Here is a 61773-nt window from a genome sequence, read left to right as displayed (position 1 = left end):
CAGACTCTCAGCCCACAGACCCCAGGGTCCCCACAGGCCCCAGCCCTCAGCTACCCCAAGCTCCTTTCGGCCAGGTACCCAGGGGACCCCCACATTGCTGCTCCTCAGCCTGGAGACCCCACCAACTCTCTCCCCTTCCTTAGCGCAAAGCCCCCACCATGCCTGGCCCCACTTAGTAAACAGGCCCGGGTCCCCTGGCTGTGAGCCGCCTGGACACCCCAGCACCCCACCCAGACCTACACCCCCACCTCTGGCCCTCACTGGCCTGGGCCCTGCCCTCCACATGCTCCCCCTGCGACCCCCACGGTCAGGTCCTTGTCCCTCCCCCTTCCCCTACACCCGCTCTGCGCCCCACCCGCAGCCCCGGCCTTTCCTGCCCTTGTGCTGGGCCCTGCTGCTGGCCCGCACCCCCAGGCACCCCCGCTCCTCGCCCCCCCCTCCAAGTTCGCTGTCTGCGCTGAGTTCTCAGCCCCCAGCCTGGCCCCCTCGACTCCTCTGGGCCCAAATTAATGCCTTCCTGATATGTCCTTTCGTCTCTCCTTTTTATTCTTTTGTTAAAGGTCAACATATACTTTCGTTGTCACTTGCAAAAACTGAGATATCATTGACATTAGTTCCAGGTCTACAACAAGATTCAATATATGTACATGTTGCAGAATGAGCATTCCCCTTCTCATTCTTCAGGGACCTGGATTCCCAGCCTCGGCTGCCCAGGGCTTCCAATTCTCTGTCCAGGGGACCAGCGCTCAGCCTCCCAGACCCAGTCACCCCCACCTATGGGACACACCGACTCTGCAGCTGATCCTGGATGGACCTCACCCCACACACCCCCAAAGATCCCCCTGCACCCTGTATCCCTGCATCTCCCCAGGGGAGACCCAAGATGATGGCCGTTGTTTTGTGGTGTTTTGTTTTAATCCTCCCCCAAGGACCTGCTCGCTGACTCTAGAGACAGGGGAAAGGAGGGAGGAGGGAGCCAAACAGTGCTGTGCCAGCAAAACATCCCTCAGTTGCTTCTCTTCCACGCCCCACCTGGGGACCGAACTCTCAACCTGGGCATGTGCCCTGACCGGGAATCAAACCAGTGACCTTTCCGCCTACGGCGGGGCATTCCAGTCAATGGAGCCACACTGGCCAGGGCACTGTTTTGTTTTTCTGGGACAGACTAGGGGGCCAAAGCATGTGTCGGGGAAAGGAACGAGAACAACTACTTGAGAAACTGGGTTGCTGCATTCTAGCCCCGCCTCGGCATCCAGGGCAAGCATTGTTCGAGGGGGGTGGGGGGGAGGCGATGACGATGGTGTGCTGAGCACCGACCTGCGGCCCGCACGGAACTCGGTGCTTTGCGTCTGCCTCCCGTACCCTCACTCGTGCTCGCACAGACGGAACCCGGGGACGGGGGCGATTTGCCTGAAATCATATGGCAGGTGGCAGAGCCCAGAAACCATTGGTATCTTTTTCTGAGCGAAGGATCCCTTTCCATTTCTTCATCTTATTCTAGGACAGGACCCCTTTGGTCTAACCCTTTAAGGAAAGAAGCAAAGTCTCTAAACGCAGGGCATTTTCTCATCAAGTACTGAGATTAGCAAAAGAAGAGAGCTGCGGTGGAGCCGGCAGGGGCGGAAGGACAGGCAGGGCTGGAGGCTCGAGGCACCGGACTGGTGGAGAGAGAGAAGGCTGAGGGCCGAGGACACATGACTCTGGATGAGGAAAGAAACACTCGGTTTGTCTGAAGGTGTTTGTGGCAAGTAGCAGGAAGGCCGGCTTGAGTGACCAGTCTCATCGCCTGGGCGCACGGCCTTCCTACTCCACCCATGTTGGGATGCCTGCGGGCCCCACCTGTTGGGAGCAGCCCTGGCTCCTGAGGATCCAATCAACCCGAAGTGGAACCAACTGGCTTCGAGGTTCTTCTACTGCTGTTACGTAGCAAGCCAGCTTCCGGGCCGCCTCTTCTGCTGGGCAGCAGCCTCCTGGCCTGTGCTCGGGCACATGACAGCTTCCGCAGGCATTTTTTTTAAAGATTTTATTTATTTATTTTTAGAAAGGGAAGGGAGGGAGAGCGAGAGAGAGAGGGAGAGAGAAACATCAATGTGCGGTTGCTGGGGGTTATGGCCTGCAACCCAGGCATGTGCCCTGGCTGGGAATCGAACCTGCGACACTTTGGTTCACAGCCCAAGCTCAATCCACTAAGCTATGCTAGCCAGGGCTTCCACAGGCATTCTTATCGCTGGGCTGTGTCCCTGTGAGGTGAGAAGGCGGTGGCATTTCTGCCATCCTGTTTCCATCTTCGCACGTTGGGCTCGGTCACATCCAACCTGTTACAGCACTGAGGTGGAACATCCGGTCTCACAGCCTACCAAACTCCTGACGTCTGCGTGCGCATGTGAGTGGGGTGGGGTGGGGCGGGGTGGGGAGAAGAGGCACATTTGAGCCTCGCAAGACTTTTTGCAGGAATGGGGAGGGGCCCGAGTTGGGGTGTTTACACGCAGGTAATGGTCCTGTGCCGAGAGCTCACATGTGGAATCCATTCTTGCCCGTCAAAAATGAGGCAACTCAGGAAAAAAAAAAAAAAAAGGAAAGAAAAAAAGAAAAAAGAAACCACCCCCAACCGGGATGCCTATCAACCCTGTTATTGGCAGTCATTTAAACCCCAAATTGAAGCCCGTTCGTTTGTTGCACAAGACTCTGCTGATCACATGCAAAGGGCACGAGACTCTGAGGCATCAGGAATCAAAAGCCTCCACTGACTCATCCAGGGCCCCGAGCGAATCGCTGTCTTAGCTTCCAAATCAGCGACGCAGGAAAGATGATTTTGTCGTTATTGTTCCTCTTCCCCTCCTCCTCCCTGTCCTCGTCCTCCTTCTTCTTCCTCCCTTTGCCCCCAACTCAAGGCAAGTATGCTTGTGTGTCCAGAGGAGGGAATAAGTGCTTCCTTGGCCAGCGGGCTGGTGGAGCCGGTCCTCACCCGAGAGAGGGAGACGGAGGGGGGCGGGCTGCGCACCGCAGCGAAGCTCTGGTTCCCGTGCCTTCACTCGGGCACCGACAAGTGCAGTCCACAACTTTAGGACTGGGGAAACCGAAACGAGGCAGCTTTAATCCAAGGGGTTTTATTTTCAAATGTTGAAGATTCAGTTCCTCCCTCAATGCTGCCCAGCCAGCAAGACAGGTTGGTGAAAATTGGGATAGCATTCAACCTCCCAGCTTAAAAGCCTCCAACGGCTGCCTGTCACAGCTTCTGGAACGACACCCATCCTCTTTCCTCTGGCCGCTGAGGCCGTAACTGATCGGCTCCAGCCTCTCTCCCTGCCTCGTGTCCTCATCTCTCGGCTGGTGGTGCCGGTCCCCGCCAGCCTTCTGTTTCTCACGCGTGCCAGCAGGCACACACCTGAGGATGCTCTTCCCAGCATGGCAGAGGCCTCCAGCCCTTGGCCCAAAACATCTCTGTCCACAGGGGTCGCAGTGCAGCCAGGCAGCGCTGCACTACGTTTCCCAGCCTCCTTAGCGGCAGGCAGGACTCTACCGTCAAGTTCTCCCCAGGGCAACAAGAACAGAAGTAAAGTGGTCCACTTCCAGGCTGGGCTTGTCCACGCGGTTTCTTCTCCCACCAGGTAGGATGACGTGAAAGCGGATGTCAGGCTCACCCGGTGGAAGACGATCCTGGTTCCCGGAATCACTGTAAGGTGTAGAGGAGAGCTGCCCCTCAGTCAGGAACACTTTTCTTGGGTGGTCACACAGGCAAGATATAAACTTTTCTTGTAATAAATTACTAACATTTTGGCCTTTTTGTTCCCTCAGCCTAGCCTAACATACATCCCAAATCCTTGCCTGGAAGTAGCCTTGTCAGTCAAATCTTCAAGGTTGGCTTCTCAGAAGAACTTTCTAATGGATTACCCAACATTAAGGAGCCTCTAGTCTCTTCCAGCATGCCAGTCGTCTACTGAATTTTTAAAATATTTTTTATGTATTGATTTTACGGAGAAGAAGAGAGAAAGAGAGAGTCACTTTGTCGTTCCACTCATTTATGCATTCATTGGTCGATTCTTGTATGTACCCTGACTGGGGGATTGAACCTGCAACTTTCGGGGTATTAGGATGATGCCCTAACCAACTGAGCTACCTGGCCAAGGCCCAATCTACTGAATTTTCATCACAAAGTATTACTACCCAGTGTTTTGTTCGTTGCCATTCTTCAGACTGCTATAGTGTCCATGGAATATGCACCTTTGCCCAGCTCATGCCATCTGGTGCACGATACTCGATGTTTATTGGATGAATACCTCCTGATTAGTTTTTAATTTAATAGAGATGCAGGAAATTTTTTCAGATGTCCACAGAATTAAAAGGACACAGAGAACCAGAGTCAACATAAGGCTGCTGTCTGACGTAGGTCTTTCCCCTCTAGGAAGGTAACGAAGAACTACGGTGAGTCTGCACAGACACTGGCAGAGAGGGGCTGTTCGTCAGCACCCAGATGCGTGTCACACGTGGGTATGGTAGATGTACTACTTCACACGGACGCCTGCCCACTTACTAAGCCCAGAATGTCACCTGTCTTTTAAAATCCACACGAAACTGAAACTCGGCAGTCACCCTGGTCTGGAATCCCTAAAACTTGCAAACTGACCCCTCAGTGACCTGGCTGGGTCTCAGGCCCAGCTCTGCTGTCACCCCACTTACGGTGTGACCCCTTAGGGCCTTGTAAGTGAGAAACTGAGGCAGTGTAATTGTGTTCATGGACGTATTCCTTCAAAACCCACTATGCACCAGGCACTGGGGAAATAGCAATGAGAAGCACAGACATAAACCCCTACCCTCACGGACTTTACGTTCTGATGGGGAGGAAAGACAATAAACAAGGTGCAGACATGAATCCAGAGTGTATTAGGTAATGGTCACTGTCATTTTAGGAAAAGTAGCCAGAGAAGACCTACTGAGGTGATGTTTGAGTCAAGACCTGAAGGAAGGGAGAAAGAGTCATAAAGGTGTCTGGGGGAAAGAGCATTCCAGGCTAAGGAAGTAACACATAGAAAGGCCCCAGGTGGGAGAGAGCGTGGTGAGGTCAAGCGTGGATGTCTGAGAGCTGAGTGATGGGGAGGGGGGCAGGGGGTGAAGGCCGAGAGGTGAACAGTGGCCTTGGGGGGCATTCTGGGGACCCACGGGGGGGGGGGCTTCGGGGAGAGGAGTGACCTGACCTAACAGAACCGTGCCGGCGGTTGTGCTGAAAACAGAATAGAGGCGGACAGGGGCAGGGGCAGGGGCACTTACTGCAACAACCCAGGTGAGAGGGGGTGGGTGTCTGGGACTGGGGTTCTAGAAATGATACGATTTCGAGTAGATTTTGAAATGGAGTCCACAAGGTTTAGAGTAGACTGGATGCACGTTGCGGAAGTACTCGAGGTTTTAGTGAGCAACCGGAAGGATGAAGCGGCCATTCACTTCTGGGGACAGGAGCGCAGGGGCAGGAGGAGCAGGGTTGGGGGTGGTGGCAGTAGAGGATTCCCAGCTCAGGGCACTTCAATGTCAGATACCCAAGGTAAACTAGGAAAACGGGTTGGCTTTGGGGACTTCTTAAGAGGAATCAAGCCACCCTAGGTCTAGTTTTTTAAAGGACAAAACCCACGGGTAAGGACTGGTGCCCTGGGTTAATCCCGTTCGACACTGGTGGCTGTGGACAGGGAAGCAGTGCCGGGTGACACTCAGCACTCCTATGTCACTTCTATCGGTCCTTCTGCCCCTGCCGACACTTGCGTGCGTGTGGGGTAGGCGCAGACACCTCATGTCCACTTGCTTGCCAAGCCATGGAAAGCCACAGTCAGACCTGAAGAAGAGAACAGGGCATTGCAGGGCCTTCTGGACTGAGGTCAGTGGCATGTCTGGATGGGCTCTGGGGCCCTCTCCTTGGGGGAAAGGCATGTGTGGTCTGTGTGAGGCGAAGCAGGACAGCTAGCTGACCACCAGACTGGACTCGGCTTCCTGGGCACACAAATGGATTAGATCTCACAGTCTCCCTGGCAGTTGGGTGATACGGCCACCTGATTAAGTTCCGGCCAGTGCGGCGTGGGTAGAGAGGTGACAATCGCCACTCCCAGGCCTGGTATTGTATAAAGACTTCCACGGATAACGCTCATGCTCTCTTCCTGGTACGTCAGTTGCAGAGTCATCTTGGAAGCCACATGGTGAAGAGGGCCCTGGCAGCCTAGGGCCCCTTTACCGACCGCTTGGGGCAAAGCCCTCCCTCCCCACACAGCAGACCGCTAGCATCGCCCAGCTTCCGGAAATTCCCTTCAGCATCGTCAAATCTCTTAGGCGATGCAATGAATGCTAACTGGCATCTAATGAGCATTCGCTATGTGCCAGTGACGTTCTAAGGACTTTATGAATCCCTGTAACCCCCTATTTTACAGATGAGAAAACTGAGGCATAGAAAGGTTGGGCAACTCACCCCAAGTCACATAGCTAGTAAGTGGCAAAGCTGGAATCCAAACCCTAGGAACCTGGCTCCGGAGAACAGTCTGAACCACGGTACCCCATCACCGGTGTTATTTCCATTCCTGGGGATCAACTGCCCACGCAGAGCCATAAAACTCATGTTACACACGAGCAGGCAGCTCTCCTCCTGCAGTGGTCATTTCAGAGTCACTGCAACGGCTTGCAGGTAGGTGCCCATTTCTCCCGGGGTGCGGGCACCTGGCAAGTCGCAGAGCCTAGGCAGAAGTTATTTAAAGGGGCAGGGGGAGAGAGACAGGGGTAAGAGGTCATCAGCCATCTCAGCATAAAAGAAATGGGTCCAACAAGCGTCTTATGATAAAAACTTTATTGTCTTAAATATCAAATGTTTTACACATCACTTTCCTTCAGAAAGTTCCTATTAAAAAAAAAAAGAATAAAATAAAGTGTTTTAATTATTTAGAGCTGACTTACACTTCCATTATGTGACAAAAAAACTCAAACCCAAATGCATCTAGTTCATTCAGCTGCAGACTGGTCCTATGTCCAGCCCCTAAACCAACGGCACAATGCAACTAACTTTGGGATTCCTGAGTTTGGTTCCCTTAAGTTCTCAGAGTTTTCCAACTCTCAAAACCAAAGCATTATGGGAGAGGCCGAGCCATTGGCATGCCTATCTTGCCAACCAGCCCGGTTCTTCTAAGCTGCAGTAGTCTCCAAGCGTCAAAAGTCAGGAAAACATACATGAGCAACTGCAAGAACAAATAAGGGGGGAAAGAGCAGTTTCTATTTGTTAAGATTTGCCAAATATGGCTATAATTCGAGTAAACAAACCTTACTTGAGTGCAAAGGCCATTGGCCCAACTTGCCATGAAGATGGGATTTTCAATTAAAATGAGCAAAATAACTTTCATCGTCAGTACACAGTGAAAAAAAAAAAAGCAAATGCAATTAGCATGTCAAGTTGCTCTATCACCAGAACTATCTCAAGAGAATGACGGAGAGAACAGAGTGGAAATATAGTCATTACCCGGAGAGAGGTCTCGGGTGGCACAGACTCAGCCTCGCGGAGCCTTCGGAGAAGGAACAAGATGTCTGGACAGCATCGGGTAACCTCAGACCAAAGGAATTGAGAAAGAAACCGACCTGCCTGCCCCTGGCAGGACGTTAGGAGGCCTTTTTCTTTAAGCCACAGATGCATTCGTTCAAGGCTGTGCAAAACACGCTCCCGGTAATCAGCCTCATTTCCCATCAGACACACATTTCCCAGGAAAACATCCCAGCATGCCCCGTCCTCGTCAGCTAATGAAAACCTTATGGTACCTACTTAAAGAGATACAGTTCTGTAAAAACCCTTCTGAGTTTGTGTTCCACAGCTCCACTCCAGGTCTTCTGTAGTTTGCTCTGATGTTTTAGGTCAAAGAAATATGCTCTAACTCCTACACCCTCGAACCATTTCCCCTACAGATTTTATCCCACCAGCCCGTGCCCTAAAACCTCAGCTATATCCTGCACCTTCGAGCCCCCAGAGGGTGGAGGTTACCAATCACCAAACACAAAGCTCACTGTAAACCTCCCAAGTTACTAAAGCCAGAAATTCTCCCTGTATGCTTCAAGATTACATTACATGACATTTTGAATGACGGGTTAAAGAATTGTCCCTTTGCCCCAGCTGGTGTAGGCCAGCGGATTGAGCATAGGTCACCGGTTTGATTCCCAATCAAGAGCACACGCCTGCGTTGCAGGCCAGGTCTCCAGTGGAGGCTATGTGAGAGGCAACCACGCACGGATGTTTCTCTTGCTCTTTCTCCCCCCGTTCCCCTCTCTAAAAATAAAAAGAAATATTTTTAAACAAAGTCCTTTTGATGGAGCTGTCCCGTAGCAAGATTCACTAGAGTACTGAATTCTTATAGACGCTGCCCCTCATCCAGCCCACCTCACACTCCGTACCTCCACCCTGCATGGGAGGGGGGCCTGATGGAAGGAAAAGTTGACCGTCACTGGTGCACGTTGAGGATTATCTTCCATTTACCTGTACTCCCACCCTGCAAACCCCCCTCCCTCTAGTTCCACCAAGTGACTCGATGTGGGACAATTGTGAATGGGCAATAAAGGTGAGCCTCAGGACCGCCCGATGCGTGCCCACGATCTTCAGGGGGGCTGCTCTCCATGCACGCCCCCCCCACTTCCATTTTCAGTTCCCACCAAAATGTGATGCCTCTGCTATTTGGAGAGACTAAGGCACAAGAGAAAGCCAAGCCCATCGAAGGTCCACCCCTAAACTACTCAGTTGACTCAATGAATGCCCAGTGAGTTCACCCACCGAGGGACCACCAGGGCACGGAAGTTGAGCTGTGATTCTACACTCCCAGTTCTCAAGGACATGCTCTGAATTTACTTCGTTAAGAGGAATTGGCATTTTAAATTCTTCCAGAGAAAAAGCTTTTTATCTTGTGGAACTCCTGACATAATACTCATTTTCAAAGAAGGGAACCTGTTTCTTTCTAGTTCGGCCCGAGTACACTAAGTCCCCCAAGTCCAAGCAGAAACCTGGCTTTTCGGTATCTGCGCTAGACGGTGGCAGGACTCGTAAGCCAACTGGTTTCTCTTATGACGCGTTACCAGCGGTAACGACTCTGGGGCAGGTAATGCGCAATGATCCTATTTGCCCTCAGGGAGGGTGTCACACAGGCAAGAACAGGAAATCGGAAAGCACTGTGATTCTCCCGGCCAGTTATCGGCAAAGCTGGTTTTTTAATGTACACGGTGAGATTAGAGCCCCAAGTGAAGGCTGTACCTGCAGATACGAAAATTGCTTTTTAACCCACACAACGCTAACTGGAGCATACTCACCAGTCACACGTCTATAATATATACATGACAGCTGGTGGTTAAACCAACTCAATTTTTATGGCTTTTATGAGAGATAGAAGTTGATAAGAAAAGAACAGGCAGATTCCACTTGAAATGGTTATAACATCAGTGACACAAAGCCTCATGTTATCTGTCCATTTTTATGCAACCTTCTCGCTGGAGAAGTGCTTTGGGAAGAAACACGTGGGGTAGGCCGCAAGCAAATTGGTTTAACGCACCCTCACCATCTACCCAGTTCCCTCTGCCCAGCAACTGGTCGCCTCTGTGTTCACGGCTAAGGCCCACACTGCGGGGTGAAGGCTGCGGCCGGACGCCTGGGGGCCGCAGCAGGTGCAAGTGCAGATCATGCCTCCAGCGGGCGACACCTACAACCCGGATGTCAGTGTCTGGTTAGCAGCACTTTCTTGCACACAGGAACCAACTTAAGGGAAAATGCAGAGGTCATGCACAAAAATCTTCTTTCTTTGGTGAACACACTGAGACCGCCCTTGGAGGTAACCGCTAACCAGAGAGCTGTCCAGGAAAGTGGCCCAATCATTACTGGTTAGAATGGCTGTTACCAGCACTGCTGGCAGCCAGAGGAGTTCACGACGTCACCTTATTCTTGGAGAAGTTAGTCTCTGGTTTCTACACCTGGACTAAAAGCTGGTAGTGAAGGCTGCCTAGCGTCCTGTTCTTTCATTCCCTTTGTGTCCCAGACCTGCTGCATTTACAGACGACGCAAAACCCTGACAATGTCAACAACTTGACTTTCACACAAACGATGGACAGGAAATAAGATCTTAAAGATAAAAAGCAATCATATACTGGAAAATAAAGGATGAAAAAGGACAACGGTATCTGGCAAGTAGGTTAAACTCCAAGTACTCCTAACAAGAACTCATGCACACCTATAGGCCCGATCCGTTTCCCGCTGAAAAGAAATACGCACACATGACATCACTGCAAGGAAGGCTCTTCCGGGCCGGTAGTCCATATTCCCCCCTTGGGACCCATTCCCGTCTACACGCTGAAACGCCGGTGGCCGAGGCTCCCATGGTGTGTGCCACCGGCTCACAGAAAGCCAGGAGGCCCACCTTCACACAGAAGGACTTTTGGGAGTCATCTCATTATTGGTAAGCCCCCACCCCCCCACGGCCCTAAAGATTTATAAGCTTCGAATAAATCCCCAGTCACTGCCCATAAAGCGAATGCGGGGGCGCACTGCATGGCCACTCTTAGATTTTGTTCCGACCAGACAGCACCGCCTACTCTGTGACGGACAGCCCTCCGAGCCGGCTGACCGAGCCCTCTGAGCGGTTTCCTAGTGCATCTGCCGTCTTTGGCGTAGGGCCGGCAAAAGGGTCTGCCGCGTGTGCTCGTCTAGAACATTTTAAAGACAATCCGGCTGACCCGCTCGCTGTTCTGGGCGCTGTCTCGGGAACGGCCAAGTCCAACTCCTGCCAACTGTTTCCCGACCCCAGAGGGTCATGAAGAATCCAGGGGACTTTCCATCACATCACACAAGTCTCCCAACACAGGCACAAGTATCGGAGCCGAAAGAGAGAGGGGCTAGGGCGGAAGCGGAATGCCTTTAACTAGCCCCAAACTGAAATTTCAGAAACTCCGGAGACTCGAGCCTCCATTCTGACTGTGATTAGGGATGTCAATTCTGATGGAAGTTAAGCTTTCAGAGAGAGTCAGACTTTAGGACAAAATCATTTAACACTAAGCTCATAAATCGCTGTTTCAAAGGTTCTGTTTCAGATACACTGCAAGCTGGGACTGAGAATTATCATGCTCAAAATTCTTTTCAATAAAAACCAAAGTTTCCTGCTAGGGACATAAGGAGGCAGCCCCCCCAACCCCCACCCCGGGGCGGGAGACGCTGGGAACTCTGTCCCCTGGGATTATTGCACAGTGGGGCCCACAGGACCACGACTTCCGAGGGCGAGTCCTCATATTTAAAAAGGCCACAGTAAGGACATCAGTACACTATGCCCCACTCTAAGTCGACATGGTAAACACAAATATGACAAATCGTGCTTAAAAAAAAACTCCTGAGGAAAGAAAAGGGATGGAATACACGACCAAGGCCACTTGAGTCCGAAACTGCGATGACTATTTCCACGGCCACGGAGCATACCCACTGGACAGAGAGAACACTCTAAGCACCAAGATGAACCAGCCACAAGGTTCACACGTCACGATTTCACTGAGATTACGGCTCGGACTGAGCCTCAGGAGGCCTCCCTGGCAGAAGCTGAGCTTAGAAAGGAAACGAACTGCCGACAACCAACCCATCAGCTGAACCTCAGATCTCCGCTTGTCACTAAGGGCTGAGGTGTGATGAGTGAGATGCCAGCAACCCCCAGCGCTGGAAAATTCCAAGGTCTGGGTCATTATTTTTCACTCACAGTTCTTGAAACATCACCACATTTTTAGACGGAATTGCAGGATTTTTTTCAAAATCTGGGTAGCACCATGTTTCACTCTTATGTTAGTTACCCCACAACACCCCATCCACGCTGCGTGGCAATCCATGCAGCCGCCTGTGATGTACAAAGGAACCCAAGTTTTAAATCCTCCTGATTCATCCCTTTAAAATGTCAAACCCTGACCACACGAATCGTAACGTACCACGCTAGGAGCTACTGTTCAATTATCCTTCAATGTCTTATTATAACTGATGTTATCAGTACCATGAGTACCTGATGACTCATGGTACTCAGAGCACTGAGGAGAATTCTGAACACCTGGACCATGTGGTCAAGTTTATAAAGTGACAATTGAACCGATGAGCCATTACCTGCCTCCGGCGCAGACGCAGCCTCCCTGTGAGGCCGGTCTGCCCCCAGCTGCACGGACGGTGGGGTTTCTCTGGGCTCCTCCTTCTCCAAGCACTCACTCTCATTCTAAAGGGTGTGCTGTACACAAAATCATCGGTTTTATTCCAGAATACATCATCTTAATGAGAATAAAAAGCTTTCGTATGCACATACTGCCAGTACATTTAAAAAGGCCCAAATTTTAACAAATAGAATAGACAAAATCATCAGACAAGAGATCATAAATTACTTTGGCTGAAAAAAATCTTTAAAAAAAATCTGGCTCAACATTCTGCTCGCAGGTTTCTACATATACTGCATATGTGGGGAGAGTGTGTGTGTATATAGCTTTTTTTTTTTAGGGAATGGAGTATGGTCTAGCCCACTTTTCCATGGTTACGTAGGAACTACAATGTTCTTTGCTAGCAAAATAAGAAGTGCAAGGTCTGCATTTCCATCGACTCGATGCAAAGCCCCAAGAGCTTCCTGCAAAGTAAAGCCGGCACGGAGGATCCGGTCAATGTCGGCAGCAGGAAAAACGAATGGTGGGAGAATGGAGGGGCTTGATGATGGGTAGCTGGTAGGTGGCTCGAATTCACGAAGTGGCCCTGTGGCTTCGGGACAGACCTCTTCTCTGGTCTCCGGCCTGTCTGCCACCGGGTTCTGTGTGCCCGGACCCGCATCTTTCACCAGGATGAAGTCTGACGACAAGGACTTCGTTTGCTCCGGAGTCTGACTGAGTGCACCCTCCTCACCTGCTAAGAGTCTGGGTGAAATTTCTACACCTAAGGTGCAGTGTAACTGATTAGAGGTTGTATCTGAGGCTAGGGTGACGGAACTGCTCTCACTCACCGGTTCCCTAGCCTCGGGGACACCTTTCTTATCGGCTAACAGGCCATCACCTGGACCCCTGAAGTTAGTACTTTCTGCATCTTCCATCCCAGAGCCAGTCGAAGTGTCTGTGAATGTCTCTGTCTTCACGGATGCGGATACGGCCTGATGGAAGGAGACCTGGGAACACTGCTCACTCTGGGTGGCTGTGAGCTGCTCATTTTGGGTCCATCTTTCGGAAAAGATCCCAAAACCTGTTTGGCCCTCAGTGACTGTTTTGGACTGACAGTTAACTTCTTCAGAGGTGTTATCTGAAGCTGGTTTACTACTGGTGACCAGAAGTCCGTGGAGCTCCTTCAGGGCTGCTGTTATGGACGAGCAAGGCCCCTCCGCCGCCTCCACACAGGGCTGACAGCTGCCGCACCGACTTACCGAGGGGGAGCAGCTCCCGCATTCCTTCTTTATTCCAGACATTTCCACACTGCGTCCTGGGAACCGTAAATTCTGAGTGGAAATGGAATCACTCAACATTTCAGAGGAAGTGTTACTACATCTTGATGTTTCCACTTCCATTGAGGGGTTATCCAGGGTGGTCTCAGATGCACGGATGTTCTTGACATCGGCATCCTGACCACCTGCTGAGCCGAGCGCAGCAACCGGGGCCTGTTCAGCCGTGTCCACCTCCATGAGCGTGTCCGAGTCGGGGCAGTCGCAGCGTTCCGAAGGCAGGCTGTCTCTCCGCACGCACGGGAGGTCTGCGTTCTGCTGCAGCCCGTCCCCTTTCATTGCAGCTTCTGCATCAACACCTTCTGGTCGATTCTGTTGCCTTCCCCCGAGAAGTTCAAGGTCCCCTGTGATACAAAGACGTTCTTGGCCATGGGGCACGTTCCGTGGCACAACCTCATGCTGCTCGTTCCCCAGTTGCTCGTGCAGGCCAGCCGCTCGACTCGGATCCTGACATGCTGGGTGCCAGCCTTCTTCACCCCGAAACCTCTGTGTCTCTTGCACCCCAGTAGTTGTGACAGATACTTCCTGTCTCGTGTGGAGATGAGACTGGAGACTCCGAGTGCTTCTTTCAGCAGGAGACTTCTCCAGATGACCTGCGACAGGGGTTTCTCCGGGTGAGTTCTGCACATGCGTGGCTGGACTCTGGGCTGCCAGAGCACTCTCTGCTGAAGGAGCACGACCAGCAAGGTCCTGGGGGGGGAGATGCTCTTTCTTTCCAGAGGCTCTCTGGAATTCAGCAGAATTCGGGGCCTTCCCAGCGTCAGGTTCGATGCTGTCCGGGTCATTGGGCTTGACAGGGCAGACTGAAGCAGAGACAGAATGAGCAAGACCCGCAGGATGACCGACCTCAGGACTCTGCCCTGAGGGGCGGGCTGGATGGTCACACCCGTCTGAACTTGGTAACGATGGCATTCCCAGTGAGGTAGTTTCTTCACCGCTTTTCTCTATACGGAACAAAAGGGAAAGGAAGAGAGATTTGCAGGTTATAAAGGCCACTACATTATGAGAGGACACAAATCTAAACAGGATAGAACTAAATCAGGTCCTTACACTTGGGTTTGCTTATAGTCATAGACTTACACAAGAATCGTTCCCACTGTGGTAGACAATTTAACATCACAGCATCAAAGTAAGAGGCAGGCATGTTCTTAACAAGACAGGCATTGTTGTCATTCACTAGTTTATGTATCATTAATGAACGCCCACGGAACGTCGGGGTTAGCACTCAGGACTGGGGGACATTCGTGCATCTCTGCTCTCGGTGAGTTCGGAACCCTGGACCGGCCTCCCCAGTGTGTGCTCTCTCCGCTGCTTCCCCCGCCATCGCCTGGGGTGTCTGCTGAGTGCACAGATTCTGGGACACCGGCCTTGGCACTAAACCTAGCACCTGCATTTGCAGTAAGCTTCTCGGGTGATTCTCAGGTGCATTAGGAATTCTGAAGCTTTCTGCACTCGAATGACTCTCCTGCCAATGCACTTTCAGTGTTTCAAGCGTGAAGGCTGGGGTTGTAAAGGAGACATCTGGAACCAGGTGCATCTGGGACAGAGCAGGAACCGTAAAGAGAAGGAAGAATGTTATGCTTGGGGATCCGCAGAAGCCAGAGAAGTAAATATGCTATTTATTTCTCCCCAAACTTCCAAAAATAATGGTGAAACTATGTGAGCACTGACTTGGAGAGCAAGAGTAAAGCTAAAGAGCAAGCAGACCAAGTTCCAGGCATCGTTTTATCAAATAATGTAACTTTAAAAAGATTATCAGTTACTTTATCACACTAACATTGTACAATTAAGTAGGACCAGTTAAGTACTTTAAGGGCAGGGCAATGGGCGGGGGGGAGGGGGGCCCAGTTTGGGCCGTGGAGGGAGGTCACTTTTTGTTGGGCAATGATGATTTCCACCCATTGCCACTTTCTGATCAGTCACACAAGACAGCAGGGTGAAACATGAACTCACTGTAACCATCATGTCATTAAACACCAGTCCTAACTCTCCTTTTGCCACTGATCCAGTTAAAACCTGATCTCTATGGCTCTGGCTAGTGGGGCTTAATTGGTTGGAGCATTGTCCCATACGCCAGAAGGTTTGGGGGATCGATTCCCAGTAGGGATGTGTATGGGAGGTAACCAATTGATGTTTCTTTCTTTTCACGTAAAAAAATTTTTTTATTACTTATATATTTTTAGAGAGGGGGAAGGGAAGGAGAAAGAGAGGGGGAGAAACATCAGTGTGTGGCTGCCTCTCACACACCCCCTACTGCAGGCCTGACCCACAACCCAGGCATGGGCCCTGACTGGGAATCGAACCAGCGACCGACCGACCCTTTGGTTCGCAAGCCGGCACTTCATCCACTGAGCCACACTAGCTGGGGCTGATGTTTTTCTCTCGCATTGATGATTCTTTCTTTCTCCCTCTCTTTCTGTCTAAAAATCAATAAATATGTTTTTAAAAAACCCACAAAACCTGACCTCTATGCAATTACTGTAAGATCTTTAAAAGTCAAAGGCTGGTAACAGCAAGGATTTCACAATTCAGATCTATGAGGGCAGATGTAACTCAGGTGCTTCAGGCTGTATGTTAGCCTCCAACTGGGGGGGGGGCTTGACCTTGACTTTAGAAGCCATTAGCATCTAGCATCGTAGTTACAATTCAAATGGCTCTAGATCCTTCTAATCCAATGCTAGTTAACAGCATGAGAAGATAAAGCTGTGCTAGGAGGTTACTGACTTCTTATGAAATGATTTTACTTATAGTTTCTGGGTAAACAGGAAAGCAGCATTCTCTCACTGCAAACTATATCCATTACAATCTAAAAACACAGTGATTAGTTTTATTTGACAATCTCTAAGGCTGAATCTGAAAAAAGACTCAATACTGAGTTACTGTGAACAGAAAAGACACGCTGCAGTGAAGCTGTCATGTGAGCAGCAGGGGAAGGGGGGCTGTAGTATGATAACGGCCTTCTGGCAACTGTGTGACAGTTGTAACAACTGGGTGAGGCCAAGGTGGACATGGCCTGAATGGATTTTGTACTCACTATGAAAGCAGCACATAGTCCTCCTGCAGCTGAGATGGTCAGTGTCACTGGCCTAAGTCCTAAATGCAGGGGAGGACTGGGTCAGTACCATAGGGTAGGAGAAGACGATGAGGACAATGGATAGTAAGAATAATTAAACGATGCCTGCTTTCAACACATCCTTACAAGAAAAAGAAAGAAGAAATTAAGTTCTAGGCATCTAATTACAACCAGCCTGCAAACCCCTATAAAGTCCTAGGCTGACAGTTGGAGAGACCACTTTTCTTCCCCTGGGTGCGTCAGCCAGCACACGCAGGCTGACCGCAACCACACTCGCGCTGCCAGGGAACAGAAGCAGAGTGGGGAGATCGGTCAGGACGGGGAGAGACAGAAGCAGTCTCAGCTGTTGTTGCTGAGACAATAAAACTTTAGTCCTGCCTTTCCTACTGACTCTGTGACCCTGGACAAGTCACCTGGCCTGTTTCCATTTTTCCTTCAACAGCGTGAAAGTCTCTGCTCCTCCGTGACTCTAGGCAGTTCTGTGCAGTTTCTCGGAAGGGACTTGTGAAGTCCCTAACGGCCCAGTCATCTCCAACAGCGACCAGCTGTGACGCTGACATTCTCGAGCTCGTATTCACAAAGGCCAGATGGACCGTTTTTACTGGGCCGTTCCAATAACTGATAAATGTTTAAGCAGGGAACTATGCTTGGGTTTGCAGATGTATGCCAACATACACACATGTATACAGGCTGGTTGTAACCAGATCAAGCGAGGTGGAATGGCGGATGCTGGATGCGAGCTCCGAAAGTGCTGCAGACACAGACCACAGACGAGGACTGCATGGAGGCCGAAGGCGGAGTCTATAAATACCTGGTCTGGGGCCCACTCCAGCTGCAGCACACACACACTACATGCATCATGGCTTCTGACGCTCTGTTTGAATTAGGAAACAGACAAGCAAACTCGGGTTAACAATGCAAACCACACAGCATGCAGGGTTACAGTCTCCACTCCTTTGCCATCTTTAACATCGGGAACTGGCAGAGGCAAAGCTGGGGGATGTTTCCGTAGTTTGAACATCAAAAGGTTTGCTGGTTGCTTTAACTCTCTCATAATACACAAAGTTATGTGTTAACTTTAACAGGTTTTTTAATAGAACTGGGAACGAAATTAATTTCACAGACAGAGAACTCATGGGCAAACACGTGAGACAGGTGGGGGGATGGACCACGTGACGCGGACACTTCGTGTGGACTGGGGGGGGGTGAACACGCGTAAGCCTCACTTTCCACGTTTCTTTCTCAGCTGAGATTTATTTTTAGAAGAAATACAACTGAACCTGATTATCTTTCCTGGCTTGACCTCTTTATCTTTTAATCCGTTTTTAGAATCACCAGATACGGCTCCTATTCTGAATTACTTTTCAATGGATAGAGAAGACAAAGATACTTTGGTATAGAGTAGCTACCAAAGAAACATTTTTTATAGCAAAAATACTCTCAGTTACAATGTCCAGAGTTTTGATTTTGATGATACTGGGAAGCCAATGTCCCAAACCAACAGAGCCCGATGCTGCAGAATTACTACTTTGTTATTCAAACACTACAAGAGTCAGCACAGCCAAAACGACATCAGTAACACACGGTCACACGTGTGAAGAGCCATTTCCTCTTTTTAATCTTTTAAAATTGGTACATCTCCTTCACTATGCCTAAAAACACCTGAGGTTTCTATTTTAATCTTCTATACTTTTCAAATAGACGGCAGTTACCCTGAGAGAGTGACCACTATTAGTTTAGAAGGCACTACTGCTCCCACCAGCTAGTGCTTCTTAAAAAGAAAGCACCAAAACTGGGGGGTGAGGGGGGGTGGGGTGGGGGATGGGGGAGATGGAGGTTTCACAAAATGATAATATATCCTATTTTATTACTAAATACACAGTATTACAACTAAGCTGACAAGTTACTAAGAAAATATAAAAACCTTCTAAGTAGGTATGTCAAACTCATTCAAGCTTGCCTTTCAGGGAAGATTGAAACTATGAATTCATTCTCTGTCTGGATGATCAAAATTCTCCCCTTCCTACAAACTGCGTAAGTCACACTTCAGGTGTGACACTCAGCCACCAGACGGGGGAGGAGGGGATGGGGGACAAGGGCAGCCTGGCACCCTCCTTCCGCTGCGCACGCCGGCCCTGAGGGGGTTCAGGGCCGACCCACTGGACATTCCCTGGTAATAAACACGGGCATAATCTGGACGCTTATTTTTAAAGCTCTTATGATTTTTTCTGTCTTTAAGAGAAAGCTATTGCCTGAACTTGTAGTTCCAATCCACCTTATTGTGTCAGAAAATTCAACATGCGGTATTAGTCACTGATGAGTAATTATAGCTCAAGACTTTAAAATAACCCAAACTTAAAAGTTAATCTTCTTCCATTTCTAGGAAATGCACCCCAGGCTCATTGTTCTGTAACCGACAGGGAAACAGTGGAGGTCCCACGGAAGCGGGATTTCAGCAAAACCACGCCCCTGCATTTTACCCAGAAACTTGACTTGGACTTCAGATGGAAATAAGCTACAATTCAGATTTAGGACAAAAAGTATTAGGCAGCTCCATTTCAATAGCTCACGTACTCTTGTAAGTTGGCCCAATGACACAGTACTGCGACCTCATCAACAGCACAGACACTGTATCGATCACGGTGCCCCTGTCGTCGGTGGCAGCACTTTCAGCAGACACTAACAATGTTCGGGCTGCTTCGTCACAGGGACAACACTCCTCTTCGAAACAAGGGGACCCACAAAAAGGGAAGGGCATTTTCAGGGCAACACTGTTGAACCCAAAAGGAAGTATCTGCTTACAGTTATAATTTTCTTTAGGGGGAAAAAAGGACAAGATGTTCAGGAAGCCTACCAAAACGCGCCTGGGGAAACAACTCCCCAGCCTGCCCCGCACACGGCCACGGACCGCCGCGTCCCGACCTGCTGGGACCCCAAGCTTCCTCCGCTGTGCTCAGAGACGGAAGGGGGCGGGAAGAGGACAGAACACGTCTGACGGGACGACGAGACTGATTACGAGCCAGTAAAGTCCCTGCCCCCTCTAACGCTTGCAGCTACTCAAGCGCCCAGCCACTGCACGTACCTGCATCCTGTATGGATTTCTGAAGGGCTTCTGCTAGTTCTCGGTCTGCAATCTCTTCTGGCCTCATCTCCTCTCGCCCGGCCCCATAGGCCAACCGGGCACACTCCGGTAACTCCCCCTCGGGGAGGAAGGTGGTCTGCGAGCCCGTGGTGCCAATCACGAGGACGTTTTTCTTGAGGTCAATGGAGCACTGAGAAGGAAGAAACCAAAGACCGATGACAGCAGATAAAACAGCGTGCAGAACAATTATGATCCTCAATGTAGAGCTTCATTCACAAAGAGCGACTCTGACAGAGACAGTTCAAAACAACTTAACCTAAAATAATTTATACTTTAACCTAGGTGACATTAATATAGCATTTGTTTAACATTTTTAAAATAAAAATTTGTATTTATTTTTAGAGAGGAAGAAAAGGAGAGGAGAGAAACATCAACGTGTGGTTGCCTCTCGTGCACCCCTCACTGGGCACCTGGCCGACAACCCAGGCATGTGCCCTGACTGGGAATCGAACCGGCAACCCTTTGGTTCACAGGACTGTGCTCAATCTGCTGAGCTATACCAGACAGGGACCATTTGTTTAACATCGAAAGTTTGTATCAGAATAATTTCTATATGATAGTTCCCACTTAACTGTCTAACACAATGTACGTTCATTTCTTTAATTTTCTAAAGTATTTTTATTTATTATTTTTAGTGAGAGGGAAAGGGAGAGAGAAAAAGAGACAGAAACATCGATGTGCGAGAGATACATTGATCAGTTGCCTCCCACATGCCCGCCCTGGGGATCTGGCCCACAACCCAGGCATGCGCCCTGACCAGGCATCGAGCTAGCGACCTTTCGGTTTGCAAGCTGGAACTCAACACACTGAGCCCCACCAGCCAGGGTTGTATGTTCATTTCTAAATTTAAATGTAACACATGTTCATTGTGCAAAATTTGGAAAAACACCAGACATAATCAATGGTCCTGCCTTTTATAAGCATGTAAGTGACTTTCACATCTTGCTTTTCGTTATTTGTGTAAGTATAGCTTATATTTAAACTGTACTAATATAGTCTCAAAAAAGTGATATATAGGAAGGGCACTAACAATAAAGTAGGTTTTATTTATACATGCATTAACTCATTCCTTCTACTCAAAATTCTGTACTTTGATTCAATGCAATATATATTTTATAGGAGTTTAATAAATATTAATGACATAAAAATGTCCACTAGATATGAAATTTGTGAAAAAATTTCCTACCCAGTGGACACTAATTGCTTCTCGGCTGGGAATTGTTTATCAAGAAATTATTAGGCCTCAGAGTAGAAATGATCAATATCGCTGCAAATGAATATAGTCATAAATCATTCTCCCTGTATTCAACATTCCTACTCCCAACATCTAATGCATGCCTCCTCCCTTAGTCCTGAGGCTCTTCTCCCCAAGCATTGCTGGCCAGCTACGAAGGGCGTCCTAAACCTACACTCATATAAAACCATCATGGTGTGTTGCCTATACTTCCTTACAGACCCATCAAAAGATTAGTTGAATTCTAATTAGAAACTAGAACTTACACAAGGGAACCACTGCCTTTTTTTTAATCTCAAAACAGACGGTACCATTTAAGATTCAGAGAGATTACACAAAAGATTCTACTTCTACTCACATATAATTTCAAACTTGGTATGACATCATCATCAGTTAAGGACCTTTCCAGGTTTGAAGAGTCACCCTTCTTAGCTTCCCAGCACACACAGCCACGAGAAATGATGCGATAACACCCACGTAACATACAGAAGGCCGAGGCCGAGAGCCAGCGCAGCTCAGTTACCTGATGCCGTTTCAGCATGTCCAGCCCCAGAAGCATGTCCATCGGCTGCTCCTCGAGTATCGAGAAGGAACACGCCAGGAAATCGCCTTCAATCTGAACCTGAGCTGAAGCACAGGAAGAAGAAAGAAGTTAATGATTTCTGCCTCAAAAGCCCAGCGCAAACTTTGGAAATGTATCATTCATTCTGTGCCTGCTTCTCACCATCAGTCCAAACCCAGGCCAAGCATACAAAGAGGTGAAGTATAAAAAGAAAATCCTGTAAGACTAATAATCAGTTTCAAAAGCCAATGCCGGTACCAGCTGGTAAAGTGGATTTAAGAAGGACCAATTTTTCCAATAAACCACTCACTTCTATACATTTACAAAAGGTTTTCTAAAAGGGAAATAAAATCTGTATGCTTTACCTAACCTTTACTCATTGATTTTAGAGAGAGGGAAAGATTAATTTGTTGTTTCACTTATTTATGCATTCATTAGTTGATTCTTAAAAAAAAAAAAAAGGATTTTATTTATTTTTAGAGAGAGGGGCAGGGAAGGAGAAAGAGAGGGGAAGAAACATCAATGTGTGGCTGCCTCTCACACATCCCCAAGTGGGGACCTGGCCCACAACCCAGGCCTGTGCCCTGACTGGGGAGCGAACCTGCAACCCGTTGGTTTGCCAGCTGGCACTCAATCCACTGAGCCACACCTGCCAGGGCCTTAGCTGATTCTTGTATGTGCCCGACCAGGGATCGAACTTGCAATTTTGTCATATTGTGATAAAGCTCTAATCAACTCAGCTACCCCACCAGGTCAAATCTGTACACTCTAAACCTTTTAAATTAGCCTCCAAACAGCAAATTGCTTATTACTGCCTGTTATAATGAAGTTTCTATTTGCCAAACCAGAGACGCATCAAGGCCTGTTTGTTTGGAGTCTCCTGTCTTGACTCTTCCGTCAATCACTCCTCTTGCCTAATGCGTAAGTGTATCTCATGAACAGGAGTGCATGAAACACACACACTGTATGAAGCATAATAAAACAAACACCCACACATCTCTCCCCCCATTTAAGAAACAGAAAACTAAGAAGCTCCGTATGTCCTACTGATCACCACTTATTCTTTGCTTCCTCCCACCCTCCTAACTTTCCTGGGTTGTGTGTTAACCACTCCCAGCATTTCTTAGAGTTCTCACCAGCTCTGTATGATTTCTACGCAATACACTGTTTAGTTTTGTGTTTTTGAACCACAGCTTGCTCTTTTACTCCAAAATTATTCTGAGGCACTTGACCCCTCTAGGCGCACACGACGGTGTCTTGGGCTTCACACCGCCCTGCAGGGCGCCGCAGTGTCTAACCCACTGGGAGCCAGGCGCCCGCTGCACTGCCGCGGGGCCTTCTGGGAGGCTTCCAGTCTTGCCGTCACGGCACCGCTGACTGAACGCTCCCGCACCTGTCCCCTGGAGTGCCTGCCTCGGGTTCCTCTCAGGTGCAATCTAGCAAGTGGAAGTCTAGGGTTCTAGCGCGTATTCCACTCGGCTGTGCTGGGGGAGGCTGGACTGTCTTCTGAAATGTTCCCAGCAGTGCCTGGACATGCCCACTGCTCCACGGTCTCACCAACACTCCATGTGATTACTGGCAATCATTCTGCATCTCCCTGGTTAATAGTGAGGCGAAGCCACTTTTCATATATTTATTAACCATGTAGGTTCCCTCTCAAAGTACTTATGTACTTCTTATGAAACTTTTTGTATTGTCTTTCTTACGGAGTTGGGGGATATACACACACTCAGAATGTGTGTATATTCTGAATAGGAATTGTTTGTTACACATCACTAAAATTTTTCCGGTTTGTGTTTGTTCACTTTTTCATCATGTCCTTGGATGAAAGGTTCTTAACCTTAACATGGATGAATCTGCCAAATCGTTTGCGTCCTGTCTTTGAAAGAACCCCTTTCCTATGCAAGATGCGCTCCTGTACTTTCTTCTGGAAGCTCTGACTCTGCCTTCCACACCCAGGCCTTTAATCAACCTTCCCACCTCGGGACACCGAGACGAAACGTTCCCTCAATGCTAGAGAAGGCAAATTGACACCAGCTGGCAATACCACGAGTCTCGAGTGTTAATAACCCTTGACTCAGCACTTACAGGAATCCTGACCAAGAAAAAAAAGTCAGTGTGCATGAAAGGACACAAAAGTCTACCACCATGTCACAGTGACAAAATATTGGGGAAAAAAATGTATCCCAAAAGTTGACCATTAGACCTACACAACGGATTGTTACTCATTTATTTAAATGATGCTTATGAAATTTATAGTAACATTGGGAAAAATATTACAAATGTTAATTTCTTTTAAAGCAGAGTATAAAATTCTATATACCATATGACTGACTACCTTTTACACGTAAAAAATGCATGGAAATAAAGCCAAAAAGAAGTATGTTTAAATGTTACTAATTGTTGATCCTCGCTTAAAAGGACTTCTGGTATTTTTAGCTTGTTTTCACATGTCACTACTTTTGAAATTCTCTACAACGAGCCTCTATGGAATAGATTAAAAACAAACAAACAAACAAACACGGATGAAAGATGAAGGATTAAACACACATACTCATCTCCATTTATCCCTTATAAAAATCACAATAAAACTTCTGTGTAAAGGTAAAATCACTAAGAACAACAGTAACGGAAGATGAAGTGAACAGCTGTGGACCTAGAAGGCGGACGGCAGTCCGATTCCCATCACAGAAACTCCCAGAGTCTGACACGGGACTGAAACAAGGACTCTGAATGAAAATAGGGGCAGAGGGAGGCCCCGAGCAGGGAGACTGGCTGAGGTCCACTAGGCACAGTCTGATGTGGGGGCCCGCCCCCCGCACTCTGCTCCCCGGGGCATGCACCACCCCCCAGCCACCGCAGCAGCAGGCTGGAGAGTCAAACAGAGGCTCTCGTGCCAGAGGCGGGCCTGGAGGAAGATGGGCACACCACCAGGCACCTGACCGAGACCCAGGGGGTTGTGCTAGCAGTTGCAGGGATGCGAGTCTTTTTCTCCCTCCCAACTCCCAGGCTGTCCACCTGAGCAATCTTTTCTAAATAGCCTTTTGGTGCCCTGCTCTTCGATATGAGCCGATGTCAAGGGTCACCAGACACTTGAGGAAACCATCTAACATGAAAGACAAAAAAACACAAAACACAATGGAAAGGGCAGAACACAAAGCTGAGGATGTCTCACCAACCCCCCCTGGAATGCAATGAAAGAAGCAAAGTCCAGGACAGGAGGTCACCATATCCTGTATGTCACCAGTAAAATGTCCATTACCAGTACACCACCGTAAATTTCCAAAACACTGAGGTCCAAGAAAAGATGCTTCGACCTCCAGAAATGAAAACCTTTCACACGCAGGGTCAAGGGTCAGAGCAGCAGCCAGCTTTTCCACGGCCATGCTGTGAAAAACCACGACGGAAAATGATCTCCAACTTAGCCAGACTGGCGGAACGCAGAGGAAGAAAGACACGCTCTGGTGAAGTTACTGGAATAATAGTAATAATAAACTGAGGAGTGAAATAGAAAGAGGAAGACAAGGGGTTCACGCGGTCTGACATGAGACCCAGAAAAAGGAACCCCGCGACACCCCGTCACGGGAGACTCCAGGACGGCAGCCACGGGGCAGCCCGATCGGGCCCCGCTTCGGAAGCAGCGTCTGCAACGGGATGGGATGCGCCGAGGAGATTTACACAACCAGGTAAGTGTTTGTGACGACTAGTGCACAAAAAACCAATGACTTAAATAATAAAAAAGGACAAATGATTAATTCCAAAAGGAAAACACTAATTTTCAATTAGACGGCTACGCTCCCAATAGCACTTACACAGCCCTAGCGGTACAACAGCACCACCAACACGTCATCCAGACACGTGGAGGCCGGCACCCACAGACACCTGCGCAACAGTCGAAAGGAACCACCTGTAAGGGACAGAAAACCGAAGTACACAGGGGGCCGATGTTTCCTGGTCTCCAGCTGAAAGGTGCGCACACGTACATGACTCTAACACAGAGTTGAAATCTCTAGGGCTGAGGCTCGCTGGATCTGATGCAGCTGTCCGGGAGAAAAAACTTTAAACCCGAGACCCTGCAGAGACCCCCGTGCCTTCCGCTCACCTAGGTGGACCCGTCCAATGATCTTCTGGGTGCCCACGCCTTTGGCGATCCCGGCCCACCGACGATCCACCAGCCTCATGATGTTGCACCTCTCCGCACACGCTTGGCTCATAATAGTCATCTGGGCACCTGCAGGTAGAGGGAGATACCAGACAATGAAGACAAAACCCACGCTCGTGGTAAAATTAAAAACGCAGCACTAAGAACAGGACAGAAAGCAAGCTCGCCCCCAGGCTTTGTCTGTGTCACCGTTCCCACCCAGCGGTTTCCTGCCATGCTCAGTTCAACTTTCAGTTCCACAGCGCAGCCTGAACCACAGTGAGAAACCTGACGCCGAGGGAACGCAAAACCACCCAGAAAGGACTTCCAGAAAGTCCAACGGTGTCCAGACGGAAAAGCTCACGAGGCGCTACTTCACATTCAGATGCATTTCCAGTCTCTCCCTAAACATCTCACCAAATTATTTCTACCCCAAACTTGGGATCGCTAATTTACCAGTTAAAAAAATACACCATACAGGCTCTCCAAAAACTGGGAGTGACCCCCCACGGTCTATTCCACGCATGAGACCCTCCTCGCTTCCAGGAAGCGGGCGGGGGGCCTTGCCTCTCGCAGCGGCATGTACCCCCGCCAGAGGAGTGGGAGCCAGCCCGTGGGATGACACTCCCGCATCGGTTGTTTGCGAGCCGCCGCCCAGTGGTTGGGAGCTCGCTGCCTGCTTAGACACCAGCCTCGTATTCCAGATGCTATAAACCCTCCACTTTTGCCGGGAGAAATGTGTTCCCTTCGCCCGCCCCCACTCTCTCTGAACCCCACGGGTGCTTTCAGGCTCAGCTCAAGGCCCACCTCCTCCCCAGCAGACTGTCCTTCCCAGCCATGTCTCCTCAAGTTCAACGCCAACGTTTCCCGTTAGTGCTCATCAGGCACCTTACACTTCACGGGCACAGAAAGGTCTCGGTGTTTGAGGAAGGTTAGATTCCGGACAGCCCAGAAACAATGAATGAAAGGGGAACCTGGGAAGGCAGTTTTTGTTTTCCTTCCTCCCTCCCCACCTGCCTCCACAAAAGCTAGTTGCTGACGTACGGATGGGAACGGGGCCCTCTCACCGCCCCCCTGCCCCTTCCCAAGCCTCAGCTCCAAGCCCCCTGCCCCTGCCCACGGAGACAGCTCGGTTCCCACGCCCTCTCGTCTGAAGCCACACCTGAGCATCCCGGTCAGAGAGAGAATGTGGTTTCCAGGTTCATCCAACATGCACCTGACCTTTCCACAGAGGTTTAGACCCCTGGCATCAAGCAGACCAGGGGCTGAGCCCAAAATCCACTACCCGTGAACTCTGTATACCCGGAAGAGGGCCTCCCCCCGCCCTCGAACTCTCCTCATCTGTAAGACAGGGGTGAGAGTACAACACAGTTGATGGGGATGTCGTGGGGACTGCGTACAAGTGAATGGAGTGGTACACATCAAGCACTGTAGTTGCTTCAGCATGAAATGGCCTGGTGCTCAGCTCACAGCAACCCTATGAGGCCCGAGCTAGCAGTCTTGCCCCCAAGCCCTCGGCACAAGGCCCTGCACGCAGCCCTCAACAGACTCTCCCAAGCCGAGGAATCACCAGTTCACCTCTCCCAGGGATGCATGCATCTCAGTACATGCTCTAACAACGGCTGAGACCCAGCACACACTCAAGTATTTGTGGATGAACAGAAGGGGGACACTTTCTCGAGCGGGGGCTTTTACAGCTCTAGGAAGTCGTACCCAGAATAAAGACACGTGGCCACCGTCACACCCACACAGTGCTGCCTGTGTGCGGCGAACAGCAAAGCGCTGCCACGGGGAGGTAAGGTGACGGTTAGTACAGGCGCTGTCTGGATCCCCAAGTGCAAACCTCCCTGCCTGCCTACCTGGCCGTCAAGTTCTCTCAGGGCGAGAACCACGACCTACAGTCCGCACTCCTCACTGCGCCTGGCAGAGTGATGGCACAGCCCAGCAGACACGTCTGTCTGACCTGCACCCCGCACAGCTCCTTCTGAGAGCCCCCCAGTCTGAACCCCAAGAGTCCCCAGTGCCCGAGGGGTGCCCTAGAAACTCAGCAGAGGGAAGCAGAAGAGAAAGGAGACACTGCGAACACGCAACTGGTGAAGAAATGACTAAAGAGACGAACCTGTCCCCGACAAAAAAAGACAGGCAAGGGAGACGCCCCCCGCCCAGGTTTGTTGGCGGGCAGTCCAAAGGACAGACGGACACACCATCTTTAACGGGAGACCCCGGGCCCCCACTCCCTGTGTTGGGTCAGAACGCTGGATGGACAGACAAAGGCACGACAGATGGAGACGTCACCTGAGTCAACAAAGGCTTTCACAGGATGTCCGTTCACTTTGCAGTTAATATAAAGCATCACGACTTGGCCGAAACTTTCCGGAGCTTCTTCCATCGCTATCGTCATGTTTTCCTCGATGTTCTGTTGCCTGTAACAGACCAAAACCAGGTACACTCAGGGCATTATTTCCACAGAGAGAGATCTGTTTCAAAGTCACAATATTAAAAACAGACGTGTACATAGCTTTCTTTTGCTCCATCTGTAGCAGCTGACTCATTGAAATGGAAATTGGTGCTCTATGCTGCAGTATGATTTAGTAGGAGGCAGTGAGGTATCCAGTTAGCAGAAAATTAAAGGCATACAAATTACTCTCACTAAAATGACTATGTTTGTCTCCTTTACATGCTCAGAAACAGGCAAGTAAGGGTCACAACCTTTTTATCCTGTATGTACAACGTCAGAATTTCATGAATGCTCCACTTTAACTGAGGATTTACTGGGTATCTGGGTACATTTCCTGCGTCCAGTGTATTAAACACTGTTTGCAAATGTAATACACAGGTGCCCTAACTGCCTGCGTTGAATCTGCTGCTTAACCTCCAAGACGGGGTTTTCTAATTGTAAATGAGAATGAATCCTGTTAACGGACTGCTGAGACGTAGAAAGTATCTATTATCATACAACGCCCAACATAAAAGCAGGTGTTCAAAAAACACTAATGAAAAAGTCCATCCACTTATATAGCTATCACTTAGAAAACTACACTCACGAATAGTTTGTTCACCTGATCATCAAATAATTTCTCCAAAAATTGAACATTCTAAGTCTTACTTTAGAAAAGCATATAGCCCTGGCTGGAATAGCTCAGCGGACTGAGCGTGGGCCTGCAAATCAAAGGGTCACTGGTTCAATTCCCAGTCAGGGCACATGCCTGGGTTGAGGGCCAGGTCCCCAGTAGAGGGCGTGCGAGAGGCAACCACACATTGATGTTTCTCTCCCTCTTTCTCCTGTCCCCTTCCCCTCTCTCTAAAAATAAGTAAAATCTTTAAAAAAGAAGGAAAAGCATAAAAAAGGGAGTTCCAGCTTACTCTAGCATCTCATGTCTCCATCCTCAGCCTCCTTTTAAAAAAGTAACCAAATATGAGCAACATTAACGGAAAATAGGGCAAGGGCCAGGCCACTTACCTGAAGGCTGAGACGGTAACAGAACAGGGCCCAGGGCTTAGATAAATGACACTGCAGACCAGGGGCTGGCAGAGCAGAGCCCACTGTCGGCGTAAACAAACTTCACCGTTCGTTTACGTACTGGCACTGCCTGGCTGTTCCGCACCGCAGCGTGGCTTGCAAAGCCTAAAATATTTACCATCTGGCCCTTCATGGAAAAAGTTTGCTGACCCCCACTCTAAACTGTCCTTTTTGAGTTAGTGATCTAGCTCAACTGAATAGATGGGGGGTTTTTTCCAGCCACTTTGTATTAAGATATTAAACTCCTCAGAGAACTCCAAGGCACATTTGTTTATGCTAGGCAAATGTGCTAGCGATTACACCTCAGTGTACACACACCCTGTGTAATCGCTGGTGTAGCACACCGGATCAAACCTGAATTGGCACCTGATATAATTACGCAGCTTTTCTCCTCTGCTATATTATTAAATTTAGAAATAACCTGGAGTTAGTTGTGTACTCCTGACATTGCAATGACACCAACCAAGGGTAAGTTTCAGCAAAAGCCTGAGATAACACCAGTTACTCGGGCAGTTCTGGGCCGTCTGTGGGGTCTCCTTCACAGGGACCAGGTGCTCTCCGTTGGGAGACTGGATGCATCACCCCATCTGCCCCGCCCCGCCCTGGGAACAAACACGAGCCAGGCAAACATGCCCCATCTCACGCCACGCTGCCAACAGCGCCCTGCCACGGTTTGGCTCTGCTGCCTCATCACACTTCCTCCCACCCCTTTTGCTTCCTGGGTTGGGCCCAATTATTCTTGAGAATTATGTAAGGTTCTCTTATACTTGCAGTGCAGTCCAGTTCAGAGAACACAAGTAATCTTTCTATTTCCCTGGGTAGATTTAACTAGTGAGATGTTTCTCAAATACGTTCATTAGTTCTGATAAAATTTCTGATACAGCCCTGGCTGGTGTGGCTTAGTGGATTGAGCACCAGACTGCAAAGCAAAGGGTCGCCAGTTTGATTCCCAGCCAGGGCACATGTCTGGGTTGCAGGCCAGGTCCCCAGTGGGGGGGTGCGTGAGAGGCAACCATACATTGATGTTTCTCTACCTCTTCCTCTAAAAAATAAAAATCTTAAAAAAAAAAATTCTGATACAATTAACGGGAACACTTAACCAGAATACGAGTCAAAGGCTCAGGGGGTCAAGTGATTCTGGTGTACAATTTACATTTCTTTGATTTCAAATGCAGCCAGAGAATTAAAGGAAGAAGAAGAAACCGTTATCTGACTTCCAAGCTGACAGCAGTGTAGTGTAATGTAATGTAATGTAAAATAATGCAATGACCAACCGAGGCCTCGTGTAAGTACAATAACCAAAGACGGTGACAAAGCCCCTCAAAGTATTACTGGTACAGGTATGGTCCTGCTTGTGTTAGAACCATTAAAACGAGCCACAAAAACGGAATGGGGTGGTGGCGTTGGGGGGGGGGGGAAGGGCAGCTGTTCTTTCCCAAAGAACTGACTGAACAGCATCTGTTTGTGACTAGCTCTGTGACCAAGGTCAGCGCTGGTGTTGTCGTTCCTCCTTGGGCCCCACCCCCGCTGGTTCAGATTCACCGGCTCAGGGAGTGGCGCCCAAGCACCTGCATCATGAAAAGCTTCTAATGTGATTTTAATGCAACTGCAGGTGGGAACCACAGCTTTAGGGAGCTGGAGCCGGAAACGTGCCAGCAGCCAGTCTGTCCACTGAGGCCAGGACAAGAGCCACGGAAGGGAAAAGACTTAGGACTACAGGTTGCACCTGTATGGAGTGCTCTCTCTGAATCTAATCTTGCATACGCCCTGGGTTTCATCAGGGCTCAGTACGTCTAAAGACCGATTCCAACCAGCCTAGCAGTCTCACCAAATCGGGGGCTTCTGCTCAGTCCTGGGGCCATCCGCCTGGATTTGCTTGAACCCACTGTGGGCTATCGGGGGATCTTTATTAAAGTTTTAGCAGAGAAAAGTCACTAAGTTAGGTATCTGGTACCTTTGTCATACTGAATCAAAATGTGAGGGAAAAAAGAGAATAAGATAAAGAGTGAAGTTACTATCTCAAGCGCAAAATAAGGCATCCACCTCACAGCAGGCGCCCAACTGAGACCAGCCAGCCAGCAGTCTGGGGTCTGCATTCTCTAGCTCCTGCCCTTCAGTGACGGATCATTACCTTATATCTTCTTCTATTTTGGCCTGAGCTTCAAGATCAAAAGGGTCAGCGGAGAAGAGACGAATCCTTTCTTGCTCTCTCCGGGCTCGGTCTTGCTGCTGCTCCACCAGGACCCTAGAAAATTTCTCTACAAAAGTAAAAGGGGGAGGGGGGTGGAAATCTTAAGTACCACTCTATTTTCATGCCTTACTAGTAACTTCTCCACATCAGACAACTTCTCAAAATACAACCATAAGAGATGCAGAAGATATCTAAAAACTAAATGAGCAATTCCATTTACCATTCTCTGAGGCAAGAGTACTTCTTCCCTTTAGTTCAGTGTAAAGAAATAATAAAGTATTTGGAAAAATCATCTAGCCTTGTAAGAAGGTATCCATCTTACTGCTTTTATTCAGAGATAATGGCTTTTCAATTTAGATCCGGGAAATGACACTTGTGTAGCAGACGAAAGACCCTACTCCTCCCCTCCCCACTGCTATTATTTATTTCTTTACCTAGAAATAAAATACAGCACTACAAACCCCCTTTTCCTCTTCCAGTTTCATTTCTTTATAACATTCTCTGCCTTGAAGCAGACAAATTAAATGCCAACTACTGTTAGCCTATCGATACCACCCAATGGGTAACGGCAGGAAGATCAGTAAGGAGAAAAAGGTGGCTGGCTGGCTGCAAGGCATGTTACGAAGGCCACCTCTATTTTGCTGTTTCTGAAGTGGGGGGCGCGTAAGTGTGTAAGCTTCCACGTGCCATCATCATGGCCCTTGGCAGTCAGATAAGCTGTGTGAGGAATTAAAGCAACCAAGAAAATGGTCATATGGGTCAATGCACACGATATAGATGAACCTAAAAACGTGAAGCTGAGTGAAGGAAGCTGGGCATGAGATGACGTACTGCGTGACTCCACTCACACGAGGGCCGAAGACAGGCAGAACCGTGATCACCAGAAGAGCGGCAGCCTGCGAGGGGAGGAGACTGGCCGGAGGAAACCTAACGGAGTTCTGGACAGAGACGTTCTAGAACCTCACTGGGGCGGTGGAAACATGAGCTAGCCGAAACCTGACGAACCCTATTCAGAAAGTATGTGTATTTCTCTGTAGGTAAATATTATCTTGATTTACAAAATGGTTACTGAGGAATGCTTTAAGTATGTTATGTTTTTAAATTTAATCAATGGTTTCATAAACCCAAGTAAAATTAGAAAAATTTACAGAGAAAACGTTATTCATCAAGATGATGAAAAACAAGCGTTCTGTTAACTGAAAGAAAATAACCTTGGGTAATAACTCATCTTTTGTTAAACTAGGGGTGGATGAGGGCGTGGGGTTCTGCTCTGCCCTACCAGCTGAAGGTGCTGGGCCTGTTTCCCGTGACCGAATGCACCAGCAGGTTTACCGGTGCTCTCTTTAATTAAAGGCCTCACTAAACAGGTTAACATGTCAGTACCTGGGTTATGCGCTGCTAACATAATTAGGAAAAAACTGTGAACGGAAGGGGTGGTGTGGCTGCACCCGAGACCTCTCTCTGTGCGGCCCTGAGACTCCGCCCCAGCCGTGGACTGACTCGGCCCCTGCCATTGGCACTAACTCACCTCCTGGACCAACCGACACGCCCCACAAACCACGGCTCGCGGGGCTGAACGCTCCCGTCGCGCGCGCGTCTCCTCCACGTTTGCTGCCATACAACTACTGCACCTCGGGCCAGCCCCACGGCCCTCCAGAGTCCGCTTACCAAGGTCTCCACTGAGCAAGGCATCTGCCAGGGGCGGGTTGCGCTCCTTCAACAAGGACAGCTCGTGGGGGTTGGCCAGCAGCATGTCTCGGAGCAAGGCCGGGTTGTCCAGGCCCTGGGGAGATGAAGCTAGGTCTCCGGGGGACGAGTGGGGCTGCTGTGCTCCTGGTGGCTGCCGCTGCCGGGAGCTCGATGTGCCAGGCACAGCTATACTACGAAAGTCTATGCGGGGCAGGTCTGTTGGGGAAAATCGATCGTTTACTTCAAGTGATCCATAAAAGCAAGCATCTGAGGGAAACAGCAGAACATGTGCTCATACATGGTATGTGACCGTGGTAAGTGGCCATCGCTGCCGCTCTAACGCCCCCTCCCTTGGCTTGAGATTCTCGTGTTGGCTTTGAACATAAAGATTGCAGCCTGGAAGTGAACAGGTAGGAAAAAACACAGAAGTGAGGAGGGAGAGCAGGCTACGTAGTAACCCCAACTTCCTGGCTTATTATAAAGTATCACAGGACAGATGTTTTCGCTTATTTTTGTTTTTGAAAAATTAAAGCCAGTCTCCAATGTAACTACAAAAACATGGATTTTCCTTAAGAAAAATCCTGGTCTGCTTTGACATGTGCTTCAAAGAGCCCTGACACCTTGTGGAGAAAGACCAGTACACATATGGAGTGAATGGCATACATGTTAGGTGCTACACTCTACACATCTGTGCCACGCATACTAATTCTTCGAGCTCACGCTTCCACCCGTGCATCACTGCAGGCTCCGCTCGGAGCCCCAGGGCGCCCCGGGTGCAGTCACTTCCCAGGAGAGAAAACGGGAGAGAAGGAACCTGCACAGGCTCTCGGTGCTGGGCCCACCCCCCCAGGCCCTACACTGCAGGCCCAGCTGGCTTCATTAGGATGAGAGCATGGTGAAGGGGCCTCACACACAGGACCCAAAGGCTGTATGGCTCCGCTCGTATGAGATGTCCAGGACAGGAGAGCACACAGAAGACAGAGAGGGGACTGACAGGGCTCGGGGCTCGGAGGCGGATGAGCAACGACAGGGTTTCTGGGTAAAGGGATGAAATGTGCCGGAACCGACTGCAGTGACAGCTGTGCAACTGTGCATGCACGAAAAACCATCGAAGTGTGTCCTTTCCATGAGTGAGGCGTACAGCATGTGATCTCAGTAAAGCTATCCCTAAAAAGTTTTATTTTTAAAAAGGAAGAAGAAAAGAGAAGTAGAGCCAGAGTGTGGGGCTAGCACGGAATGAACCCTCATTTCTCCGACCCCAAAACCTGCTCGACGGTCACACCTGTCCAAGTCTGGGGCCGCCCTGAAGCCTTCTGGACCCTGAACGGAAGGAGGAAATGCTTCCACTCGGACATTGAGGTGTCTGCCCCTCGGCCCAAGTTCACCCAGGCACCTTCTTCAGACAGACCTTGGTGGCAGCTGGCAGTGCAGGCACACGTGTGAGCTTCCAACCAGCAAAGGGGGAAGCGATTGGCACGGTCTTTGGGAGGTAAACTATGCCAATCAGCGAATCGTGTTATGGGCAAGCCGCCTTTGTGGGCTGAGAAATTTCACCTCCAACCCTGTTTAACTTATCTTGAGAACCCGTCCATTCAGAATTATTTTGAACACTTGTCCATCTCACAGACGAGATCCCAACCTTTCCCCCACCTGCTGGCTCTCTTGTCCGTACAGGACAGCACGGGAGAAACGAAACAGACAGACATGAACAGCAGGTCCCCACAACTACCAGTCTCGCCAAACGAATCAGAGACAGATTTCGCGTGTGTTGACTGGCATTACTTGAACCACTGCCATTTCTGAGGTTGAACCACAGCCCCCGGGGAGTAACGTAACCCAAATCTGGGGGGGCCGCTGCTCGCTGACCCCTTCCAGCCCCAGTTGCAGGCTGAATGGAGCCACTGTGTTCTAAGCTCGAGACCGCCATCACCTGGACACCTGTCAGATGTTAGCGCCAAGTTTAAAACCAAGTGACCTAGAGACTGAACACGGTTTTAAAGAAGTCTCTCACGGTGTGATAGGGAATGGATAAAAACATGCATTTCGTCAAGCAGTTCCGTATCAGAACCTTACAAACTTCAGCAGATCATAAACCCCTTTGAGTGTCTCAGCTGCGAACCTGTCCCCATCAGACGCCCACACTCACGCCACTCGGCTTATCTCAGGGACACAGACATACCCTAAGTCCCACTGCAGACCCCAGACTATACATTCCTACTCTGGCTGGAGCATCTAAGGTAATTAAGTTTCTTTTTACATGATTCACGAAGCTGGTGAGAAAGAACCACAAATTGGTGGTCTAGCTGCTTAATGTTCATAAAGCTCAGTGTAATGGAAAAAGCACAACGTTTCAACTCCAAGGCCTTCCCTTACTGGCTATGTAACTTGGAAGACATTATTAAAAATCAGACTTTCACCTGTTAACGACAGGGAGTTGCAAAGAGGAACCTCTACCCCCACACCTGAGTTACGAGACCACACGCAAGCACCCCGCTGACTGCAAAAGGCCTGGCGCTAAGCCCCAGATGCCACGCAGCGAATGCCAGCCAGGCATCAGGCCTCAGGCACACGGAGCCTCCTCTCGAGTCCTTCCCAGCGACAAAGTCATCCCTGATGGAACAGAAGCTGACATTCGCCAGAGGGCTTGCCATGTGCTGGAGGTTTTACATGCATTGTTCTATCAACTCCAGGGGTCTGCACCCAAAGCTAACCCCAGACTCTGACCCACTCCGCTACGCCATCTGGTGTGTGTGCGTGTCGGGGGATGCCAGCCCATTTTGCGGTGTCTTACTTGGAAACTGCACCGAAGGCCGAGGGTCTGCGGTCCCCTTCTGTCGTAAAATCACCACGTCTCCATCTTTCAAGCCGTAAGAAGCCAGTGACCTGTGGTTGTCGGTGAGAGGTCTCTCAGCGTAGACAATCTACAACCAGAAAAGACAGATCAAGACAAGGCACTGAGCAGCACCGTGGAGAGAAGACAGACCAGTTTTCTTCTTCATCAGATAATGGCTGTTCCTTCCTGCTCGGAACCCTCCCGCGGCTTCCCATGGCACCTGGAATAAAAGCCAGAGCCCTCCTCGCCCCCTCTCTGACCTGACCTCCCACCACTGCCCTTTCTCAGGTGTCAGCTCCGCCCCACCTGCTCTCCTCTCTACCTGAGGAATGCTCCTTTGCCAGTCGTTCTCAGATCTCCGACCAAACGCTGCCTCGCCTTTTCTAATCACCTGCACTGAACACGTGCATTTGTTTTCTTTCTTGTCCTCCTGCCCCCACTACTTGAGGACAAGAACTCTGCTCTGCTTGCCATTTCTCAAATGCCTAGAACAGGGACTGTTAGGTAGGGAACACCCCACCATTTGTTGAGCTAAAGGGTGAATGAATCTATGAACGTAGTGGATGTAACTTCAGACTTCACTTTGAGCAGGGAGGGAAATGGGAACGATTTACTCTGGGTGTGCAGACTACAGCAGCGTTAAATAACATTTCCACTCCCCCGCCCCCCAGCTGTAGTGGACAGAACTGACCTCAAACCTCTATTAATTTTAGCTATACGACATGATGGCTTGATGTATGTGCATTTTGCACAATGATTATCCCAGCAGGTTTGGTTAACACCCATCACCTCGGTTACACATTTTTCTTCTAATGAGAACTTTTAAGAGTCACTATCTTAGTAACTTTGAAACATATGATACAGTATTAACTTTAGTTACTACACTGTACATTGTATCCCAGTGTGTTCATTTTTAAATGACCTGGCACACTAGCAAGTCTAAAAGATTCCCCAAGACCGCCCTTCCTGCATTATTTTTTTTTGAACCCCCCCAGCTGCATCACTCGTGTTCACGTGTGGAAGGTGAAAGTGGAGGGCGTGCCGAAAAGAACAATTAAACACAGACGGAAAAAAGGAACAGGGATGTACTACCGATAAAAATATATTTTTCGATGCGTAATCAAACACTGAAGAAAGCCCGGGTGCATAAAAACAGGTGAAACAACCCTCTCTGGAACGGACAGGACCGCGCGGAAAGCACATGCTGTAAGTTCGCCGTGCGGGGACGAAACCCTCCCTGCGTCACCACCTTCCAGAGGGGTGTGCAGAGCAAACTCGGGCTTTGAAAGGTTCCCTTCCCAACCATCCGCTCTTCACCAGGCCACCTGCAAACTGAGGGACCCGAGTTCCGCCCTGGCTCTGACAGGGCCCCCGTTCACGCCGCCGCTGCAGGCTTCACAGTTCCCACTCGTGAAGCAAGCGCCGGGGCTGGGTAACCATTACAGCTGTCTCCCCCGGGTCCTTCCGCCACACTACCACTTTACAACGCTTCCTCGCACGGCCTCATAACTCTTCGTAGTTAAGACTGCATGAAGCAGAGCCGGAAGAACGCAGGATTTAAACTAGGTTTAAACAGGAAAAAAATGATCTGTCACATCTGTGCTCAGAATTTGCAGTGAAATAAGGAGCAGAGCTAACAGGAAACTGAATTTAGTTCTCTCCAAAATAAGAAGTTCTGGGGATGAGCAAAAAAATGGATGCACAGAGTTTGAAGTTCCAATTATCCTTTAAAAGTTCTCTACACAGGACTAGAAAAGTATTGTTAGCTCTTTCCCTCACCTGCAAATTGAGAACATGTTACAATAAATTGCAATTGTCACTATCAACCCATTCACGTTAACTTATTTATGTGTATATATCTCAGAGCAAAAATACACTAGCATCAAAAACAGACACACACACAAAAAAATACGCCAGAATCCACACGGATTGTGTGCAGTACAACCCAAGTATCATTTCATAACTTGTTGGACTGCGTGGACAACCCCCTAAATTTGAAGGGACACGTCACAGGTGGAGGAGTGCAGCAGGAAAGAAGGGGCCGGCCGACAGCGATGCCACGCAGGCAGCTCTTGCAAGGTGGCGCCGACACGGTGAAGCCACCACGGCGAAGGTACCCGTGGTCTAAGGCCCACTTCTTAACTGTGCAGGCTCGGAAGTTCAACGATCAGTATGTTAGAGATACACAACCAGTCAACATAGTCTAACTGTACTTGTAAGAGAACATTTATTAATCTCCACCAAGAAATCGAAACCTGGAGAATCAGAGCGCTCCTACCCACCGGGTCACTGAATTCCCTGTAGGCTGGGACCACCACATGGAAAGCCTTTATTGCAACAGCCAGCGCAGCGAGCTACCGCTGAGAGCTTCTACGAAGAGCCGGCATCACAGAAGCCTGGTGACTTTCAGCCTTTTCCATCTCATGGCACACAGAAACTAGTTACTAAAATTCTGTGGCACACTAGAAAATAATTTTTGGCTGGTTGACCAAAAAAAAAAAAAAAAAAGTAAAATTTTGATTCGCTCACACCAGGAGATTATCATGTTGGCTGCTGTCATATTTTAATTTGACAATGAAGAGAGGTCAGTGCCCCTGACTCGATCAACAGTCAGGTGTTGCAAACATTTAAAAGCTGGCAGCACACTGGTTGAAAATCGCTGCAGTAAGTTCTTTCTCGCCCTCTTAATCGTCATATCCTTTCATTTAAGTCTTATAATCACCTTAAGAGGCAAGCATCATTTGTCCCATTTCATGGACAGGGAGAGTGACCTGAAGCTACCCAGCTACTGAGAGGAGAAGAAGGAGAGGAACCACGGGGTGGGAGGTGCTTCGCAGCCCAGACCCTTCCCCAGTGCCACACTCATCGTTTCCAAACATGGGTCTAGAGTGGCCTGGTAAACTAGCTGGGTGACCTCAACAAGAGCTAGTGAGCCACCCGTCACCAGACGGGCCTCCAGTCACCGGGGAATCCCAGCAGCGCCCCCTGCCCTGAGCACGAAGAAGGAACACGGCCAACTCCTCACTGCTCGGACTCCTGTTCCACAGGTTCCGCACCCCACTCCCCTGTTCAGCCAGCAGCCTGCCCTCAGGAGACAGTGTATATTTTTTTTTAAAGGAGGGCAGCCTGATCTAACAATAAAATTGTTAAGATCCAGGTAGGCACTAACATCAAACATGTGTATGAAATAGGGAATACTGCTCTCTGCTTCGACTTCCTAAAAATACTAGACTGGAGAATGTAGGTGAGGAGCAGACATTCTTGACGGCGACAAAGTGGCAGGTACATTCCACTTTAATCCAAGGACACAGATGAAATAAACAAAAACTTAGACGAAACTGTCACTGCCGGGAAGAACTAATACCTTTGTTAAAATAGGTTTAAGAGTCTAAGAAAGGCAATTATTTTGCATCTTAAATCCCAGAACAAACTGGAACAATTTTCTAACTTAACATGAGTATCCAGCAGACCATGGCTTCAAACTTTTACCAGCCAGAACACCATGAGTTTTGGGAATGGCGGTGGTGAGGCATTCCACCACTCTTAACACCCACCTCAAAGGCTACCCACCACGCTCAAAATGCAAGCTGTGGCGGTTGTAAGAACACACACACAGCAGGGCCACTCGTGCAAGGACGGGTCTCAATCTGCAGAAGTGGCACAGCTGCTGGCGCTCACGCCAGGGGGCGCCCTAGAGATGGATTCTAATCTTAATCAACGGTTAACAATAATCTAATTCATCCAACTCCAGGACCTTTAAGAATGATGTCAAATGTTTTTTGGTCTCTAAATGAGCGCCTTCAATCAACAGAAATCATAACATTATTTCTAGCATAAAGGACCATACACCGGCCACAAAACGCTTGGAATCACATCTGAATGGCTTCACGATAATATCTAGCATGAATTGAAAGCCCACTATATGCCCAGTGATCCACATACACTGTCTCACGCGATAGCCTGACTTTTTACGATGCTTCTGAAGGTAGCTTGGCAACAGTTACTGCAGACATGAAACTGCCTATACAGTTCGGGCCATCGTGTTTAAAAGACACATTTTGAGTATATAAAGGGAACAGGAGATTATAAAAAATACACTAAATGGTAAATTGCAGTTATCTGAGCTATGAGATCATAAGTAATTGTGTTCTTTATGTTACACGTTTTCTATAATGAGTACAGTACTTATTAGGAAAAAAAAACATGAAAACTACCTGCAAAAATAAACATATCAAAACCAACTATAATAGAAAATTTCAGTTTCCACTGGTGTAGTGTTTTACAGGCCATAAAGCGTGCTATATGCAGAGCTACATTTCCAGGATCATACAGTTACTGCTGTTACCTGGCACTTAAATGTCTTTCATTTGAGAGTCCTTATGTATTCTGCACCCTCTTTACCACATGCCATGTACAGCAGTAAATTATAACAATGTTTCAAAATCACAAGAACATTAAAGTAAAGCTAAGTTCTGATAACGGTTGGAGGTTTGCCCAGCCAAGGCTGCACCAAAGCATCAAACAAAGCCATCCCTGGCTTCCAAGCCTGCACTTGTATTAAAAGATGGAACAAGCCCAGCTTTAATCACATGTACAAGGTAGAGATGGTTTCTATTCTGAATTTGGTATCACTGGATTATAACTACTATGACCAGACCAGAGATGTTAAAAATTAACACCTCTCCCAAGTTTATGCTTATGCACAATTAATGCTGTTGTGAAAGCCTGAATTCTGAACCAGTGACCCTCAAGGCAAGATGAAAGATGACACTTTAAGGAGGTAGAAAGAGAAAATATTAGAATTTCCGTTTATGTTTGTCCTTCCCTAAATTCTATTCTGTGCCTGTTTTTAACATACATAAAGTATTACTTCAGGTATATGTAACTGATGTTTAGCCACATACATGTAACATACACACATATAATGCACACATTAGTTTGTATACCTAACATTTGATATACATCACAAAGATGCATGTATCAAAACATTTTACTCAGAGGGATACATGACTGAGAAAGTTTGGGGACCAGCGGTCTGGACACAGTGATAGGAAAAAATAGCCAGGAACATTAAAAATGATAATAAAATTAAAATATATACATATGTATTTTTTTCCCTTTAGAAACGGAAGTGAAGGATGAGAATGGACAGGGTAAATGACAAGCGGCAAGGAGGCCAGGAGAACTAACGAGAGGGAGGAAGGGAAGATGAGTAATGAGGGACAACCCTGGGAAGCAAAGGTTGGGGGGAACCCAAGTGAGTGAAGATGATCTATTTGCGTGCAAAAACTATAATGATGTTTATTATGATCTGGTGAAAGGAAGTGACTCAAGTGTCTAGGGTGGATCCTGTTCCTGCCCGATGGGCTAGCCACCGAAAGGCAACCGACCACCAGATATCTTAAAATAGAGACTGTGTTAGGTTACAACAGAGCCAACAGAACAAACTTGAAAAACAGGAGTTGTTTACAGCTCTGTAATACAGGCTTAACGCTGGTTGAAGCCCAGGTTTCCATATGCTAATTTGGCTTGGGATAGCAGTAAATGCCAAAATGCTGACCCAGTGAGTAAGAATTTGGGGTGAGCCTAGCTTTCCAACTGATAAGGTATCCCTAATATTCTGAGCTGACAGAGGACAGTGCCTGCTTTGACCATACAATTAACTGTTTTTCAATCTGACATCCTTTTCAATCTTGTCTGTTACATCTGTCTTCTCCCAAGCCCTAAAAGCAACAAAATCAGTTTACATTTTAATTTTTATTTCCCCTACCAGCTGGTGATTATAACCAGGGCAATATGACAGCCAGAGGGAAGAAAACAATGAGAGAAAAACCACCTTCAAAAATGTAATAGTCCTGGCTGGTGTGACTCAGTGGGTTAAGCACCAGCCTACCATCCCAAAAGTTGCTGGTTCAATTCCCAGTCAAGGCACAAGCCTGGACTGAAGGCCAGGACCCGGGTTGCCGTGTGTGGGGCAGCTGATGAGTGTTCCTCTCACACCCAGATGTCCCTCCCCTTCTCTTTCTCCCTCCTTTCCCCTCTCTCTAAACAATAAATAAAATCTTTGAACAAAATGTTAATTAAGAGTTAGGTGGGGAAGGGGTGGGTAGAAGTGAAAGAAGGTATTAAGAAGGATAAATGTTAATTAAAAAAAATCTGAACAAAATTTAAGAGTGAATTTTCCTATTTAAACTGTCCTTTCCTAGCTTGAGAGATTGACAGGAATGGTTCCTGAGTATTTTTTGTGGATTAGTTTTTAATGAGTTTTTAAAATTTATTTATTTTTAGAGAGGGAAGGGAGGGGGAGAGAGAGAGAGAAGCATCAATGTGCGGTTGCTGGGGGCCATGGCCTGCAACCCAGGCATGTGCCCTGACTGGGAGTGGATTAGTTTTTTATAGAAGTTGCAAAAAAATCTCTTTTACCAATTTCTTTATAGCTTTTGCCAGACTTGCATATTTGAGTGACACTGTGCCGCCCTGAAATACATTTTCTTGATATCAGCTTTATGCCAAAGTTCTAAAGTTCACGCAGTGTAAAGGAATCATAATCACTTCTGAAGAAAATACCAATCCAGCTGTAGTTGGGTAATAGTTTTTGGAACTATTTCATAACTGCAGTAGGAAATCACGATTTGCGTTCTGGGGCCCTTGAGAACCACTTTAATTTTCTTGATATTTAAACCACGTCCTCCACAAGCTGCTTATCAAGCCAGGATTTAAATGTTAGTGTGAAGGCCACGGCGTCATTGTTACCAAATCTGTTTGGTGGCAGCCCCAAAGCATTTTGAGAATAAATTACTTAGCGTATTTAACGCAAGAGCAGAACTCCTACCCAGCAGGGTAGGGAAGGGAGACAAGCAAACCACCCTGAGAAGATAGCAGGCCATTTTAAAGCAAATATCCTCGTAAAGCACTGAGCTTTGAACTGACCGAAACTCTCACTTGTGACCTGAAAGAAAGAGGGGTTTTGGCCTCCTACCAGTTTAGAAAACAGAGAGACAAATACTTTGAATTGCACTAATAACTGCTTTTCTTTTTTGAAAGAATTTAACCAGAAACCAAGGTGGTGCGGAAAAGGGAAAAAAGAGCATTTCCAAAGGCCTCAAAACAAGGTAGTGCCAAGTCTCAAACTTCTTCCTTCACTTAGAGCGCAAATCTGTATGTTTAAAGGTAAACTGCGTTTACTTGAGCAGGAACCCGTTCCAAAAGTGCCCATGAACACCTCTCCACCAGCGATCCAAACTGGTATTTCTGGTTGGGGAAGCAGGGTGTCTGAACTCTCGGAAACCCAGGGCTTCTTCTTAGGTCCACGACGGCACCCCAGACTGGGGACATTAAGGGAGAATGGGCCAAAGAACCAAGAGGTAGGGCGGGCCGCCCAACAGTCCACGCGCCCCTCAGGCTGCAGCGGGTGCATCTGAGGTCAGGTTCTCCGCTCCCTCCCCTAGCACCGCACCCCACCCCACGCTGGGCGTGTGTGGGGGCAGCCACCGATTCCAGCTCCCTCCCGGATGCGGGGGCGAGCTGAGAAACGGCCATCCTGCTCCCCCGCCCCCAATTCTTCACCAGGAGCAAGGAAGGGCATGAGGCCCCGAGGCGGGAGGGCTAGCTCCGGAGGGAGGCCCCGCTCGCCGCCCGGCGTACCTGGCTCTCGGCTGCGGGGATGCCGGACTCGAGCTCGCACAGCGCGCGGAAGTTGTGCAGCTCGAAGTCAGCGTCGACCTGGAGGGAAAAGGTCACCTCGGAGAGGTCCCTCCGCACACAGTACACGGTGAGCAGCATGGCCCGGGCCCGACCCAGCTCGGTTCGGCTCGGCCCGGCCTCGGCGCAGGGCTGCGGGCAGCGGCAGGGCCTGGCTGGTGCTGCAGACAGCCGGCGCAGGGTGCGGGCGCGATCGCTCGCTCCTTCCCTCCCTCACACACGCTCAGTGACTCACTCCCTCCCGCCCTCACCAGCGAGCACAGCCGCCGCCACCCTCCTCCGACTCCGTCTGCCTGCCTGCCGGCCGGCCTCCCACCGCTGCCGCCAAGCGCGCCAGCCGCCCAGCGCCCCGCCCCGCCGCAACGCGACTGCCGTAAAGCCCGCCTGGCCCTCTCCGCTGTCGCGACGCGGCGGAGGGGCGGGGCCGGGAGGGGAGGCGGGAAGCCAGAGGACCAGACGAGTATCGGAGTGGGTGTGGGAGAGGTGTGGGAGGTTGGGCGAGGAAAGAGGAAGGAGGGGAGGAATGGGAAAGAGTATCGATTGATCGATTGAATACCTGAAGTCTGTGGAGGACTCCACAGTATCTTTTATTCATCCAATAAGCATTTATTAAGTGCCTACCATATTGGAGACAAAGATGCGTAAAAAACACAGGTCTTTGCCCTTAAGGAACTTGAAAGCAAGTACAGGAGACTGACAACTAAGGAAATAGTTCTAAGACCTATTTTCTGAAGTAGGTTGAGGCTCAGAGAGGTTAATTCACTTCCTGATGATTTAAGGTTAAAACCGAAATCATTAGCTTGCCTGGTCCCTTGAATCCCACTCGCTCTGCCACCCGGCTCCCGGCTCCAGCCCCGCCTCTGAGCCGGCCCTACCCTCTGCCCTCGCAGCCACAATGCGGCTTTCAGTTCCAACACGGCCCCGCGCCCCTGCCTTGTAGAGAGTTTTCTCTCTACCTCGGTTGTCGCTCTCTTCGCCCTGGCATACCCCAGCACCTAGTGCCGTGCATTCCCTGGGCTTAAGTCCGCTGGACAAAATAATTTGCCACTTGAATGGCTTGTTTAAGGCCACATAACTGGTGAGTGTTAGAGGCCCAGAAAATGAAGACGAGTCAGAAAACCAAGACAGAAGGAGGAAGATAAAATGGATGCAAGTTGGCATCTCCCTATTTAACCCCTTCTCCCCAATCCGTGGAGTAGGGATCCCTCTTCTGATGGAAGGGGAGGAGGAAATACCATGGCATGGAAGCTGCGAAGTAGGTATGACGCCTTAGAATGAGCAGCCAGAGGGGAAATAAAGGCAGGAGGGAGGGAAGCCCTTGAAATTCTATGCATCGTCTCCACTCTCTGGGAAAGAAAACCTTTGAAACTATGCTTTCATCCCAACGCCTGAAAGGTGGGAAAGGGCTCCCAGGGCCCAAAGGAAGAGGCCCATTAACACTTTTGGGTACTCATGCCCCGCCTCCCAAAGCTGGCACCACCTTTACCTGTCAATCAATATGTAAACCCCCTCGCCCCTCCTACCGCCAATTACGTTAGGTCCTCAGAACAAAGGACTGGGGCGTGGGGGGATGGGTTTGGCGCTCTCAGCTCTCTGGCCACCCTGGCCAAATGCTGTGCTTACCCAGCTTTGCCCTGAACCTATGCCTTCCCCTCCCTACTGTGACAAAGCTGATTCTCTTCCATGAAAACGTATCACCAATACACCCTGCTTGCACACTGATAGATTTGCTCATCTGTAATTCTTTATGTCGTTGGCAAGAACAAGGTCTCTTCCCGTAACAGGTAGGTTAGGTGGCAGGAAAGTCAGACAATGACCAGCTGAGGACTTTTCTCTGTAATGGATGGAGGAAGGCCATCTGTGCAGAAAAAGAGGGAAGGTGGAGGAGCAGAGGGTCTCGGGATGGCTGGCTGCCTCCCTCCACTGCAGGCATCGTTTTCTTGTTCAAGTCGAGAACTTGCCCAGGAGTGCCCCAGTAGGTTTCTGCTTACCTCTCACTGGCCAGGACTGTGTCACGTTCATGCAAAAAAGGCTAGGAAAGTGAGTGTTTAGCTTTTCTCCCCTCCTTAAAGGACACCCATAGACAGGGGCAGGGAAAAAGCCGTTAGGAATGGGTGTCAAGTGAGACATACATAGTGTCTACTACAGCAGAAAAGGTTTGAAATAACCATTGCCAAGTTGAAGCAAGCTCATCACAGAAATGATGTAGGATTGCCAAGTGGTGTCAAGGATTCGGTTGAAATTGGAATCATAAATTGATTAATTTTTCTGTTACTTTTTCTTTCTAGTAGTGCTCAGGTGTCCAAGAATAACAGGTTTTGTTTTCCAAAAATGACCATGATTGCCCTGGCTGGTGTGGCTCAGTGGATTGAGTGCCGGCCTACGAACCAAAGGGTCACTCATTTGATTCCCAGACAGGGCACATGGCTGGGTTGCCAGCCATGTCCCTGGTTGGGGGAGTGCGAGTGGCAACTGATCGATGTATTTCTTGCACATTGATGTTTTTCCCCCTCCCTCTCCCACCTCTAAAAGTAAATAAACTCTTTTAACAAAAGTGGCTGTGACAGTATCACCCATCTCATATGGTCTTCCAACAACGATACTGTGACATTCAAATGAAGGTGTATGTCCCTCCATTTGAATCATGGCAGACTGTGGCAAAAGTGTCATTGTGTGACTTCTGAGGCTGGGTCATAAAAGCCAGCATAGCTTCCGCCTGGTTCCTTTGGCACACTTGCGCTCACGACCCCGCAGCCATGCCGTGAGGAAGCCCAAATGACCCCGGGGTGTGAGACAACATGGAGAGAACGTGTGGAGATGTGCCAGGCAGCAAACCAGCTGAGATCGAAGCCAATTACCAGGACAACCCACCAGACACACGAAGACACTTCCTGCTGGTCTCAGCCCCAGCTGTTGCGTCATCTCTACCCTTTGAGTCTTCCCAGCTGAGGCCCCAGGCATCATGGAACCGTCTCTAATGCGCTGCCTTTGAGTTCCTGACCCACACGATCTGTGAGCACAAGGAAATGCTTATTTTATATGAGTGACTTGGGGTGGCTTGTTACAAAGCAACAATAACCGGTACACTGAATAAAGGCACAGCCAATAAACTTCTTGAAAAAAGAACTTTTTATTGCAGTGTAATATACAAAAAGAAAAGTCTGTGATCTTAAGCGCATAGTGAGTTTTCACACACTAAACACACCTTTGTGACCAGAACTCAGCTCGAGAAACAGAACATTTTCAGGACCGCAGAAGCCCCCTTACACTCCCTTCCAATCACCAACTCTGCCCCCCCTCCGCAAGTGTGAGTGTTTTAAAGGTTCATGCTGCCCAGAAATAAACCCTCACGTTTGCAGTCAACTAGTTTTTGACAGTGGTGCCAGGACGATGTAATGGGGGAAGACCAGTCTCTTTAACAAATGGTGTTGGGACAACTGAATCTCCACATGGAAAAAAAATGAAGGTGGATCTCTACCTCACACCATATATAAAACTAACTCAAATCATAGACTTAAGTATAAGAGCTAAAAATATACAATTCTTAGAAGAAAATACAGAAGTAGCCCTCACTGGTGTGGCTCAGTGGATTGAACACCAGCCTATGAACCAAAGGGTTGTGGGTTTAATTCCCAAGCACATGCCTGTGTTGTAGGCCAGGTCCCCAGTAAGGGGCGTGCAAGAGGCAACCACACATTGATGTTTCTCTAAAATTAAATAAATAGCTCTGGCTGGTGTGGCTCAGTGGATTGAGTGCCAGCCTGCAAGCCAAAGGGTCACTGGTTCAATTTCCAGTCAGGGCACATGCCTGGGTTGTGGACCACGTGCCCCCTCCCCACCCACAGTGGAGGGAGCGTGAGAGGCAACCACACACTGATGCTTCTCTCTCTCCCTCCCTTCCTGTCTCTCTAAAAATAAATAAACAAATAAACAAATAAAAACAAATAAAGGCAATCTAAAAAAAAAGAAAATACAGAAGTAAATTTTTGTAACCTTGGATTAGACAAAAACCACCTTAGGTATGACACCTAATCACATGAAAGATAATAAAAAATAAATAAATTAGACTTTACCAAAGTTAGAAATTTTTGTGGTTCCAAGGATACTATCAAGAAAGTGAAGAGCCATGGCTGGTGTGGCTCAGCGGATTGAATATGGGCCTGTGAACCAAAAGGTTGCCATTTGATTCCCAGCTAGGGCACATGTCTGGGTTGTGGGCCAGGCCCCCAGTAGGGGGTGTGCAAGAGGCAACCACACATTGATATTTCTCTCCCTCTCTTTCTCCCTCCCTTCCCCCTCTCTAAAATAAATAAATACAATCTTTAAAAATTTTGTTTAAAGCCATAATGAGCTATGATTTTACATCCACGAGGATGACTAGAATAGCAAGAGGCGGTGAGGACGTGGGCAGATTGGAACCACAGTCCTACAGGGCATTTTAAATGGTGCAGCTACTTTGGAAAACAGTTTGACAGTTCCTCAAAAAGTTAGGCATAGAATCATCATATGATCCAGAAATTGCCCTCCTGAGTACACACTCAAGAAAAATAAAAATACATATGCACACAAAAACTCGTACACGAATGTTCATGGCATCGTTACCCACAAAGACTAAGAAGTGGAAACAACCCAAGCATCCAGCACCTGATGAATTAATAAATAAATGTGGTATTAATCCAATCAATGGAATACTATTTGGAAATAAAAACACTAACATGTGCTACAATATAGATGAATCTTGAAAACATTATGCTGAGTTAAAGAAACCAGTCACAAAAGACACACATTATAGGACCCCAACTGTATGAAACACCCAGAGAAGGCAAATCCACGGAGCTGAAAGGGTATTAGTGGCTGACTGAGGCTGGTGGGGTTGGAGGGGTGGGGGTGGACGGGGAGTGACTGCTCATGAGCAGAGTTTCTTTTTGGGGGGATGAGAATGTTCTAAAATGGATTGTGGTGATGGCCACACGGCCCTATTAGTAAGCTAAAAACCACGGGGCTGAGCATTTCAAATGGGCAATGTGAATGGTATGTGACTTCTATCTCAAGAACGCTATTAACATTCGTTCTAAGGTTCCTATTGGCTGTTAAGTGGAGAGTGGGTTTTGCTGGGGCGAAGAGGGTCACAGGAACATGCTCAGGGAGCTACAACAGGAGTCTAGATGCGAGAAAGGATGGACTAGGGACGGGCCCGTTGAGACTGAGAGAAGCAGGGCCACTGCGGAGACATTCTGAAGAGTCGACAGGACCTGTTCGTGGGCTGGGATTGGATGATGAAGAAGAAGGAGGAGTAACGCATGAGTTCAGAGAAAGGAAACTCAAGAAACAATACTTACTCAACACGCCCCACTGACCAAGATGCACCGTCTCTCTGTCGCACCAGGTTTCAGACCCAGGGTCCTGGTTCCAGGAACAGGGGTGTGGGGGACTTCTACAACGCCCTGCCCTCCCACAGGGTCCACCAAGCTGTGCGGCACAGCCCTCAGCCACCAGCTCTGCTTGCAGCTCTAGTCTCCCTGGACTGCTTCCCTCCCCTCTTGCCTCTCTTACAAGAACCACTTCCGGAGCAGAGTGCCCACAGCTTCTCACCCATCAGCTCCTCTCCTCTCGGGCCTCACACCTTTTGGACTCTGCCCAGTGGCCTCTTGGGATCCGGCTCATTGTGTGGACCTCTCCCTTCTCTCCCATCACTCTATGGCAGCGATTTTCAACCGGTGTTCCGCAAGAATTTTTAAAACATGCAGTGACTGACTCTTTAGTCAGTGGCACTGACCTCTTCTCCCTTAAATTGTTAAAAAAAAAGAAAAAAGACAATAACCAACACAGTAGCCACCCAGAGTGAATGTCCTGTCTTGAAACGTATATAGGTCACATAATAGGGTTTCACCTTATTGGTCACGTTGCATAATAAGGTTGCATCTGATTGACTAATTCTTGGTACCAGAAATCATTATATATGAGGATAGGCACCTGATTTTTTTTAAAAAGTCACTTTAGAGAAAAAAGTAAATAATCCCTATTATTATTATTATTATTATTATTATTAAATAAGAATTATTCCTATTTTTTGTGAGATGGGCAAAAAAATATTTTTGGGCGTGCTGCTAAATTTTAGTAATTAGTTTGTGTGTGCCATGACATGAAAAGGTTGAAAATCACTGCTCCAGGAGATAGACTTTGCACCTCCACTACTTGTAATCACAAATGGCTTAGGACATTTCCGGTACTTCGTTCTAAGTCAGATGGGGCGGGGCGGACCTTGAGAGGAGGCCTAGACAGGCAGGACACCCAGACAATGGGCCCCAGGCACCGATCATTGCTGTGCGTCAGTCAAGAACCTTGCAAACGATGGCCAGCATTTACTGAATGCTCACGCTGTGCCGAACTCTTCTAAGCATTTTATGTGGGAATCCTGTAGCCCTCCTAAAAATCCGGCAAGGTATTATCTCTATCTTACAGATGAAGAAACCGAGGCATAGGGAGGGGTCAGTCACCTGCCCGAGGGCACACACGTAATTCATGGCAGCTCCAGGATTCAGATCAGGCAATCTGACTCAACTCTGCAATCTTAACCACTGTTTTACACTGCTACATGTAAGGCCTCATTTCGTCCTTCTAAAAGGACTCGGCGAGAATAAAAAATAGTAATTAAAAAAAAAAGATTTCAGTGATGGGAGATACGAGTATTCATTCCCATTCCATAGATAAGGAAACTGACAGGTGGGGGTTTTAAACTTGCCCAAGTTCATACAGCTAGTGAGTGGCAGCTTCTCCAAACTGGAAGTTTACACGTGAAAATGTCCATTTCCACCCTTTCCTGCCTGCACATTATGCGTGGAAACACCTTGCTGGGCTTCAAAACTCTGACCTCCATCCATCACCATATGGTCATTACTGGCAAAGTCTGTGTGTACCTCCGGGTTCTTGCCGAATTCTTTTCTACCAGGAATAACAAATCAGTAAAGGCATCTGCCCTGACTAGGAAACTCCTACAATAAGAAAGAACTGAGTTCCCCAAGCACAGAGGTCCTTGTCTGACATCCATGACCTGTTACTTTTTGAAAAAGCATGTACGCATTGTTCTTTAATATTTTCCCTCCTCCTCAGCCATTGCTGGTTGCTCAGCGAAGCCTGTCTCAGCTTATTGTTTCTGGCTTGGCAGCTGAGAGCAGATAGTGCTCCATTTCACTCCTTTGGCACAAACACTCTTTTCATTCAGTTTCCTCTTTCTTAGGCCAGGATCACGTGCGTATAATGCAATGCCGCCTCCCTTACCTGCTTATCTTTCCCAAAATCTGATAGCCTTTCGGGCGCACAATATTCTAGGTCAGCTCTTCCTCTTCATTTCCAGTGTACCTTGTACTCACCAGGTTATCAAAACAGTTCGGGTAATTATACCGGGGTTTGATTTTTTTTTTTTCCCTCTTCAACATCATAATGAAATAACATTATTTGAGGACCTGCTGTACTTTGATTACCAGAGACAGGACAGCCCTGGGCAAAACTACAAAAATAGGCCAAAGTTTGCCCTTGGCAAGCTTGGCTTTAGGTTCCTTCCTTGGCCCTGGAACTTTCTATTTGTTCCTCATTTGTTCCTCATTTGTTCCATTTGTTCCTCATTTGCTTCTACTTTCTTCCCTTTCCTTTTCAAAACCCTGTCTCAAGAAAGGATTTGGAGTAATTCACATTAGGAACTAAGGACTGCTGAAACTCAATATTATCTCTCAGGGTATTTGCATTTTAATAAGGGATAAAGGATTAAGTCACTGGGTGTAGACTTCTAGGCTTAAGGGAACTTGGTGGGGAAGGTAAATTTTCCCAAGAACCTTCTGGACTGATGAGCCTCCTTCACCTACCCAGGTGATAGCTGAGCAAGGCTTTGTGGACCTTGTCCTTGACATACACCTAGTTCAATACCCGCCTTGGTAGTTCAATTGCTCTTTTCTATTCTTTCACTTAAAGAAAACGTCTGTTTTTCTCATGAAAAACTTGAATGTCTTTCTTCTTGCAACACCAAATCACAGTGTGGTGGAATCTCAGTCCTGGCTGAGTATAGCACCCACTTTAAAAGATACAAAGCAGATAGAAAGCATTCTGAGAGTGGGCACTGCCAAAGTCAAAATCATGACACCGTTGTGGATGTTCAATGTTAGCCACTTGGGGCAACCTTGGTCTACTTACCTTAATCAGCAAGAGAACCCCTACTGGACACAGACCATTATTCATTTCTTCAACAATTAGCACGTACTGCATGTCAGACGTTGTTGGCAGGGACCGATGGAACCAGTGGTAGGCACAGCAGGGAACACGACGAAGTGCCAGTGCACACGGAGTTTATTACATTCTGGCAGGGGTGGCAGACAAAGCACATATAAAATGTGCCAGGTTTTGATAAGTGTTATAGACGGGGGCGAGGCGGGGAGGGGGTCAGACTCAGTTCATTTGGAAGGTAGAACCAGTAGGACTTGCTCATGTATTGAATATGGCGTTCGAGAGAAAGGAATCACGGACAGCAACAGGGTAGAGTGCTACTTGAAATTTTTCTGCTTGCTGGAGGGAAATTGATTGGAATGAAAGGATGGTATCGCCAACAGCCTCCTGGCACGTTTTAAAAAAGAAGAGGCAGGCCGTGCCAAACATCTCAAATCCCACTCATACTCCCCGTTTTCTTGGCCAGGCCTCGCAGGCCCGTGGCGGGGTCCTCACACATCCTACTGTGCACGCTGCGACCTAGGTTTCATGAGCTGACAGGCGGCTCTGTCCCCTCCCCTCGCTCCTGAGAAGCAAGACAGCCAGCCCCCTGGCCGCCCCAGCCAAACTCCTCTTGCCCCAGATGTAGTCTCTCCCTTGAAGCCCGCGCTGAATACACCGCCTGCCTCAATATGCGTTACACCCACAATTCCCACCCCTTGTTTGTCACGACTCTTGTTGAACCAGTTGGTCTGAACCGTGTTCCAGGTGGCAGATTTCAGCATCTCACGAGTCTTAGTCTCAGGAAATACTCCTACACAACCAGACTAGCCTAACGAGTGCAATTTACCACCGTTGCATCGCTTCACTACAGCTGGCGCAGAAAGGTGTCAACTGCCCATTTTGTCTCTCTCTGGTCACGCCAGCCAGACCATGACTTCGTGCAATGCTGGGGCGGGCGGATTTCCCAGAAAGCGATCGCCTGCGGCTCACCACCACGGCTGAGAGCCTTGAAGAAATGCGCCTGCGCAGTATCACCCGCCTGCAGCGGAATCTCCCAGAGAGCATTGGCACCTGCTCACGTGACGCACGCTGGCCAATGCCTGGAGTTCGCGCTCTGGAAGCCTGGTTGCTAGGCGACCAGAGCTTTCAGCCAGGATTTAGGGGCTCCGCTTTATCCCGGGAGGTAGCAGTGGGAACTTCACACCTGGCTCGTAACTCTTGGACAAACTAGTGCCTGCGACGCTTTTTAGCGGCTGCGGTTTTCACACTTGGCGGAAGCCGCGATGGCGCCCCTTGCACCCCGCCGTTGCACTTTGATGCTGGAACCGGGTGTCCCGGCATCCGCGGGCTCCTGGTCCTCCGAGACCAATTTGGCGACTGCGGTGGCGCAGGGCCGCGCTGATTAGGCGGGGTCCACTCACGAGCTTCCCTGCCTTGGCCAGCGCAGCACAAGAGAACCGGCTCAGACTGTAGCTCGGCAGAGGTGTGACGAAGGCAGTGGCAGGCTGCGAAACTGGTGCCCGGTGGAAATCCCAGGCGTGGTTTCCTGCAGCTTCCTTGCGGCTCGCGTCAAGGCTTAGGCTTGTCGCTTTGGCCAGAGAAGGGAAATGATCAATAGGGACTCTGTGCACTGTGTTTCTTTCCTGAATTGATTGTGTTGAATAGTTCTAGACTGAAGGATAACAGGTTTCGATGGAAAACAAAAAGTAGCTATTCCCAGAAGTGAAAAAAGTCAAATACATTTTTTTCAAAGTTTATGTACTTGACATTTAAAACATAAAAAGGCCTTTGGGATTTCTAATAACAGTGGCAGTCTGTTTACTGTTCAGTACTTTCAATCCAGAAATACTTGTGGTGTGCCTGGGGCTTGTATGTAACCTGGAGAGCTTGATATTTCATGTGCACCTAACTTAATATTTGGATTGGGTTTCACATTTCATTCTGATCATGAACTTGTGAAATAAGGTGGACAGGTTTCACTACCCTTTTTTGTCATGCATAAGGAAACATGATCAGAGAAATTATTTCGCAGACATCAATGCTTCTCAATCTTGAATGTGTAGAGCAATCACTTAGGGATCTGGTTAAAATGTGTGTTACGAACCTTTGAGTCTGAGGCCCTGAGAGTTTCTGCATGTCTAACAAGCTACAAGCTCCCAGCTGCAGGTGATGCTGTTGGTCTTTGCATACACTGCAAACCATGTAGTAGTCCAAAGTAAGGAATAGTCCTGTGTAATTGTCATTCCTAGTTAATGGCACAACTGCCTCCTTTCTGTATCTGATTTTACAACTGAACAGCAATTTTAATTGATTTTAGGGAGAGAAAGGAAGGGGGAGAAAGAGAGAGAAACATCCATTTGTTGTTCCACTTATTTACGCATTCACTGGTTGATTCTTGTATGTGCCTTGACCGGGGATCGAACCTATAACCTTAGTGTATCCCGAGGATGCGCTAACCAACTGAGCTACCTGGTCAGGGCAACAAACAGCAATTTCTTAACATCTGTGAACTTTTAGTTACATGGGAAAGGAAAGTCATTGGATAGAAATGACCGTAAGCATGTAGTCCACATAGAATTTCTATTCTATTCAGGATTCATTTTGGTTATTTTGTTAGTTTGCTCATCTTGAGAATTCATGATATTTGAAATAACATACTTAAAACTGTTAAAATTTTTGTTGTTGAGAGGCTTTAACTAAATAAAGAAGGTGAAATTTCCTCTGACATGGAAGGATAGGCTTAACTCAGAGGATCCATAGATCTAAAGTTGATTCCCACCGACTCACCAGGCGTCCCCAGTCCTCTGGTTCTTTTAAAAGTTTCCTCAGTGAGAACACACCTGCAGTTCTGAACACAGAGACTAAGCAGTGAAGACTCTCCAATTTATGCTGTATTTGCAAGAGAAGACACTTTAAATGATGTAAGAAAAATTAGGTATCTAGGAACTCAGTACAATGATTTATAGAATTTATGGGGTTTTCTGAATATTAGAAGAGGATCCTCTATAGGTCTCTTGGGTTCTCTCTCTGACTGTTCAACTCTCCCTTCTCTGGTACCCTGTCTTGTTAACTCTAGCTGCCTTGGTCTCCCTGGACTCTCAGCTCTGTCTCCTCAAATCAGGGACTCCACTGAGGTCTGCCTCAGTTTCCTTCCCTGCACTGTAGCCTGGAAACCCAAGGCAGTAAATTGGGGCAGTGCTAGGGCTCACCATGTTTCCTTTTTGTGGGGATTACTGCCTTTTTTTTTTAAGCTTTTATTTATTTTTAGAGAGAGGGGAAGGGAGGGAGAAAGAAAGGGAGAGAGACATCAATGTGCTGTTGCCTCTCATGTGGCCCCCACTGGGGACCTGGTCTGCAACCCAGGCATGTGCCCTGACAGGGAATTGAACCAGTGACCCTCTGGTTCACAGCCCGAGCTCAATCCGCTGAACTACACCAGCCAGGTTGGATTACTGCCTTTGATAGTTTTGTGTCCACTGTATCAAAAACCCATTGTTTCAATTAAAGAAAAAGAGAAAATCCTAAAGCAGCAAGAGAAAAGAGACATTTACCTACAAAGGAGTTCCCGTAAGACCAGAAGCTGATTTCTCAAAAGAGATCTTGCAGGCAAGAAGGGGCTAGAAAGGCAGATAAAGTGCTTCCTAGATAAGGTCAAGTTAAAGGAGTTCATCATCACCAGCCCTTATAATATGAAATGTTAAAGGGACTTATCTAAAAAAATAAGATAAAAAATATGAACAATAAAATGACAACAAACTCACAACTGTTAACAAATGAGCCTAAAAGAAAAGAAAACAAAAACAAAAACTAAGCAAACAACCAGAAAAGGAACAGAATCAGAGAAATGAACATCAACACAGAGGGAGTTCAGTGGGGAGGGGGAAGGGTGGGAGAGTGGGGGAAGAAACAGGGAAGAAGAAGCATAATTAGTAGGCATAAAATAGACAGGGAAAGATAAAAAATGGTATAGGAAACAGAGGACTCAAAGAACTTATACGTACAACCCAAGGACATGAACTAAGGGGGGAGGAATGCTGGAGGGTTGGGGGGGCAGGGTAGAGGAGGGATAAAGGGGAAAAAATTGGGAAAACTGTAGTAGCATAATCAATAAATATTTAAAAAAAGAAAACCCATTGTTTCACATTTTTTTGTCCTTCTTTCGGCTGTTTTAAGTGGGAAGGTAAATCTGGTCCCTGTATTCCCATCCTGACTTCTAGAAGTAGAAGTTGTAGAAGAAGATATCATACCCATCTGGAACACTTCCCACTCAAAACCATTGAATATTGAAACTCTTACGTTGGGTTGCATACTATTGAACTCGGTTTTGAAATTCAATTCATTCCAGGAGAAGACAGCTATTATCTTGTCTTTATGTTACTGCAGACTTCGCCAATAGCCTGGCACTTGGCTGACACTCAGTAAAGCTGGAGAGGATGAATAAACTATTTTGAGCGAACAGCTGTCGATCAGCTTATGGTGTCTTCTTCCAACATTTGTTGATGGGCCTTTGCAATTTTCTTCTCCTCTGCCAGCAGGAAATGAAAGCTAGGCAAAATGGAAATTTCTGGGACTTGTTATTCATGATTATAATTATCCACAAAAATGCACTCTTTAAAAAAAGCTTATTTATAAGCACAAGAAAACTTTTGGGGACAATGGCAATGTTCTAAAACTGGGTTGTGGTGATATGGGCATCAGTTTACAAAAATTATTGAATTGCACACTTAAAAATAGGTAAATTTTGTGGTATTGATTATATACATTACACCTAACTAAAGCAGATTTTTTAAAAAAGCTTATCTTAAAGATTCCCAAGACATTTTAAAGTGAGAAAAGAAGTTGCCAACCACTTATAGAAGCTAAATCCAGCTTTGATTTTTTTCAAAAGCTTTATACACATTGAAATATAACCTGGATTCGGGAGGTGTAGACTATGGGGCGACTTTCACTTTGTCCAACACACATGCATCGCTTTTGTAATCAGAAAAAAGAGAGATCTTAAAAGGGAGATTAAAAAAATTTTTAATTCAAAGCGAGAGAAAATAAAGAGCGACACCAAGGGAAAGAGAGGGTCTGTGTGACCCATCCACAAGGTAGTGGACGGGACGTTAGGCTAGGAATCAGAAAGCCTGAATTCCAGCTCTGTTTGCACTCTGAGCTGAGACAGATTACGTAGCTGCTGGCCGTGGCTCCGGCAACCAGTGTGAAGGAATGGAGTGAACATTTGGAACCTGGATCTGAAACCTCAGTGAAGCTCCGCAATCATTTTGCTCACAGCCATGGGCACGAGGTCCATATGGGGGAACACCTCTGTCCCCCTGGATACCCAGGACGTGATGACACGCCCCCATCTCCCAGCCAGTCTGATGCAACCTCTGACAGCGAAACCGTCTCTAATTCTGGATCCTGGAAAGGAGGGTGCTATGCAGCACACCGAGACTGGCGTGGCACTTCAGTTTCCTTGTCCGATAGAAGTAATATGTTTATTTTCCAGGATAATTGGGAGGACAAGTGACATTATCACATATATTGTGGTGAACTCAGAAGGAAACTACCATGTAAAAGCAAGTCATATTTTAAAAAGTACTTTACCATACCATTGATTTTTATTATACTACATTGTATCATATCTGCTTTATTTACATGAGATCCCTATCTATTTCCGGCATTCATTCGTACCTTTCAAACGTGTAATGACATTGAACTTCCGAGCCTGAGTTGACTCCTAGATGGATTTGTCTCAACAGCATTTTCCCACGTGGCCCATGGATTTGTGTCACTTTAGAACCTCAGTTTTAAGCTACAGTCATCAATTATTGAGTGTTCAGTCCTACTAATGACTTGAGTCAGATCTATTTACCCAGAGTATATAGTTTATAATTAATAATCGGCCCTTGCATTTCTCTACTGCCTCTCTCCGAGGACCCGGCTGATCGTGTACTTTCGGCGGCACATCATCACCAGGAAGTCAGGAAAGGTCAGCTCTCACAGCCTCCACTTTGCCGACGAAGAGGAGCTACTCAGAAGCAGCCGACTTCCATCTGAAAGAAATGCACAGGAAACTGGCTGGGGCTTGCAAAAAATCTGAACAGTCTCTTCTGGAAAAAAATTCAATGGTGCCAAGATTACATTAAGGGAGCCTACTTTATAATAAACTTGTTGAGGTCTCAGGATGAAATCAGACTGACTAACCAGCCTCAGCCGTGTGTCACCTGATGGGGGATCCAAGGAGAGCCCTGCCCCTTTCCCTAATTCTTCCTTATTAGCTGATCAAGCAGGTGATTCTGTGCCCTCTCCTGGCTTGACTTTGAAACTGCATAACGTGGTATTCTTTGAACTTCACTGGGCGGATCTTTCCTTAGGTAAATTCATGCTCTGCCCTCCCTTTCTCAGTTCGAACTTGAGAGACACCAAGAGGGCCAACTAGTCTGTTGTCTGGATAGCAATGGTCAGATTTATCAGGCTCTAAATGTCCCCTTGACGAGCTGAATAGAGAGGCTAACTGACCAAGCTCACGTCCCAATAGTACATGTTCTTATTTTCTATTATTGGGGATAACTACATGGGAGCATGTGCAGTATTCCCTAAGGCTCTGCTGAGTGTGTAAATTTATAGATAAAAGAGGTGGAAAGGTAAAGATTTGGACAAGCTTGGATCAAAGTATTCTGAACACGCTAAAAAATACCTGTGCTTCTCTTTGGGGCAGGGGAACAAGGAAGGTAAATGTACATGGCAGGTGTCTCAGGGCAGCTGCAGTTGTTGCAAGATCCTTCCTGAGCCTGTGCAAGCACGGACAAGTTGAAAGTGTTGACTCCTTCTATGGGGAACCCTTGCGTCATGCACTAGGCCAAAGGGAATCCACGCAGACAGCTGAAACGTACGCCGTGTTTTCCTTGCACGTAGTCTTGGCTATCACACTTTTTGGCTGAAATAGTCATCTCCCCAGAGCTGCTCTCCACAGCTTCCAGAAGCTCTGTTCAATCATTCCCTTGCTCACCACACATTTATTTTATTATTTTATTTTTTCCCACAAGGCACCGCACTGAGAGGCTGGCTTAAAGGATGAAGCAGGTATTGGAACTTACATGTTATTAGAACAGTACTTTAGAGCCTTTATTCCGTCATGGTAACACAGAGAAAATGATACAAGTTGTCTGTCCCACTGAGGTAAACAGGGGCTGTGACTTTAGGGGCATTCATACATGTTTTGGCAAAAAAAACAGTTAACTACATTCTTTTCTACATATTGTATAATTTTGATTTGAAACATAAAATAAAAGTATTAGAGACAGCATTAAATACTGAGCTTACACAAAATTTCTAAATAAAATATTTTAAAAATTTTAGCTTTCTTCAGTGAATATAACTTTCTTAATATCAGGTTTTATGCCTGAAATGGCTACATGCAGTAATGACCAGGACTTTTTAAGGAGGGTCACTTTGAGTTCTTGACAGCTGAGAGTAATTAGAAACTCAAGTAGGCAATAAAATTTTTTAAAAAATTTTAACATTAAAAAAATTACAGAAGTTAAAATATTTAAAGAAATGTCTTATTTGTTTCAGTAACAATTGTACAATTGAAATATCTTATGATAATATTAATCAATTTTGAATCCAATCAAAATCATGTCAGGCATTTTAAAATAATGACACAGCTCTGATTTAAAACATGTTTCCGCCCTGGCTGGCGTAGCTCAGTGGATTGAGCGCGGGCTGTGAACCAAAGTATCGCAGGTTTGATTCCCAGCCAGGGCACATGCCTGGGTTGCAGGCCACGGCCCCCAGGAACCGCACATTGATGTCTCTCTCTCTCTCTCTCTCTTTCTCTGTTCTTTCCTTCTCTAAAAATAAATAAATAAAATCTTAAAAAAAAAACAAACAAACATGTTCCCTTGGATTCGACAGCCCTTAGTAGGTACTGCTATTCACTGTTTACGGCTAACTGGATTCCGTTCTGATTGGTCAATGTCCGTGCCATCTCAGACATTAGATACTTTTAACACCACCCTGCCCAGAAGCTTTGTTCGAGCAGTCACCTTGAAGTTAGCTGGGACACTGCTCGGGCCAAACATGGGTGGACAGACCTGATGACTACGTGAAGACAGATCTGGGTCAGCCCTCTGGGGCTGCTGGGACACTGCTTGGCCAGACCCCCCAACCAGTTTCCTAGCCCCTTCACCCCTGCACATTGGGGTGTGGCTCCTCCCCCTGGGGATCCTGGGACCCAACTCCTCCAGCAGGGCCCCAGGCCCTTGTCCGTGAGTGTGGGAGTGTGCTCTTTAGCTGGCCTCCCAGCTGGATGCCCAGGTGGGGACACACGGCCAGCAGAAAATGACACTGACCCTGCTGTGTGCTCGTGAGGATCGCAGGGCAGGATGTCAGACTCTGCTCTGCTTGCATCACCTTCTTGGGTCTCCCAGAAGTGACCAGCCTCGCTGGTGGCCCCTAAGGCCACGGGATCTTTATGTTCTGGCCCACCTGTAACCCAACTGCAATACTCCAGTGTTCTGTGACCACTGGTCAGGACCCTCTGCAGGAGAGGAAGTGAGACAGACAAGGACGACACCACCTATTATTTATCAAGGTGTGCTGTGCCTTGCAAGGGTCTCCCACTGCAGCCCTCATTTCATCCCCATAAGAACAACCAGGAAGGGCTATCATTTACTGCACAGCGAAGGCAGTGGGTTCGAGAGGGTGCGTTGCTCCGGCCGACGTGCTACGTCCACACGTCCCTGGCGGGGCGGCTCAGGGGTGTGCCCGTCGGTGGGCTGAGCCCGACAGTAAGTTATTGGATGACAGCTTTACTTGAAAGTCTTGGGGGACAATTGAACTGGTAAATACTATGCAATCTTTTTATGCTGAAACAGACATGTGTTATGAAACTGACTGAAAACTTTCCACAGATTTACAAGATCAAACATGAAACTTCAGAGAAACGTGCTTCATGGAGGGCAGCTTGGAACTGTGCAACCCCCACCTCCCGCCCCAGACCTGCGGGCGTGGGGGTGACTTCTCTCTTCTGCTATAAACGATTGAGATACACTGATCTAACTCTCCCCCACCCTGATTCCGGGTCCCATACTTATTAAGGAGAAAATTGTTATAAGAGAGGTTTTAAGAGAGTTTCAGAGTGGTTTGGGCGTGGGCTTCAGCTGGTCCTTGGGCATGCGGTGCTGGGAGCCCTCCAGGCGGAGGGTGTGGCATGAGCAAAGGCGGGGGCAAGAGAGTGGGGCCGCGGAGGGTGAGCGATGGCTGGAAGGCCAAGCGCCTGAAGATGCGTAACGGGAAACACGATGAGAAAGGGGGAGCAGCTTCCGGAAGTGTGATCTGGCGGAGAAACCCACGGGATACAGCCAGAGGGGGGAAGGCCGGAACCAGTGTGGCAGCAGGGGGATGGCGTGGAGGGTTTGAGTGCGGGAAACCATCCAGACTTACCAAAGGACGGGGCAGGGAGCAGGGTCTCAGACGGAAGCGGAAAGTCGCTGGCCGAACTTGACCTCCCTCCTGAGCTGCCGTCAGAGCATCCGGGTGGGGAGTTAGCAGATGGGCGACTGGAACCCAGGGCTGAAATTTGGGTCGTGCATTATTTGCCTACAGGTGAAAACTCTGTCCCCTTGAGGTCACATAGGTGTAAGGAGAGCAGGGGCACACCTGGTCAGAGAGGCCACCTGAGGAAGGTTTAACGGGAGGGCGTGTTCAGCAGCAGCGAATGATGGAGAGAAGTTGGAGTCACTGTCACTCAGTGCCTGGCACGTAGTAGGCACTTAAATATTTGTGAGGAGAATAAAAGAAGAAAAACCAGGAGTGATGAAACGATCCATTCAGGACAAGCGATATGAAAGAAATAGTGATGGACTCTGGGCACAGGGGTGCTGAGAGAATAACCAAGAGATTGTTGTATTTGTTCCAGAACACGTGGGGACTGATTCCTAGACGGCCTCTCCAACCCCTTCCAACCCTGACTATCCCCTGTTGACCATTAGGAAATTCTGCTCTGCTCTGCAGGGTGGAGGCTGGGCGGGGTG

The 61773-nt window shown here is 48.1% G+C and overlaps 1 protein-coding gene across 5 annotated transcripts; it reads right to left on the bottom strand.

Annotated features, from left to right (window-relative positions):
- Positions 1 to 12225: 12225 nt before the first annotated feature.
- On the bottom strand, positions 12226 to 43865 carry LOC123831589 (protein DDI1 homolog 2). Of its 5 annotated transcripts, none has more exons than XM_045858562.1 (9): positions 43804 to 43865; positions 35810 to 35939; positions 32998 to 33234; positions 31270 to 31396; positions 27914 to 28041; positions 25580 to 25708; positions 21439 to 21542; positions 19622 to 19811; positions 12226 to 14410 (listed from the first exon to the last, which is right to left on the bottom strand). In XM_045858562.1, exons 3-9 carry the CDS (start codon positions 33080 to 33082, stop codon positions 12525 to 12527), a joined length of 2649 nt encoding a protein of 882 aa, XP_045714518.1. In that variant the 5' UTR covers positions 33083 to 33234; positions 35810 to 35939; positions 43804 to 43865; the 3' UTR covers positions 12226 to 12524. The 5 variants fall into 5 exon arrangements, with proteins under 5 accessions (XP_045714518.1, XP_045714516.1, XP_045714517.1 ...); XM_045858560.1 differs by having other exon boundaries at positions 43496 to 43860; XM_045858564.1 differs by lacking the exon at positions 12226 to 14410 and adding an exon at positions 17351 to 17413 and having other exon boundaries at positions 43496 to 43860.
- Between the last annotated feature and the right edge of the window lie 17908 nt (positions 43866 to 61773).

This window comes from Phyllostomus hastatus, unplaced genomic scaffold (genome assembly GCF_019186645.2).
Source record: "Phyllostomus hastatus isolate PE091 unplaced genomic scaffold, TTU_PhHast_1.1 phas_scaffold_182, whole genome shotgun sequence".
Taxonomy (NCBI): Eukaryota; Metazoa; Chordata; class Mammalia; order Chiroptera; family Phyllostomidae; genus Phyllostomus; species Phyllostomus hastatus.
The sequence above is the reverse complement of the archived record's forward strand: the minus strand, read 5'-3'. Positions and strand labels throughout refer to the sequence as shown.

Excerpts from the sequence above, each read along its gene's own strand:
- LOC123831589 (XM_045858560.1), bottom strand. The coding sequence starts at position 43,633 with ATGCTGCTCACCGTGTACTGTGTGCGGAGGGACCTCTCCGAGGTGACC. Across the intron at positions 33,235-35,809 it reads GCCTTCGGTGCAGTTTCCAA|ACCTGCCCCGCATAGACTTT; the intron begins GTAAGACACCGC and ends TTTCCCCAACAG. Across the intron at positions 28,042-31,269 it reads AAAATAGAAGAAGATATAAG|GCAACAGAACATCGAGGAAA; the intron begins GTAATGATCCGT and ends GGTCTGTTACAG.